Genomic DNA, 72,089 nt, shown 5'->3' on the forward strand with positions numbered 1-72,089 from the left:
ACCATTCATAATAGCATGTTTTGTTGGACTTTTGTCTAACAGTGTGACAAGTATTGTGCAACAGACCCATAGAAATGAACTGTCCTGTCACAAGTTACGAGCACATATGGCTGAATAAAAGCTGTCATTCCCCTATTTCCATACATTAAATGCTAAGGCTAATGAGCTTTTATTAGGAAAAATCCTGTTTCTACTGGACTGACAAACAAAGCTTTAAACAAATTTTGTCCACATGATTTTCAAGGAAAAAGAAGTCAGACAGGATCTACCATTAAGCATCTTTTTATTGTAGTCTTTAATGTACATGCAGAATTTTTAAAAAAGGTGTCAGTTATATCTCTAAGCTTATAACAATAATATAAATGTTTGGATCAGCAATGTATTTGGATTAGGGACTAAGAAACCTAAGTGAACAGACATCTTTCAGGATATACAGTTTACATGGTAAATCAAGAAGGTTTTCTTTGGAGTGATTTTCCTCATAAAAAGATAAAATATTTCTTGTTTACAATCTTGGTTGTTTTTAATACTGAAAAAAAAATCTATAATAGTACACTCTTCATTATGTACATAGAAAAACATAAAACTATATCCATACCAGTGTCTGTTTTAAATGCAAATAGTAGTTAATAGCTTTGTAAATTTTTGTGCATTCTCTCCCACCCCCATTCTCCCTCCCCCACCCCCACTTAAAAATGCAGCATTTCCTAAAGTTTTCAATGCTTTGGCAGAAACAGAATGGAAGGCACTTCCATGTTAGGTAGAGCAATATGTGAAATATCAGCGCTAAATAAAAAAGCTGTAGGTGTACCAGACAGCTCCATGTTCATCCCAATGGATGGATTTTGCACTCCTGCAGGTCAAGAACTATTTTGCTAGAGATTCCAGCTGGAGCAGGCTCAGACCCCAGCTTGGTTTACAAAAAAGCTGATTAGCCTCACAGCTATTTTTACAAATGCTTCACACAAACCAATGAGGATGCAGAGAGCATCTCTGAACACAGTACTGTCATAAGGGCAAAAAGCTCTTGCAGGTCACAGCATCAGAACATGTCGCAAAGGCCCCGCTACTGGGGCCTTCCACTTTGCAACACGGTAGTTTCACACAACACCCTTGTTTAAGACTTCCTGATGTTGCAGCTCAGCTAAAAATGAACAAAGCAACACACAAATGTGAAGATTCTAAAGCATCTCTTGTGATGGATAAATTTAGACTCAGCAAAGCATCCTGAAAACAATCTGTGTGCTAGTGGCAGGCTGACCTCTGCTGATAGGGAAGTTTTGAAAGCTGTAGAAAAGTTTCTCACAGGGGCAGCTCCTCCCTGGCCTCCTGTGGCTTGTTTGGCATGCCTTCATTTTTCTTTTACCTCAGGATTATTCTGTCATACCTGCGATACACATTTATATTAATACTTTGCAAAAATACCCCAGATGCCAATGAGATAAGCACCTAAATGCTTGCTAAGGGATGCGTCATAAGTCACAGTCAGGAAAACATTTCTGTAATGACCAATTTTAGCACTCAACTGCAGTTTGTTTCTGCAATCCTAATAAAGGTTGAGAAATGACTGGATGCAAACTTCCAAGACAGAATGAGACAGAAAGGCACCAACCAGAGCTTTTATATTTCAATGTCTCCAGCCTGACAAAATGTTAAATTTTCAGGACATATGCTAGTTCAGTAATATGTTTACTTAACTAATGTATTCATACTGCACAATATCTGACCACGACTGTAAATAGCTGTAGTCAACTGACAACCCAATTGAAAAAGAACATTCTGCTAAAACCTGCCAGCTGGTCACGTTCATTCTGCTGTGATAGCTCTGCGATCTTTAGCCACAATAAAATGAATGGCTTTTTAGTGTTGGAAAGCATTTTTGTCATCCTTCAATATCACTGTGGATTTATCTCACAAGGAATGAAGGGTAAGAGGCATACAACAACACTTCAATCTTTGAATTGAGCAGCCAGCAAAATAATATGCAGCTGGCATGGAAGAATAGCCTTTAAGGTTAGATTTAAAATGCAGACCAAAGTGGAGGAAAAAAGGCAAAAGAAAGGAAAAAAAAAATAAAAGGCAAGTAGTCCAGTAAGAATGAACAGTAGAAAAAGGAACTGAGCAAGTGATTCTTTGTTTTGGGCCAGTCCACCACCAGTTATTGTATGTTGCTTTGGGAAACACAAAACTGGCACCAAAACACTCCAAAAAACACAAAACCTTCACCCCCTTCCTAGGCTGATGGCTCTCCTTGAACTGTCCCTCAGATCTCTTTCCGTACTGTGGCTCGGATGCTGCTGAACACTTTGCCTATGGCCTCAAAGAGCGGGTCGCAGAACGTGTGGATGCAGATGGAATAGACACGGCTAATACACTGGATCTCAATCAGGTAACTCCTGATGCACGGCACCACCGCCCAGATGTGCAGGAATGACAGAATGGCAAAGTAGATGCCCCAGATGAGAGCCATAGGAATACCAAAGATTGCTGACAGTAAACGATAAAACCAGTATTTCGTTACAGTGAAGGTGGTAAAACTGGCCTTCCAAATCCCATCAAAGCTGTGTGTTCCCTCTGGCTCAGCAATCACATCTTCAAAATCGATCTGCAGCAAAGAACACAAAGTCAGGTCAGTCAGACATTCACATCAAAGGTGTATTCCAGAAACACCTTTCCTGGAGAGCTATGCAAGAAAAGAAAACACAAAGCACATACTTCCTACATCCTCATATGATTCAATCTATTATGACCCATGATTAAAGTCATGAATCTTCAGTAACCTTTACCCAGTGACTACCAGGGAGCCTCAATGATCAGCTCAAAATTAGACATCTAACTTCTAGATGGAGTTTTCCACAAAACTGAATATATTTTCCTCATCTCCTACAGCCCTAGGGTATGCAGTGCCCTTATGGTCTACTTAAGGTATAAAACAGGTGAATAAAATAATATTTCATAGCTTTGACTATTCATAAATCATTCAAAAAGTCACCTAAGGAAGTAGTGCATTCCAACAGGAATATTTTAACATTCTCTGTTGAAATACCGAGCTGTTCAGGAAGCTTAATTGTCATAACATTTCTATAAGAAAATTAACAGAATTGCAATGATGGTTCAGCTCCATGTCACGCAGACGTGTTTGATATAACCCACAATACAGGATATTTAATTTAGTCAGAGCAACGAATTGTATAGGCACTGCAAACAACAGGAAAGAGAACATCACAACACTATTCCTCTGCAAGGAAATAAATGGCTATTAAAGTCAGATTAAAAAAAAAAATATATTGCATTCCTGGGACTGGATCCCAAACCGAGATAATAATGCTGTCAAAAGTGAAGATGTACAGGAGCAAGGTAAGTATGACATGGGCCAGCAGCCTCAGAAACTCTGGCAAGTCTACCTTAGCATGCTGGAAGAAGGTGAATATACATACACTCTGTGTAAATACTGCTAATACTGTAAGAAAAGGCTCACAATCACTTCTTTTAATCTAAAATATATATAACAGTTGAAAAGTACTCGTTCTTCTCTCCTGCTGAAACTTTTATAACCTCCAGATGTAAGTTACTAACAAAGGGAAAAATGTTTAAACCACTAGATTTTCCAGCTTCTTAAAGAAAAAAGATAATTATAAACAAAAGTGTACGGTCTAGGTGCAATTTATGTGAATGGCTGGTAAGTCCTTGAGAGGAAATTTCTGAATTATCTGTGATATCCAACACCCTGAATGCCTAAAACCAGACTTAATTGAACATATTCACATTACTCTCTCTGCCAATGCTTCTCTCTAGACATCCTGTCATGCAAATTATAAACCTTCTCTTTTTCTGCTACTCTGAGCTAGGTTCTAGTGAACTGAAAGTCATTCTTGGGGATGGATATTTATTATCATCTTCACCCATCACACCTAAAGGTAGCATTTGAGTTGAAATTTGATCTCCACAGAAACCTTTGGCAGAAACCTTTTCTTTTTAGAATACATAAGGAAGCAGACTTACACAATCTGTTTCTGCAGCTATTCAAAAGCAGACTTTTCACTTTAGCCACATCTCATGTTAGCTTGTTTTCAAAGTGAATGGGTGCTCTTGGCTTATTACCAAAATCCTTGAAATCAGATAATAAAAATATCTCTATGATGGCAAACCCCAAGATGATAACAATAAAAGAAAGCTGCTTCTCAAAAAATATTACTCCATAAGGACTACATGGTTCAGCATAGCCCTCTTATTCTAAAACTTCTGTCAATTTATTGCATGCTTCCCACCAGCTGATGCTGTAATCCTTGGCAAAGGTAACACAGCCATCACAGAGGTTCAAAGCATCGAGGGTTAGTCAGTGTCAAATCTAAAGTATTTTTATTAATTTCAGTTGTAGTGGAAATACCATCTTGTATTATTTCAACTAGCTGATAAGGGAAATATTAGATCTCATAAGGAAAAAAAGTTTGCATTGAACTCCATCAGCCTTTTCATGGTTGCATCTTTATTTTTAGCCAAGCGAGAACTATTTTTATCAGAAATGCATTTTTTGGCAAGCAAAATGAAGCCATAGTTTAATGTGAATTTTCTAGAATTTTAAAAATATATAGCAAGATTAACCTATAATTTGATTACTTTCAAAGTCATTCATTGTAATGAAATGGAAAATGGAAGCCAATAAACTCACTGGTTTTCAAATCAAACAGTAAACTTTCTGTAATTGTGATTCTCAGTAACTAATATTTTTAGTCTGCTGTGTTCAACAAAATGTCCATGGAGAGCTGGGGAGCTGAAAGAAGAATCATGTCATATAGCATTTCCAGATGGACAGCCCTGTACTCCTTCCAGGAGATGATGCTAATATTAGAACATTTATTATATATCTTTGGTCAGGATTTCCCAGCTCAAGTTATACACTGTTGTCCTAAAAGTAGTCAGGAATAAATCTGTCCGTGAGATAATAGGGATGTATCCACGACACCAGCAATTATCAAGAGGTTAGTTCCTTGGAGCAATACCAGCTCTCAGAATGTTTCTAACAATGCAGAGAAGAGATGGCTCTGTAGGAATGGTAGCTGATGTCACACTACTATGTCTGCCCATTTCATTATTCCTCAAATTCCATTTCACATTACTCCAGTTTGAATAAGGGAATTTGTGACTGAAAAGACAAAAACGGCCTGACAACTTAAACTCTTAGCTGAATACAGTGTTAAAATGAAGCTGTTATCTTCCCAAAAGCTGTAAGAACATGATAAAACATAAGAACATTATGTACATGCCAAGGAAGTCCAACTACGCCTGGCACATGGACCTCGGCAGTGCTGTCCAAAATCAGATTTACCTGCAGCAGTATCTAAATAAAGATAGGCAAGGAGTTGAGGTAATACAGGCTCTTCTACTCATGTGCTAACAGAACACTGCCTGGGAAACACTATTTATTTCACTCTTCAAGCAGTACAGATAAGTCCTTATGCTGCAGGAACTGAGATATCACTCAGCTTCTTCTTGCACTAAACCACTCCCATGAAGGATCCTGATCTTAACTTGTAGGGATCAGCTCTCCACAGGCTGCAGGACAGAACAGGTGATTGGATGCATTTTGTCTTGCTATGGATTACATTTACATCACTCAGATTACTTACTCCCTCCTCCTACTACTCTCCTCTGGTTTTTAGTTTGGTAGCACTCACTGATGGTGAGTGTCATCAGACTGATAAAGGGTGTCCAACTGAAGTAAGTAAAGTAAAAATAGGACTGACAGGAGAAAGAGAAGTGCCCAGAAATATGATCCTACAGAAGAAAGACACTGTCATTTCTGGTAATGAATCTGTCTTGCAAGTATAAGACAACATCTTTAGGGTATTGTTCTCAAGGTCACTTTTGTCAAAGCATCATGTGTATGTATATCTGTGAACTCTTTATCAACATAAGGGTTTTCTTAGGTTGTGCACAGGTTTCATTTAGTAGATTGCATGTTCCTTGTGTAGTTTGTTCCTCCAGGGCTGTCAGGATATGCTGTGAAATCTGCACACTGGGGAAGCTGCCAAGCTAGTGAAAATACATGCACGTTTCACTTGTGACAGGAGAGAAATGCAGGAAATTTGGTTTAACCCTCTAAAGGCTGCTAATAACTTACTCTAGCCTTCTGTTTCAAACTAAACTATTAAACACTATCAACTCCTGCTTCATGCCTACAATGCACTTCCTGACTTCAGCTATTCTTTGTTTCCTACAATTCAGTTCGGTAAAGCCAGTTTTTACATTGCTTGAAGCTTTTGTCTGATTCTGCTATGAGAATTAATGCAGCTTCTTTTGCTCTGCACTTGTTTATTAAACTCCTATCAGGAAACTGAGGAACCTGCTTTGATTCTAAAATAGATTTATTTACAAGAAAGGGAAATGGTATGGGATTTATTTACAAGATTTATTTACAAGAGCAGGAAAATGTCTATCTAAAGATCAGAACTATTAATTAAAAAAGCTTAACAGCATGAAGTTATCATCTGACTCAATAATATATGCTACATGTATGAAATCAGTTGACCTGCTGACCTTGTCACTTCAAGTCCCTATGTTACCAGAAGCTGGCCGGCTGGAAAGGTATTATTAAATGCCAGGCTCAATTCACCTACGTACCAGCTGTGGTTCTCAAAAGTTTGTTCTTTGAGATTTGTAATATTCATTACATAGAAAAAATTACTGTGCTTGGTTTGTCAGAAAAAGAAATATTAAAGCCACCAGTATTAGGATTTGACCTGCATTTCTGTGACTGTAACTATCATAATTCATATCTTTGTGTGAGGTAGCTGCAAGATGCCACTGTCCTCACAGCATACAGTTCACATAGCCAGGTACCACCCCTATTCTACTCCAGAGGAACACAAACAAGTGCTGAGAATGCCTCAGTGTGTACTTTCAATATCTCTTGGAGTCAGTAAAAGGAGGCTTAGATCCTTACTGTATCTCTATCAATTGATCACTAATATGTCCAGGCAGGCAGAACACTTAAATATGCACACAACATGAAAAATGTGACCTGTTGCACCAATGTCAATATGCTTACATGCTCTTCCAGACCAGGGCTAAAGTCTAGGCTGAATGTACACAGGAAAAAGTCATAAGCTAGTTTTCTTTACATTTTTATGCCCAGAGTTTGGAAACTGTCTTTACTGCTTACAGTAGTTTTTAAATAGGTTTTCTCTGATTCCAAGACTGTAAGTGTAATATTGTTTCAGTGTATTAAAATACGTCTTTGCAAGGCATGAGACAGATACAGTATTTTTTTCTGTTGTAGTAAATGCAATTTGTAAAATTACCAAATATATTCAATATTCTTTAAAGAAACATTAACATAAGAAAATATATAAAATATCACAAAATGACAAGCCTTCCTATGGCATGGGTCACATTTGGGAGGCGATGCTAAGGACAGATGCAACACTATTATGTTGGAGAAGGCTGCGATGTGTATTATTAAAAATAAGAAAATGTGCGAGCATATGAGATTATTATGATATTATTATTATCTTCCACATGCTATTTGGAACTTAAAAATTCCCAGTTACAGTGCCTGGAGAAGAAAGATGTTACAGGAGATGAAAAAAAAGTTAAGCAATAAACTCACAACCTTTCTGTTAAATCATGGATGCCAGTTAAGCATTTATGTATTTCCTTGATTCTTGGAATATCATGTTACCACATGACTGCTTGTCCTGACTGCTGCCACAGTTTAACAGAAAATGATGAAAAAGTTTATACTCTTTCTACTGAATCTGCAGGAAAGAGGATGGGAAGTTGTTGGGACTTAGAGTAGGAAAGTTGCTCTTCTCCCTTCCCTCCCAGACACCCAAAGACACATTCACCCTTTTAAGAGCACTGTGTTAACTTTGTTCCTGAACACATACAGCTTTGTGATTCCTAGATGCTCTACTTCCTCTAATCAGGTGTCAACAGCAAACATTAGGCGATCCCAGGTGATCACTAAAGCAAAAACTCATTATGCTCCACAGTATTTATACAAACCTCGAGCTAAAGCATGGGTTCACTACAAAACGTGAACATCCGGCAGTGTTCTGTTCCCTCACAAGACAAGAAATCACCTTGGTATTGGTGGCAAGCATCTAACAAGGGAACTCCAAGAGTCCCTCCAGGCTGGGCTGCAGCATGATTAGGCGTTGCCTGTCAACCGCAAACTCTGTCTTCAGAGCACGCTGCTCTTCTGGGGACTAGCCAGATCACAAGGCACATCAGTTGCTTCTTTGCAAAAAAATAAAACAAAAGATGCCATGACTGCAGATGGCCTGGACCAGGACTGTTGTGTAAGGCTTGTTGAGTGCAGAAAAATTACAAACAAGTATTTCCAAAGTGAATGAAAGCCTAAACAAGCAAGCAGAACTGGTGCACCCCAGTTACTTGCACAAACTGACCAATGAATTTGCTCTACCTTTCCTGTCTCCCTGTGCCTGCCATCCACAGTATGGCAGAAAAGCGTTCTGCTGGCAGACCTCTTAATGGAAACAGTGACTCTTTCCTGAGTGCTACAGAGTATGCCAGAAAAGCAAACAATGCTTTAATAAACAAGGATATTGATGTTGGAAAGTAGAATTGAAGGACTGAACTCTTCCGGCCAGAGAAGAAAACCAGTCTGGTTGGGAGTGACTCCTACTGTATGCATAACAAATACTCAAATGCATTATGAAAATGTGTAAATGATGCCATGACTTAGAAAGCGAGTGACTACAGATCACCATTTTCCAAACTGAAAATCATAGAAAAAAGCAAAAAAAAAATTGCTTCTATTTACTGAGAGAACAATGTCCTGCTCCTTGCCTATACTGATTACATACCAGAAAAGCCCTGCCTCACCAAAACCTGTGCCAAGTACTTGTGAGAAAAACGCCAATGGGTCAGCACTGTAGCAACCAGCTGTTCTCCAGAGGTCTCTTCCTGAAACACTTGCCTTTCCTGTTCCAATACAGGCTGGCAGAAGGAAAGACAAGTAGTTTCAAGGAAAGATCTGCACTCTGCAACACAGCAAAACTTCCTGTGCAGGTGGGGAATACCATGTCTGCTAGTTCCTTGACAAATGTCTTGATGTTGTTGGAGTAAGCAGTCAGAAAATAAAATTACTGTTTTCCTTCCTGGAAACTGGGCTGCTGGGAGGTTATTGCAGTTTTCCCAAAGAGAAACCTTTAAGAAGCTTTCTTTGTTTTATTATCTGGTTCATGTTCCACAGTTCTTGTTTGATACAGCGATTTTAGCAAAGAACCCTAAGACATGTATATCCATGTATGTCTGTATTTCACTGGTGCCTGGAGTTAAGCTGAATCCGAAAGCCTTAATAAAAGACATTGTGTAAACTCATTTTATATTTTAAACTATATTTAACAAATATAAACATGACAGCTTTCTATTTTATTATTGTATGCTTATATACTATCAAGGTAATAAACTAGTATTAAGTATAACTTTTTAGAACTTGGTTTAGCTTTATCACTCCTAAATTTAGGCACTATTGGAATGTGGAAATGTAGTGACCTCAGACTCTTTAGTACTGCATGGAGAGACAGGGACCTTTGGAGATTGTTTTAGACCTGAAAACCACTTTTTTCTGTTTATAAAGAGAGTCTAAGGAAAGGAGACTCTTGATTCTGCATACTATCGATAAACACACTCCTATTAGCTGCTGTGATTCTTTTTTGCAAATTTGTATTACTTGTTTTCACCCTTTCCCCTTATTTCTACCTGAACCATGCTTATTGCTGACAGTGAGCGTGCAGTGATACCCAGCTGCCTCTTTTCCTTTAAAAAAAGACTTGTCCCTGAATTTGTACTTTTAGAAGGTTATTTTTCTTATGGAAGAGCTTAAGTTACTGATCCTTAAATATGAGGTATTTCTTTAGTATTTCATAAAAATCAAGATATTTTATAGTTCTGCTCCTGTCATAAACTGCATGAGAACAGCAATGGAACTGAGTGCAAGTTTGCTGATGACACGATGTGTGGTGAGGCTGACATGCTGGAGGAAAGGGATGCCTTGACAGGCTTGAGAGCTGAAGTTCAACAAGGCCAAGTAAAAGGTACTACACCTGGATCAGGGCAGTCCCAAGCACAAATACAGGCTGGGTGGTAACTAGATTGAGAGCAGCCCTGCAGAGAAGGACTTGGAGATGTTGACTGATGAGCAGCTCAATATGATCTGGCCTGCAGCCCAGAAAGCTGACAGCACCCTGGGCTGCCTCAAAAGAAAAAAGCAGAGGAAGGCGATTCTTCCACTGCTCTCATGAGACTCCACCTGGAGTGCTGTGTCCAGCTCTGGGGCCTCCAAGATGAGAACTGCTGGAGCAACTCCAGAGGAGAGCCAAAAAGACAATTAGAGGGCTGGAGCACGCCCTCTGTGAGGACAGGCTGAGAGACTTCTCATTGTTCTGTCTGGAGAAGAGAATGCTCTTGGAGTATTAAATAAAGTGGGCTATAGAGGGACTTTTTACAAGGGCATGTAGTGACAGGACAAGGGGGAATGGCTTTAAACTGAAAGAGATTTAGATTAGATATTAGGAAGAAATTCCTAGGAGAGGCACTGGAACAGGTTTCCCAGAGAAGCTGTGGATGCCCCATCCCTGGAAGTGTTGAAGGCCAGCTGAGGGGGCTTTAAGCAACCTGGTCTAGTGAGTGCCATCCCAGCCCATGCTGGGACTGGAGCTGGATGATCTTGAAGGTCCCTTCCAATCCAAACCTTTCTATGATACATGAACTTGGACTTCATAAAACAGTTGATGATTTAATGGCTGAGCTCTATGGGAGATAGATCCCTGATCTCGAAGAAAACTGGTTATTTTTTGTAGCATCTGTTTGAACTCCAAGAAGGGATTTCAAAGTTGAAAGAGGAAAAGTTGCAATCCATCTATGAGACTCCCTTAGGCTTTTTTTGGAACTCAGAATATAAGTTCAGCACAGCAGGAGTTTGGACAGAGAATGTGATGCTTTCACCTTCAGCTGTAAGAATGTCTTCTCACTTCTTATCTATGAAATTGAATTTATCAGTTCCTACTTGTTTAGCTACAAACAAACTCCACCCTTGTACAGCCCCACTAACATTGAGAGCACAGCTTCTACGTCTTGAATAAAATCATATATCAACAATTCAAGAGCTCATTAAAATGGGACAGTGGCACTGAAATTATTTTTTCTTTTGACTGCTAATCTGGTAATAATTTCTGACAAGATTGATATTGCATAAAGTTCAAATTTTTTATAAACTTTTTCAAACTTTTTTGAAATTTTTATTTTTTTTTTTTTATTCAAAAGACATTTTCCTAAGAAATCTATAACGAAGATATAAAGAGACTAATGGTGTAAAACCTACCTCCCTAATAAATCAAATGAAATTAAATGGCATAATTTCTCTTTCATGTTCAAAATAAGCAACCGTTTTAAAGTCCAAGATGGGTTTTATAACTATCATTTGTCTAGAAAATAAATATGGTAGTTCTGGATCAAAAAGCTCAGAAAATCAGTTACTGACATAGACTTCATCGTGGTGTCTGTGAGAAGGGTATTTGAGAGCTGTGGGAAATACAAACTTATTTTAGTTTAGAACTATATCTGTCTTCAGTTTTCCAGAGATCACAGGTGTTTCAGAATCACCCAAGTTCACTTGTACTTTCTTCTTTCTGTTGCCTAAAATACAACCAAGATAAAATTTCCTCACTGGGGACCTCATTGGTAGACCATTCTACTGTACACAATTATCCCTTTTTCCCCTGGAGAGTTTTGCATTTCAGTATTTTTTGTTTGTTTGTTTTAGATATCCATACTCTATGCAACAAAAGACAGTGTTTAAAGCCACATAGTGTGCTTAAAGTTCTACAATCAATTCAAATAGTTCTTCATATTTTCTAACATATGATCTAAATTCTATTGAAGTTATCAGAATTGAAAAGTATCTGCCTCTTTTGATTCTGAGATAATGTCCAATAAATTCTAACAAAAGAAACAGCCATGCTGAATCATTTTCTCTGTTCCCATAGCCATCCAATTTTTCTATGGAGTTATGAGTCATGCTCACCATGCCAAGCAAGAAGGCTGTGCATAAGGCTTTAATAATGCCATAAGTTTAAACGCAAACAGTTTTTTGAGAAAGAAGGTTTCATTAGAACAGATGCCATTATTAGCTGTACTCTTATGGACATTCAGAAATTCCATGTCTGAGAACTCCTAATTAATGTGAAGAAAACTATTTTTCAGAACTCTTAAAACCTCACTCAGACCTTGTATAAACTGGCATTCATAAGGACCCGAGTTTTTAATCTCATACTCCCAGAAGAATTATTTGAAACAGAATTGAATCATGTGATCAGCCGAAGTCAAACATTTGAATTTGCTTGCATTTTAAATCTAAACCCCATAGCTTGTTAATAGGGCACAGCGTTACAGAACCATTGAATTTAATTAGTTGCTTGGCACAGGTAAGGTGTCATGTCTAAACTGTAAGTATCAGCAATTGAGACAAGCATGTCCTCTGAGAGCACTGCTTCTCCTGTTCTGTGGTTAAACACTGTGATGTGAATCTGCCTCTGGAGGCATCACACTTTGGTCACTGCCAATAGCAAGAGCCCAGGTGACAAGCTTGGATTAGAACACATACACAAGTGTATATTCATATATCTATGTATTTATATGGATGTTTTTAAAGTTAAACATTTATCTATGTTCTCATGACTTTTAACAATTTCTAAAAACAAAGAAAAAGGGTCTGCATTAAATTTCACTTAATTACTTATTTCAGAAATAGCACCTGATTGAGCTCTGCTTTTCTCTGATTTAATATGTTGAAGAGCAGAACTGTGTTCCTCTTGGGTTGACACTTGTCACATCTGAGTGACAGCCCACCTTAGGTCTCCAATTCAAAAAGAGCATGGGGTGATGCCTGCCTTCTGTCCATGAGGGTCTCAAGTGTGGGGATGGGAAGTGCTCTCACCAGTCATCTCCCTGTGCATCTTACACTGTGCTCAGTACAACAGGGAGGGACCTCAGTCATTAAAAATTACATAAAATGTAAACTGCTTTTGAAAAATCCTCTCATTATTATGAGGCAGAAATTGTAAATAGCTTTAAAAGCACGCTTGAGTAATACTTTCCTTCCTAATGAGTACATAAGGGTATTACAGTGTTTGTCAACATCTAACTAAAAATTCCAGACGTTTCCTTGCAGTAAGCTGAATTGCCCTCAAGTGCATTAGTTTTAAGTGGAAGACATGAATACGTAACTCTTTGAAACTTGGTACAAAAGATCTGCATCCTCACATCTGTAGCCAAGTACTAGATTTTTTTTTTCCCCAGAGCAAAAAGGACTCCTATACAATCAACAGCAGATAGATACCACTTGTTTAAAACAAAATAACAATTATATTCTGGATGGTAGACCAGCCACAGGCAGTTGTTCCTGGTGCATCACTGTAGGAAAAAATGGTAAGCTGGCTGCAAATGTGACTGCACAGTTGGTTCTCACTAGTAAAAGTGAGGATTAGACTCATAAGGTTGGCTACAAGGTCTGTCTCCATTCTCAGCAAGGAGCAAGGAAGTTAGTGAGAAGAGTAATCTGTAGGAGAGCTGGCTCCCTCCTCTGTGTTTTCCAAATTCAGTAAACTCTGTGCAGACTTGACCACAGATATGTTGAGAAAGTTTGAACTCTAAAACTCGAAGGCTGCAATTTAGCCATACTCTGGAAAACACAAATACTGTGTTGGGAAACGAGAAGAGCAAAGCCTGAACTTCAGGCACCTTCATGTGAATCCCAGGTCATTTGGGAATGAATGAGAGAAAAAAGCAATAAGCTTTCCACCCTGTTTGTTGTGTCTCATCACAAACAAAACCTGTGGGACACAAGTCCAAGAGCAAAACTGTCTGCTGAAGGACATATGAAACAGATAAAACTATGGCAAACCACCTGTACAATCACCAGCATGACTCCTGGAGAGCTCCCACATGCACAGAGACTGTTTCTCTCTTACTAGATTCCCTCCTCGCCTCCTGTCTGACTAGCCACCTCCACAAGCCAGTGCCTGAAAGAATGGAACCACTAGTGCACATTCTCCCACTTCTAGGTGATATATGTGGACAGTGGTATGAGGAAGAAAATCCTTCCTTTCTGGTCTACACTGAAAAAAATTGTGAAAAAAAAAAGGAAATTCTGGTGATTTTTAGTAGTTTGTGCTTCCTCCTGTTCAGAGCCATTACTTCCACTGTCTGCATACCTCGGGTTCCATAAGACCTTGTTCACATCCCTCTCTGAACAGAAATCCAGTCATTTGCCCCATTTTTCTGGAAATCTCCCAGCACTAAGCTTCCACTTGGTAGTTAATTCAAAGACAAACCATAAGCAAAGTCACAAACAGCTTTGGTGCAAAGCTGCTCCATGTGTCTTGTTTTCATAAATGGATCTTGACTGGGTTTCTGCCCCTTGCCTGGATCCCAACCCTAATGCTGCCTGCATCACACTTCTGCTTCAGGGGAAGCTGGGCAGATGCTCTGTGCTGCAAATCAAGGGAACATGTCTCTTGCTTCTTACAAGAGAAGGTTATTTTTAAAATGTGCTATGGGAAGTATTTGAATACAGACAACACTGAGGCCTTTTAGAGAGCTGCTTACAGAGCAGATTCCTCATTCTCTGTCTAATCATTTCTATTTCATGGCTGACTGATTTGTCCCCAGTTTCCATGCTGTTGTGCCTCATAGTCAAGTGGCAAGAAATGCATAAAATAGTGGGTAAAAAGCAGAAAGTTCTGAATCTAGAAAAATGCAATGGCTTTAAACAAAACTGAGCTCAGCCTGAGCCATACTTCTGGCATTACAGGACTCCCAACACATTTTTTTTCCTCTGACTTTCAGTACTTAAGATTGGGGTCTCCTTCAGTTAGTTTACCATTCTGCCTCAAAGTTTTACAGCCAAAATAAGAAAGGCAGATGTATGTCAGAAGAGGACTACAGACTGATGGCTAAGGCAGGAACTGAACCTGTGCATTTTCACCCAAATCCAAGCCTGTCCCCTAGGTATTGGGTGTGAATTTTATTGCTACATCTAATAGACTGAATCTGAACACAGGGTCTGTATAAATGCAAACTGAGGCAAAAATTCCTCTCTCTAATCTGCAGGTTGGTCTATCTACAAAACACTTTAAATGAAAGTTATTCTTATTTATCCTTGTAACAACAGAAACTGAAAATTTCCAATGCTTTTTTGTATAAATACTGCTGGCTTTATGATGTAAAATGGATCCTGTCTGGTTAACATAAAATTCATTTTATATTCCTATGTCTTGATGTGACTGTGTTCACTACCAGGAGCTAACTTGCTGACATAGAGGTAATACTGGTATTCTGGCTGTTTGTTTTTCAGTGAATATGTCCATAATTATTTCAAAAGGAAAAACTTGTTTTTTCCATTCCTATACTTATTACTCCTCAAGTTTATTTTAGAAGACAGAATGTAACAAATTTCCTTAATCCTTGCCTCTGTGGGAGGCAGAGAGGGCATGATAGGCTTTGTAGGTTTCAGCTTCTTTCAAAGCCATTGCGTTTTTCTTCTGTCAGTGGTCTCCCTCTTTTCCCGTCAGGGTCTTTCTTTCATTAGGTCATGTTGTGGACACCAGAATTCTGACTTGCTTGGGAGCTATGACTCATCCTCAGAAGGTCTGGTTGCTTTGGGGACTTCTCCTGTTGACATACGCAATAAACTGTGATGCAGTGCTGTTCATGAGCTCTGGCATTCCCTGTCTACTCAGCTGCTCCTCCATGGTAGAAGAAAAAAGAATTGCTCTCTCCTTTTTAAAATAATCCGTTTTAAAGGCAGTTTTGTACAGTTAGGTACACAGATGATTTTTTCTAAACAAATAACAATTTTATGCCTTTTAATTGTTGTGCGACTCCTTAAAGATACAGGCTACTGTGATAATTCTTAGCATGGATCCAGAAATATGACCATGGCTTGTCATATTCAGCACCTTCAAACTCCGTTGAAACATGGAATTTGAATTTACTTATGACCTTGTTAAATTGTATGCACATAGCATGAATAATTTTACAGATACACATTAAGGATCCAGAGTTCATCCTCTTGATTCTCTGGAAACAATATAGTATTTTTCTTTTTCAATAACAGGTCTTCATTACAACAAACATGGTGAATTGCACACACTGGCACTGCTGGCCACTAAGCAAGCCAGTTAGTGGTTTGGTCACCCACTATAACTGGGCAGCTCCCGTTTTTCTTAGGGTCTGACAAACCCAGATGACAGCATCCTCAGTTTTCACACTGCAGTGGTGTATTCCTCTCTCCATCTTTCCAGGCTGCATGCAGTGTGATCTGAGAAATGCTTGTTAGGCCTTGGCTTTGGAAACACCACCTGGGCTCAGCTCTTTTCAAGCTTATCAGAAACACTGTCTGCTCCCAGGAATTGCTAACAAGCTGCTGTTTTCCTTATGACCACCCTTGGAAAATATTCCACCTACCTGAATGGCACAACATTCCTGTTTCCACACTTATGGAGAAAGTGAGGACACAAACCCTGAACAGGATGAAACATTGTTATGACAAAAGCCTATAGGCTCTTGCAAGCCTCTAAACAGCAGTCCAAAATGGGACCCTTTGAGGTCTCCTGGACTGCAGCAAGCTACAAACAGCAACCTCCCTCTGAGCGAGATGCCTCTCAGAGCCTCATGTATGGAGGATCACTGAAACAAGCTGTATCCTGGGCCAATATGCACGCTCCTCAAGGCCCAATCCTTTGCCCATTGGGAGATGCAAGAGCATCCAAAGTGAGTATTTGATTGATCTCTGGGGGGAATTTTTCACAGGCACCTTGCTTGCACTGACTCCTCATGTCCTTGTGCATGCCTCTGTGCATATGCTGTAGCAAATCAAAGAAATACTGCTTTCTTAGCTGTCTAAGTACCTTGGTTATCTAAGTAAGTTAGGCAAGTGAGGAAGGTTATGTTAAAAACTCACTTAAATGCTGTTAAGTATTGTTCTTTTGCTAAATTGTTAAACATAAGTTATAAGCTACGTGTTGCTAAGAGTTGTTCTTCTGATGAGTTGCTAACTTCAAAATTATGAATTAGGTTAAATGCTCTTCAGTGTTATTCTCAGTAAATTGCTACAGTTAGGTTAAGTTGTAAATTAAATTTAAGCTATAAAATAGGTATAAGTTAAGTGTTCTTCCTATGTTAAATTGTTAGGCTTAAGGTATAAGTAAAATTGGAGTGCTGTTAAGCTTTCAGGCCCTGTTCCTTTTTATCCTTGCCCACGCTATCTTTTGTCACACACACACCTAAGGGAGCACACACCCCTATATAGTTCTCAGTTCATTACTGTTTTGATTGCCTGGATTTTGTTTGGTTTTCTTGTTGCTTGTTTTCCCTTGTTGTGCCTTGGCTGTCCTATGAGTAGTAGAGTTAGTCTTGCCAATGAATTTTTCGTGCTTTGCCACTTAATATTAAATCTGATTTTTCGTCATATCCTTGCCGATGACTTTTTAACTGATCTCAAACACTCTCGTTCATAACACAAGGATTGTACAAATTTGTCTGTATAAATTCTTTTTCTACAAGAAAAGCAATCTCTGTGATATTTCTGACCAAAGTGACTTCAAGCAAAAATCTCCATCGACCCTGACTTGTCAAAACAGTCAAACTGATTTATAAACCCAAACAAAAAAAATCTAGGCAAGGGCACAGTTAGATTTTGCTTAGCTTGCTTATCATCTTTTGAAGGAAGGGAAAACACCAAAGAGAACAAAACAGAACAAGGACATGAATCCAACCGCCACTAGAATCTCTTGATTTTGCACCCGCCAGGCTTAGAGAGGGCGATCTGGTTTGTGACATCTCCCCGCCCTGCCTCTCTGCGTGCCTTGGGGAAGGAAAATCCTTCCGACGGTGTTACACAAGGTCACGCAACTCATCCCCCCGCTCCCCGGGCGGGACGTCCCGGCTGCAGAGCTGGCTGCCGGCACACACCGCGGGCACACACCGCGGGCACACACCGCGGGCACACACCGCGGGCACACACCGCGGGCACACACGCACCGCGGGCACACACCGCGGGCACACACCGCGGGCACACACGCACCGCGGGCCCCGCCCGGCTGCGGCGAGCCCAGCCCGGAGCGGCCCCGCGGGACAGCGCGGCCAGCCCGAGACGCGGCCGGCCCCGCTCCGCACCGCAGCGAAGAGCTCCGCAGGGCTGCCCTGGCCGCTGCACGCCTCTCTCATGCCCACTCCGCCTTTTCTTTAAAAAAAACCCCAAACCAAACAAAATCCGATCAGCCCCTAGCCCGTTCCCTCCTGTAGCAGGTGGAGGGATGTGGTCCGCGGGCTTCAGCCGTCCTGACAGTTCCCGCGTATCCTGCCTCGGCAGGACTTGGTATCGACCCCCGCGACACCCCGCCTCGCCCCCTCACCTTAACCACGTCGTCGTTGAGGTGCTTGGGGTCTCGGTTGACCAGGTCGATCTCTTTGGTGTGCACATCGTGCACCGCCTTTTCGCTCAGCTCATCTGCCATCATCTTGTTGTTGGGCTTGTAGATGTTGCCCTGCTCCCGGACGGGCGCAGTGTACAGAAAACCCTGCGGAGAGCAGAGGGAGCGCGGGCAGGAGGGGAGAGCCCAGTGAGGCGGGGAGAGGCGGGGAGGGGCGGGGAGGGCAGGGCAGGGCAGGGCCGCTCCGGTCCGCGCAGGAGGGCGGGCTGGGGAGGCGGCCCCGGGTCCCGCGGGCTCCGGGCTGCGGGGCGGCCTCGGCCGGCTATTTAACCGCGGCCGCGGGCGCACACCACACCCCCGCCGTGCCAGGCGCCGGCTCCCGCTCCCGCCGCCAGGCGGCCCCGGCCCCGCGGCGTTGCCCCGGGACGGAGCGAGTGGCCCCTCGCTGGGGTGGGCGCTGGCGTGGCCCCGCGGGCACGGCAGGGAGCGTCCGGGGCTCGCCGCACAGCGCCCTCCCCGTACTGCCCTCGCCCTACCGCCCATGCTGTGCTGACCTGGGCACGGCGCCTGTACCACCCTGACCTCACTATACTTGCCCCTCTCTCTATACCGCCCTTCATTCAGGGCCATCACCGTACCCTCTCCATCCCAGTGCTCTCGCTGTAGAGCTCTCCATACACCGCTCTTCCCGCACGACACCCAGCAGCTCCCCTCCCCGCGCCCCGCCGGGGACGAGCGCCCCGGCTTCCCCTGACCCGCCGCCCCGGCCCGCAGGTGCCCGGCCGTCCGCCCTCCTGCCGCCGAGCCACCCCTCGCCCCGCTGCTCCGATGGGTCAGGGAGCCTGGGGTCCGAGCCGCTGCAGGCAGTCGGCGGCGGGGCAGCATCCTAGCCCCATGGTCCGGTGGTCCTACCTCCGAGTCTACGTATTTGGTGCCGGACATGCTGCCGCGGGCTGCTGACGGCTCTGCCGCGAGTTACTCTGCCCTGTGACTTGTAGGACCGGAGGCAGGACGATTCCGCTGTGCGGAGCGACCGGCCGGGGGAGGTAGCTGCGAGGAGAGGGCTGGCCGCTGGCCAGGGCGGTCCCGGCCTCCGGCCGGGCTGGATGACAGCGGCGGTACGGCCCCGCACACGGCGGGCGGCCGGGAGCCGCCGGGGTGGGAGGGGAAAACAGCCCTGCCCCGGCAACCTGGGATCGGGCGGACCCAGGTCCGTGCGGAGACAGGGACTCGACGGGGAGAGGGACACGGTCTCCTCCGCGAAGTCCGCCCTGGTCCGGCTGCCCACGACCCCCACCCCCGTCAGTGGGACGCGACAGTGGCTGCGTGCGGCAGAGCCACCTGGGCAAGATGGGGGGGTGGAGGGGGTGGGGCAAGGAAGCAGTGAGGAAATGGAAAACTTTAATTGTGTTCAGCATCCAGAGCGAGCGAGGTGTTTGCCGGGCTCCCCTCTGCCGGCTTTGACAATAGTTTACACAGAAGCATCGCTGCTGTAGGAACAATTGTGAAAACTTGGATATACCTGGGATGAAGAAATAGAGATTTTTCTCAATTGGTTCATTTCAAAACTATTCAAATATTTAACACTTCTGCACGTTAACACTGCTCTATTTTTCCCGGGAAGAGATTGATCCATGCATGTCTGCCATGCACATTAACCACTGGGATTAACTTTTAAAGGGGAACAGTGTGACACCATTTTGCCATGCTCTGTTCTCAAGGCTTTTTGTAAGCTCAGGGGCATATGTAGATGTACATGGTATAAATATAAACATTCATCACCGTATTCAAGATGGCTAAGGTTAGTGTCGCAGCATTACTTTACATTTAAAAAATGAATTATATTTCATTTTTTTTGTGTGAATGTGTTTGCAGCTAATAGTGTTGTGTTAGGAAATCAGACTATGGTGAAAGATTTATAACATTAACAGAAAAATTGTGACCTTAGTGTTATGCCATTTAGCACAGAATTGCAGCAGAAAATTCCTAACTGCAGTATATTTGGCTTTGGCGCTTCAACAGAGAAATGACCTCGAAGAAGCCCCTGGCTAAGATGGATTTAGGTGCCACAGATGTAAATAACTGCACCTGTTGGAAATGCAGTCCACATGGACATGTGTTGCTGATACATTGGTAAGCAGTCAACTTTCCTTTATATTGCTTGTAAACTTTGGAACAAATGCCTTGGATGGAAGATTTCCAACTTTCCAAGTTAGTTGTAATTTTTAAAAGTAACTTTTTATTGATGCAATAATTCACTTAAGCCATTGTTAGAATATTTTTGCCTGTCCAAGCTTTTTAGCGTGAATATGCACCCAAATGAGTGTATTAAAGGACACAGACCCTGCAATTTTTCCATCCATCTGAAAAAAAAATTGCAAGACAGTTCTTTGTTTTCATATCCAGGAAATTTTTCAATTAGTCACTGTCTTCCATATGAATCAGAACATTTTGATCCATCATTTAATATGACTCTATATCTCAAGAATGACTTTAAAGAAAGAGAAATAAGAGAGATACTTGTCAATTTGAAATGCTGAATTGATCCTGGAATAGTTTTTCAGAACCACAGTCCCCTTTAAAAAATATTTCTGAATCACACAACACTACTGCAGCTAGAATAATATCATAAACTAGTGGAATTTGTAAGTTTTATGAGATGAATTCCAGAATAGGCTGCATACAAAGTGAAATGAACATTAGCAGTGCTTTCTGGAGCTGGAATATCAAGAGGATAGGCTATTTAGAAAAAGGTATGGGTACTACTAAGCAGTAAGAGTGAGCAAGTTACATCTGCAGAGATGGAAAGGGATGAAGCCATGGCCTGTTGCCTCTAGCACTGCTGCATGAGAAATACACACTAACTCAACAGCCAGAGACCTGTGGCATGGATGCACACAGGTACAACCAACTCCTATGGCATGAATGCACACAGGAGTTCTGCAAGGATCCCCTGTTACACTCAGAGGAAGAGTAATAGCTCAATGGGAAAGAGCCTTGCAGAAATGTTCTGAAAGTGCAAAGGCTCCATTCCCCTTCTCAGTTACTATGAATAGATTATCCAGGGGTGGCCAGAAATTACCAGAAATTGTAAACACTCAAACTGGCCTTTGAAACACCAGCCAGTCTTCTCATGGAGCTTTGCTGTGTCTTTAGTAGTCCAGGTCAATTGCTAAGCAGGACTACATGACACCTTGGTTGGCCACCTCACTGCCTTTCTTCATCACGCCAGCCTTACGCATTTCATACCTATTTTAAAGAAATTTTTATTGCTTCAAAACCTTTTTACTGAAATTTCAAACCTCAGGATTACCTTAGTTAAAAACTTGCTCTAAACCTGGAGCAATGTGCAATTTATGATTTTTTTTTTTCCACTTTGAGGGGAGAAAAAGTTTTGTTACGGGTAGTATTCCCAGAAACCAGTGGGGGAAAAAAAAAGGATTTAACAAAACCCCTCAAAAACTGGCAGAAAATTAGTTATGAAACTGACTTGAATGTGGATGACTGCTCACTGTCTTTGTCAGGTAACAAACACTCCTTCTTTCTCCATTCCTCACCCCCCTTTTTGTTTTAAGCTTGTGTAGTTATTCCAGTTATGGTATTAGCAACACTCCTGATATATTCCAATGTCAGCAAGATCGAAATCAACCCTGGGAAACTGTTTCCTTTATGTATAGTTTCAACACCAACAAGGCTGTCAGGTAACAGAGGCAGTCCATGAGCAGCCTGCCTTACGCAGAGCACTTAAAAACCTGAGGCTTAGGAGTGAAAGATCATTGCTTGTGTGTCTTCTGTTCAACTCTTAACCACATCATTTTATGTATGGTTTTGTATGTTTTGCTGGATAAAAGCCTTAGCTGCCAAAACTGTTGGTACTGAGTTTTTAGCAGTCTTGCTACTGTTTTCACCCTGTTGTGCATGATAACAAGCATTAGGATAGGATTAGCATGCAGGCCAATGTTTTCCTCATTCCATTATTTAAAGACTTGTAGTCCTAGAGGATTCATGGTGGTCATGCCGCCCCCACTCTCTGGAGGGGTTCTGTATTTTAAAATGTAAATCACTGGATCAGAATTTTCCTATAGAGACAGGTTCCCCTCACCCTAGTATACAGGGCTGCAGGTTCACGTACACATTTGGTATTTGGCCTGTTTGTGCCATTAATCCAAGGATTAGTTATAGCTGGAGAGATGGGTAGCTCTTCTCACATTCCTTCTGTCTCACAACTTCTAGATAGGAGTGATTTCATTTTATGTGCAAGTGATGCTGCCACAAAGCATTTCACAATAGCCTAAGGGCTAGAAGACTCAAGCCAACACCTGAGAAACCTGAAATCAATTTTTGCCTGAGGCATGCCACTGCATTTGGACTCACTCCTGGGAAACTGTATTTTGGGAAGTACCTTATTCTGCTGATACACAGTTAAGTATATTTTGAGGAGTCTAAGGCCCCCCTTTTGGGGTTCTGACTGGGCTTAGATGAGAAAGATGCCAAGTTGCTCAAATAAGGGCAGTTCTGGGCATGACAAAAGTAAAACTGTAGGCATTGTGGGGGGTTATGGGAAAGGGAGGTGCCTTTTGAGTTCAGACATGTTCCTGGTGGGTGGCAGCTGGGCAGGGATTACAGTTTTGGATCAAAATGCATGGCTTTTTCTGCTCTCAGTCTTTTATTAGAGCTAGCCCCTGTAGGTCTTTATCAAGATAGCTTGTAACTGCCTTGACTGGAGAGGCAAATAGATAGAAAGCTTTATTTCTGCAAGACTGTAAAACTTAGTCACTCATTCTCAACCCTTTTCAGTATCAAATACCTTGAAAACTGAGCTGGTCTGTGAACAGTGGTCTATGTCAATGCTGGTCTGTACCTTTCTTCTAGTTCTACAGTATTATTAAATGTTCATGTGTTTTATAGAAAATGTCAGACTATGAGAACTTGTCTCATTAATGGGACTTAACTACCCACTCCTTAAGGCTTATGTAGGATGGGCTTTTTGTCACTGCTTCTCTGCTTCTCTACCTAAGCATTGCCTGGGCAAAACCCTAGCTGATAAAGTTGTGATAGCTCTAATACTGTAAAATAAAAAAGCAAAATCAGGTACATAGGGTGAAAAGGCAGGTCTTACTGAGCTGAGACTGTTGGAAAAATAGACAAGCTTTCCTCAAGGTTTTAAATAAAAGTGAATCTCTATATTTTATCCCATCTGAGTGTCTTAAGTAGGGTCTGAATCAGTGCTATATGAAGGAGTCCTTCTTTCTCCCACTTGCAATTGGAAGGGAAGGCAATACAACAGCCAAAACCGAACACCTAACACACATGACACTCACCCCTGGCATCAAGTTGTGAGAGAAGTGCGCAGAGAAGAATCTGCTTCACTATTTTATGAAACTCTAGTTGCTTCCATTGGCCTTGCCAATTTCTGCAGCAAATACAACTTTTTATGTAGCACACCAAAGAAGCCAAGCCAAGCCAAGCCCAGCCCTGCCCAACATTTTGCATTAATCAGTACAGACTCTTTTCTCTGGAGGATGATTCAAAGCAGGAACCTATCTTAGCTCCTCTGAACTGCCCCTCAGAAGATGTTTTCCTTTTGTTACAATAAGCTTAGGAAGATTAGTGTAACCAAGATATGGTTAGCCTTTATTAATTAGCCTAATTTGTCAATCCCTGCATGAAGAAAGTACCTCCAATTTTAATGCCTAACTGCTGGTTCAGAATCTCTGACCCAGCAGTTCAACTCTAATTTTCACCATCACAGACAACAGACAACACTGGTAAAGTGTCTGGTGTTTGACCTTGTTCCATTTGCATTTTTATTAAAAAAAAAACCCAAACAGATGTAGTTTTCCATGTTTTTTTAAAAGAGTTAATAACAGCAATAGTTTTATCTCTGCAGGTGGGGAAATGATCACACCCTGTAAAAATAAAGGACTTATCATTCTTTGGCTTCTACTTTATAAGAGTGTGTGGTCTGAGGTCCCAGAGCTGCAGGGATGTTCTGAACTTTTTAGTCAGTGAATGCTTAAGTGAACTTTTTGGAAAGGTGGGAACAGACTCCTCATTTACTAATACATGAAAGTTTCTGTTAAGAATTTGTTTCAATTTATACAATGGACTACCAGGGTGGTGAAATATAAGATACAAATATAGAAGTTCCAGAATCAGATTAGGAGCATTTTAGGAAACAGCTCTCATAAGTAAGCAGGTTAAACTTCTCCATTAATTTAAATTAAGAAATCCATAAACACAAATCCAGGGTGAGCTCTGTATGTTAGTTGTGATCTTCATGAAAAACAAGATGCTGAAATATTTTGTAAGTCAGAACTGAGTTTCCAGCTCATGGTTGTAGACCTAAGGTCTGCAGTAACAAGAGACAGGCTGAAATAAAAACACCTCACACTTATTATTTGTAATGCCTCTACCATCATGCTGGAAAATCTACTCTTGTTACATTTTCCCCATTCCACAGACATGAAGATTCATCACAGTAATCTGAACCTAGTGTAAATTTTCTTACATTTGTTGCAGACAATGAGACTCAGTTTCTGGACTCTCTTGCCTAAATTCTCATTTGTAAGTTGCTTTTAAGGGATCAGCTGGGACGGTTTGTCCACATTTCAAACAAATTGGAGACAAACCTGCTCCCACATCTTAGAACACAATTCAGAGCTAGTTCCCATTCAGTCCCTGTTGTCCAACAGCACTGTGAGGTATTCACAGTATATGCTGTGCCAGACCTTCAGGATATATGTCAGAACCATAAAATCCTGAGAATGCTTGCCAGCCAGAGTTGCCTGGGGCAGACTCACACCTGAGTATTGGAGAGTCTGTAAATATTACTACTTTCTTCCACTCCTTTTACAGACAAAGTATTTGCCAAGCATCTAATATTTTACCCAAAGTCTGAGAGTGCACTTTTTATTTTCTTATAGTAAAGGCACACCTGTTCCAGAGAAAGATATTGCTATAAATATTTAAGAAACTAAGAGCTTTAATTACAAGTTTGCTTGAGTCTTGTAGAGGCTAGAGAAATGGTGAAAAGAACTAATCAATGACAAGCCTAAATCAAAATAAGAACAAACCAAACCATTCTACTTAATTGTGGTAGCTAGAGCCAGTTGACTTCAGTAAACTATTTAAGAATGCATATATCCAGGAATGCATTCCATAAAATGATACATCTTTCTCTGGGGAATGGCCTCATTCTCAAAACTTAAAATGCAGACTTGGGTTCCTTCAAAGCTTAGGCTTTTATGGGGCTTCTTTTAGACACAAGAGCTAGTACTGATTGATTTCTTTTTCTCTTTTAAATGAATTCATCAAGGGGATATTTTTCAGTGGAAAATATCTTTGTAAAAGTCCTTGGATGCTGTAAAAGAAAATAACTCTCAAAAGAGTTCAAGCCTAGCCTGGCCAATTTTTATTTTCAAAAGAGCTATTTCCATTTTTAACACAAGAAAGGTATTTTGAAGAACACATCTGAAAAACAAGCTAACTTCTTGCAGAATGAAGAAGAACAAGAGCAGTTTCCATGGGCACTTATTATTAAGATCCAGTTTCTTAAAGCCATGTGAATCCCTCTCTAAATGGCACAAATGCTAAAAATACTTTTAATATACAAAGATGTTCTTAATATACAAAGAATATCCAGCTAACTTTAATAGGCCAACAGACAAGAAAAGGAAAATTCTGCAGCTCATCTATAAAGAAAGCGTGCACCTGTAAAAAGAATTAAGCATTATTTTGAATGTTGCTGAAATTCTGCAGAGATAGCAATCATTCTGTATGGGCTTAGTTGCACACAGAGATATGTCATTTTCTACTATAAATACATTAAATGCAGTTGATAATAGGGGAACTATATTGATACTCATCCATTTCCTTCCCTCTCAGATATTTTGGAAGAACTGCACAATATTCTATGGTGTTTGGCATTTTAAGGGTTTGTTTAAAAACTGAAAAATCTGAAAAGAAATGAAGTTGAAAATAGGAAACAGCGAACATATTATTTTATTAGATACCTCTTGTTTGATAAGAAATTTGAGACATTTTAGAAAATAACATTCTAAATCATACAAACATTTTACAGTTGCAACTTACCATCCGTATTTAAATAAAACAGCAGCATAAGCCCACCAGAAGGCTAATGTAATTTTAATGTACCTCTGCATATTTTCTGTTATTCTGGTTTAAAAAGTCATATTAGATATGCAGAAGAAAAAAGGTCTTTTTCAGGGGTTAGGCTTTGAAATAGTAAATAAGCAACACAGAGAGTCAAGTCAATAGTTAGCAGAATTAGACAAGGATACCAAGTATACTCATTTGCCTTCTGTAAGAGCTTGCTACCTAGTTAAAGTGCTAGCATAGTGTCTATTGCTTTAAATATCACAATGTTCTCACCAATAATATACAGAAAGAGGCAGGGTAGCATTTATTACACCAAATTTTTAATAAAAACCATTTCTCATAAACAGATATTTCCAAGTCTTTTGCACAATTGTGTATAAAAACACTTATAATCTTTGCTTTTACACACAATCATATATATAATTAATATATTAGAATTGCACAGCAACACTCAAAATCTACTTAATTTAGAAAACAAAAATTTTAGTTATCTAAAATAATTTTTGCAGTGTCTCACTCTTGCTGCTTAGTAAGTTGGTTAGAATTCAAACTATGCTTCATAGAAATCTGATCAACTGTCATTTACAAAGGTACAAAATATACAGCAAAGTTAATCTCTCATTAAATAAAATATACAGATTAGCTAATGTTACAGATCATTAGCTAACACCTTATTTTAAGGGACAAACTTCTAGAGAGCTTCCCCCTTTCCCCCCTCATCCTCCCCCCCCAATATAGGAGAATTACACAACAGTTCCTATCCCTGTATGTTTATGCAATGAGTCACATTCACTTTAACTGCTGATAACAGAGGACTGGGTTTATCATTCTGTATAGTGAGGCCAAAAATGATCCCTGGTGGAACTGCAGTAAAGTCAGTGTGAAACCCTAGAGATCAGTTTTGGCTAAGGTCTAACAGCCGATTCATTTATTTATTTATAGTAAGAACACCACTCATTATCACAGCAGGTACTTTTAGTCCTCCATGAGAATTCTCCTGTAATCTACCAATCAATCTACCATTAAAATAAAGTGTTGCCAATATACTCCATGATCACTCTGTTGTTAAAATAGTGAGCTATGAAAACTGCCTGTTAATTTTTAAATGGATCTCCCTGATAATAAATGGTTTTAATAAAAACAGCATGTTCCCACTTAAACCAGCCATTGTAATTTAACAGTTTGGAATGAATGGTAAGTGCTTGTATGTTAGGTTAGCAAAGAAGTACAACACCAGCTAGAACTACAGCAGTGTCACATCTCCGATGTTTACTCTTGGTCCAGGCGTATGTTAACCATGGCAAAGCACCGGCCTAGGCTCTGAAAGAATGGCACAACAAAAACATCTGTCAGGCTCTTCCATACAGTTTGCACTGAAGGCAGGACCATGAGACAGGTTTTCACAAAAGGCACCACAACCCTGTAAAAAAAAAAAAAGAAAAATTTGAAGATTGGTGCTGCTACAGCATGGGGAAATCAGGATAATGAAACACACGTGTGACATCTTATGGAAGAGAAGTGGTTTACCTTTTATAACTTTATAATACAAATATCTAAGCAAGTTGACTCTACTCTCTTGCAGTCATCCTCCATCTATTTGTTTGTTCAAGGCCTCACACCTGCATATGCATGTGGTCCTCTGGCCAGAATAATCTGTATGCAACGTGAGTGTGTAGACATTGGCTTTCTTTTTGTTGTGTCTCTGTTTACTAACTGGCAATTTCTTTACATGCCATTTGGAATGATGAACTTTTGCTGTCTCTCCCTGCTCCTGGCAGGGCTGGTGTACATGATCTGACATATCCCTGCTGTGACCCACCGTGGCTGAAGAGCAGTCACCTCCTAAGGACTCACTTGTGCTGTGGTCATATGTGAATGTGGGTCTTTAGGGGTTGAAAGAAACACCACATTCCCCAGTTTGATTTACTGGAAACAACACCCTTTACAATCTGCTCTTGCTCTGCTGACTCTTCTGGTGTCTCTTGTATCTGTCTGTCTCACAGGCACACACAAGTGCACGGGCACACATGCACATCACACCATTGGTGTCTCATTCCTACCCATTCCTGTTTCAGTGCTACAGTAAAACAGAAACAGGGAGGCAATATCCAGTTACATTAGATTATTACAATACAGCTACATGCCACATCTCAAAAAAAAAATAGGCTGATCCTGTAAAGTTCTTAATTTGTGAGTGAAAAATTAACATTAGAATATGGCCAGAACTCCTTGTCAGGGGATAAAATCATTTTATTCACCCAGGGTGCATACTAGAAAATACTGTGCTTTTGTCTCCTGAGCTTTGGTAAGCATCTGGGGATTGCTCTCCATGTGTGCCAATTCCAAAGCAATGTCATTACTGGTGGCTTGAGCCAAGCATCCCAACAGTGGAAGAGAGCCAGAAATACACATATGGGCAGCTCAGGAGGGCCAGTGAATACATGACAACTGACCACAATGTTTTAAGTTATTATTCTTCCTTGATCATTTACTGGCCTAAAACTCTGGTCATTTCCCTAAGATGATCTTATTTGGGTGCAGACAAATGAAATGTATACATAAATAACACTGAAGTTCTACTAGAGCAAGATTTAAAAAAAAAATCTCTCTGCCATACTTAACATGTTTACTTCCTAAATTAGGTAAAAGAAGCTATAGATTCTTTTTACAATGATAATAAACTCTGTTCTACTTTACTGTGGCATTCAAAATTTAAGTACCCAGTCTTGTATTTGCCTAATTCCACTGCAGAACCTTCACTGACTTTTATTGGAATGACAGAAAATTTAATATTTCATCATAAGTCTGAAAAAAAGGTGTTGTGTATTTACAAGGCATATTCCTCAGATTAACAAAGTATGAAAAAACCAACCATGTTTAAAAAAATTTGAAGGTTAGAAATGTACAGAATCAAAATTAATTACTTTCAGTGTTTATCTAACAGCTTTTGTCCTACAATGCAAGCCATATACTAGTACATCAATGCTCTACTCAAAGCTAGCACAGATGGATTTAAACAAGAATAGTTTTTCTAAAACCTTCTCTTTTGTCTCTGCTGAAACACCCCATATAGGACTGTGATTACCACTGGAAAATTGTGCCTCTAGTTTTAAACTGAACCCTGTAAACCATGTGTTTATAACCACCTATAATGTCACTGCATATAAAATAGATTATTTATAGAGTAAAAAATTAGGCCTTAACCTATTATAATACAGCTGATAAACATCAATAATGCAAAGGAAAAAAAATTGCTATTTTTCCAAGCAACACAGGGAAAGCACCAGAAATTGCTATTCTGTTTGTGCTGACTCCACCTCTTTTCCATTTCAGATAGTTTATAAGGACAATGTATTTGCTCCATTGATACCATCTATAATTCATTTGGCCTGATTTTTAAAAAAATCTAACTGAACTGGAAAGAAGCAGAAAAGACAACATTACTTTTGACCCTCTATTGACAGGATCACAAAAAATGCAAATAAAACAAATACTACAGTATGCAGAAGATTCACAGAAAGATGTAGAAGACTGGAGAAGCAATGATCATAGTACTTGAAATTGCTGTAGAGGTCATTCACACAGTACTGGAATTCAAACTACTTTGATAATCTAAAGGAAAATAAACATTAAAGTGTTTTGGTAATGTTTTATAATATTTTGGCACTTGTTATCAATTTTTTTTATTTATGGTAAATGCATACAAAACCCAATGTAGGCTAAATCCATAGGAGAATACATGAGACATAATAGCAACCAAAGCTAATTAATATAAATAACTTTCAATTTTACAATAAAGGTCCATCTACTTATAGAACAATTACTTAAACCTCTTTCATCAGAGAAGAAAATCCTTTACACCAAGGAGAGTCATAAAAGGTATTTTCAAAGTTTTACATTATGTGAGTGTGTATTTACATTTTTACAAGTCTGCATCCCATCCTGTAGAGGATACCTTATCTGACAGTGAGATATTTCCAGGTTATCAGGGGGCGTAATGTGCTTTCCTTGGAGTGACCAGTCACACTTAAAAATAAATTCTCAAATGCTGTGAGAAGCCATATATTTGTTTCTGTGACCTGACAAATATAATGTACCCATCCTTTGCTGTGGATTTATTCTGGTCTGCACTTTTGTTCACAGACATGGTAACTATCTGCTTGAGTAATGTCTAACAGTAACATTAAAGTTGCATATCCCAAGGATATGCCATATTGGTACTACTAGTGTTACCATATAGTACAGCATTAGGAAGAAAATTAAAGGTCTGTTGAATTTGTCATCTAGGCTGAAGACAGCTACCTATATGACCTCTCATTGAATCTTTATATATATATATATATAATAAAATACTCCTCCTTTGACCAAGTGGGATGAATCATGTCTTTTGGACACTGTTGAACTGAAAAGTGCCAATTACCCCATTTCTTTCTGTCCTATCCTATTTTCTTTTTATGCTGTTCAAGGCATGACATCTACAAAATTATACCCCTCAACATATCTCACTTTCACTCATGTTACTTCTTCTTCTTGCTAAGCCATGAATGAACACTGTCAAGAACCAAACACTTATTGGAAATGGCAGAGCAGTTTAATTCCCACTGATAACGAGAATCAACTTTTTACAGACTTAGGCAACAATAGAGTAGTCATGCGCCATTAATTCAGATTCCAGCTTCAAAGTAAAGAATCACACCTTGTCCTGTAATGTTTTTCAAAATTGAATCTCATACTTAATACTTAAGATACTGAGACACTTCATACTATTTTTCAAATGCTCTATGTTTCTGTGCTTAAATTACCTAACTCCATGTACTACATCATGATTGTGAATTAAAAGTCTTGCATTGCTCTAAAATACAAGCAAGCATTGTGAAAAGATGGCTAAAAGTTACCTAGGAGATGTACAGCTTCTTGTTGCATGCCATTAACCACTGGGACAAGCAATGGATAATGACCAAAACCTTTCACAACTCATACACAGTATTTGAAGTATATTAAAATCAAATATTATGTATTCCAGGACATGGGTAGACTGGAAAAGATAAAACTACTACAAAAGAAGTAAGCCAACATCCAGATACTTCCTTTCCCTAAACCAAGGGATATGTACTGGACATCAAAGAAGAGGCATCAAGGCAGCACCACCAGATTTTAAGGTAGGCCTTACACTACTAGCTGTAGTGTAATTTATTTAGATTTCAAGCAGTCAGTAGGGACATGGTTTTATGGTTGAGTATGATAGCAGCAGTTATGAAAATGAAGTTGTGGAATACAAAAAGGTAAGATGTAATGCATGTCCATAGCTGCTTTTCATGAACGTCCCTGGCTGTATCTTAGCACTATGAGTGGAAGCTCAAGTGGAGCTGTGAATACCTACTGCTTTAGTCAATGATGTACAGAGCAGAGTGAGCCCATCTCAGATCCATTACTCAAGTTATCGATCACTGATTCTTAGCATAATTATGCAATGTACCAGAATGCTATTCTGATAAGACTAGAAAAAAGCATACACGAAACTCAAGTGTTGATTTCCAAGAGGTGGCAAACATGTGGCTTAGAACAAGAATCAGTCATTAATCTACAAGAAATATAAAAATCTTGCATGAGCCACCTGAAAAACCAGAAGTGTTCTGTTCATATTCAAAAGTCAATAACCTTAAGAGCTACAATCTGAGAACATACTTAAAAGTTTGCTAATTTCACAGGAAGATGTTACAACTCAGTGTGGCCTGTATACTCTGGTGAGAATGACAGTCATCAGTAAAGGAAAAATGTGAAGTTGACTTCCTTGAACTGGCTTGTATGTGGATCACCAGCCTGCTAGCTGGCCCAGTTTCAGCCCATCAGTATCTTTTACCAGGTAGTATGAAACAAGCTTCTGCTCAAGCAGCCAGTCTGGGGAACATAATATGCTCCATCTTCATGGTTAAAAATGAAAATTAAGTGTATTAATATATATTTCTTACTTAGCTTTCTTTTTGCAGGTGAAAAACAACATTTACTATGAGATGTGATGGGGAAAATTCATAAGGCACCCTTGAGCATGAGAAATGCTGAGTTACACTTATGTGGATTTTTAACATGCTGATGAAACTGCAACAACATGTGATATCAATACAGCTTTCTGCGTGAGCACCTCCAGAAGTCGTTGAAACACATTTTAATTTAGCCCCAGAAAAGGATGACAAAAGTGAAGCACAGAGACTGAGTGGCAGGCTTCTGGGAGGGCTTGCCCCAGGGTCCTCCCATGACATTTAAACAGCTGAAGACAGTTATAATTGGATTCCCTTTGTTTCACCTACAAAACAAGGAGTTACTTTTTCTTTGAGACCCAATGGACCTACAAGGGAAACTAGTACCCTGTATTTAGGGCCTCTAAATGTTCACTGCTTTTGCACTATCCTCTCAAATGCAGCAACACTGAACTCCACTCGCATAATATCTGGAACACAAAGAGGCGCCAACTTAGAATGACAACTTAGTCTCAGTGTGTTCCACCTTTGTGTTGGAACAAATCCAGCTTTTTTGTGGGAGTTTGTGGGAATATGAGGCAGTATTGCCTTTGGATGGAGTCCAAGGGGATGCAGATAGGACTACTGAGTTTTATGATTCTTTCACATCCATCCCAGGTGCAAGGAAGATCAAAATGAAAGATCAATTCTATGTTGACATCGAACCTAGGCAAAGGAAATGATTTCTTGGGGAAGCAAGTGTGTTCACAGAAAATCAAGAGAAACTTTTCAAGGGAAGTGCTACATTCAGACAGCCCTATTTCACATGTGCTGAGAACCCACGGTTCCCGAGATAGTCACTAGGGACTATGTGCATAAATAGTAACTGACCTCTGTGTCCTGGATCAGTGAAACCCTGTATCCAGTCTGTAAAATCCAGATACAAGATCCTTCTGAAGCACAAAAAAGTACTGAAAATTTAATAAGTTTGGCATTGATTAATTTTTCCACATATATTTCACTACTGGAAACCTACATATACTCACCATACCCTTTAGCAGTCACACTGCACACTATGGCAGAGTGACAGCTGACAAATCTAAAAATCTGGGCAACACTAGGCCTACGAACTATTTGTTTGTAACAATTTGGGAACAAGAGATATAGCAAGTGGGCATCCCTCAGCTGCACTGCAACTCCTTTGGATATTATGCAAACACTATGTTCCAAAATTCAAGTTAATCATTTTTCAAAGTGGCTTGACAATGTCACCAACACAAGCTTCCATTGTACTTTCCAAAACTGAAATCTGCACCCCTGAAATTGCCATCACAAGTTCAGATAATCAATGTATTCCTAGGGTTTTGAGTTCACTTCCAGTTTCTGTATGTTGTTTTTCTTGATAAAAGGGATTCCAGTCTTACCCAAATCAAATTAGACTTTGCCCAAAACTAATGTATATGGAAAATCCTGCTCTGCAGAAATAATGTCAATAATCTGCATTCATCTCTTCCTCTGCAGCCCTTTGGATTGTCAGTTCTTTCCTCAACCTCCTTATTCTCCCTGCCCTTCTTCCTTCTCCACCATCATCTCCCTTTCTGGACTCAAAATATTCTTCCTGATAGTTTGTGAGCATATTATGCTTAAAGTACACAGGTTTAGTGTGACTTGCATGGCCAGTGTATTTGCCGGTGAACGTGTGCCATGGCCAGAAGCAGGTTTCCTGAGCTCAGCAGGGTTTTTTGCTTAGGTGGAAGGGCTTTGGAGCACTGCATCTAGAGATAGCTATGCACCAGATGCAAGGCACTGGCATTACATTTTATGGCAGTAACACAGAGCCAGCTGGGCCCTCAAAAGCTTTCTTCAGTCTGTGAGGAAAAAATGAAAGAGGTAATAGTACTAAGAAGTTAGTAATAACTTTAGGCGTTAGTAATACTTCTCTCTAGATAATTCATTTAAAATACAGATTTGGACAAATTCTGCACTTCAGTCTAGAAAATAAATTCAGTCACTATTATAACTCCAGAAGCCAGCCAAGGCTGGAATGCATTGCTGTAGCTGCTGTCCAAGCGGGTATACAGACTCTCTGCCCCAAGGAGCTTTCACAGTCATGACAGACCGCTGGTAAACCAAGGCAGGGAACTGAATCACAGAGAAAAGAGTGTTTCCTTTTCTGCCCCTTTAGAAATAAAGCAGTTAATATTAGCAGATCTGGCTACCGATGTAAAGTCGGAGACCGGTGGTTGAGCAGTAATGAATGCTAGAGGAGAGGAATTCTGCGGAGCTGTCGGCAGAGCCCGGACACAGCACGCCCTTACCAGATGTGCAGGCAGCTGAGCGTCGCGAAGACGATCCCCACAACCAGGGCCATCGGTATGGCGAGGACCAGAGTCAGGACCTTGTAGATCACGTACTTGCTGAGCTCAAACAGAGCGTGGCTGCAGATCCAGACCTTGTCGAAGGAGTGGGTGAGCTCGGGCTCCGCGATCACATCCTCGAAGCCCAGCTGGAACGAGAGAAGGCTCTACCGTGACGGGAGCTGGGGCGTGGGGAGCCCGCAGGGGACCCCACCTCGCGAGTTCCCGAGCCCCGGCCCCGCCCGCCCCCGGCCCGGCCCGGCCCGGCCCGCACCTGCAGGTGGGAGTTCAGCCCGTGAGGGTCGCGGTCCAGCTCGTCCTCCGCGCACTTCTCCGCGTCCGACAGCGCGGGGCCGCCGCTCCGCGGGAAGTTGTCGTCGTCATCCATGAAGATGCGGGTGTCCACTTTCTCCGTCTCCAGCCCCATGGCGCTGCCGCCGCTGCGCGGCTCCGGCCCGGCCCTGCCCCGTCCGCCGCTGCCCCGCCGGGCCGGGGCGGAGCGGGGCCCGGGACACGCCCCGGCCGCGCCGGGAGCCCCGCCGAGCCCCGGCGGCCGCGGGGCGGGCTCGGGCTCGGGCTCGGGCTCGGGGTGGGTGCCTGCCCGCGGCCCTGGCAGCCGCTCGGGGGGCGCCCGGCCCGCCCGGCCCTCCCGGCCCTCCCGGCCGCGCTGGTTTCCCCGTGCGTCTGCGGTGCCCGGCTGGCCCCGCGCCCCACTGGCTTCGTCAGCGCTTGTGGCATCGCAACAACCGGCAGCAGAAACAGAGCGCGGGGAACTGTGCTCTGGGCCTGCCTGTGGCCCCTTTGCAGCTGTAGGGGAAACAGGGAAAGAAGCGGGGAGGAGAGGGGGTCACCACTGCCCACCCAGGTTCCCGTGTCTGGCCCCACTGGCCCGTCACACTCCAGGGGGATTTACTTGACTCGTGCTGCTTAAACTGCCTAATTTTTTTTTTCTGAAATAAAATACTGCATCGGCCATATTTTCACGCCTTCTTTGGGTTTTAGCTTCAGTCCATACAAATGATTTCCTCTATTTTATTTGAGAACGTGTTTTAAACCTAAAAGTGATCTGTATAAAGCCACGAAACTATTATAATGACCACTAACAGTACCTGATAATACTGATACACAGTGATCTCATGAGCTGCCAGGAGTTCATTCTTGCTGCATTCAATAACCGCACCTGTCAGTCGCAGAGAGAAGTGATGTTACTAATCAATCCTCCGGACCTGTTAAATTAGAGAGGAACTTGCTAATTTTAACTTCCTTTAATTTTCACCACTACATTAAGTTAAGGAGAGCTTTAACATTTAAAAATCTCACAAGAAAGTGATATAAAAACAATTATGCAAAATCTGGGTAGGATATCACCTGTTACAATGCTCTTGTTCATACTGCATTGTTCTTGTCAGAAACTTCTGCAGAAAAGCTTTGCATCTCTGTGTAACTCAATGGATATTTTCTCCCATATTAAGTGAGCTTAGTGATACTGATCTCATGTAAATATTTTGCACTAGGTCTAAAAAGCCTGCAAGTAGTTTTACAGTAGGTTCAAAGGCAAACAAAGAAACTGTGATGACTCAAGGCACTGAGTTGCAATACATTGAGTCAAGGCAATGAGCTGCATTTCTACCCTGCTTCCCCTCACCCCTCCTGCAATAAAAACCAAATAGAGTTGAAGTTCAGCTCTACCCTTCAGGGTGCTTCTGTCCAGCAACTGTTATTTTTCTGGCATATTGATATGGGGGCGTGGGTGCAGCCCAAAGACATTCATCGTTTCTGATAGCTGCTTGGGTTAGGCACAGAAATTTGGATTTGGTGCTGCTGAAAAGCAAGGAAGGAGCCAGCAACACAGGCTCCCAAACTCGCCCCTTAGTTACAGAAGTCAGACCATACTAGTTTGTACCAACTGTTTCCTACTTCTCCCCTCACTAGAAGCATGGATCAGGTGCATGTGCACAACCTGGGACCTGCTTTTGGGCAGCTCTGCCCATTTCTCAACCCCTCCTGCTGCATCTCACTCAACCCAACCAGCTGGAGCTGTGAGTCTGTAGCTTTATTGCTCAGTTCCAGCTTTGCTAAAAGCTAGGGAGTGGTTCTTCTTGAAAGATCTCCCAAATCACAGTCTGCCACTGCAGAGTGGGCTTGCAGTATCAGCCGCGTCTCTTAAAAAGAAAATAGCATTTTCTGTTTCATGTCCATATACTTTTTGAAATCTCTTATTGTATTAATTGAGAAAGCACCTTGGAAAAACCAAGAGTTTACCTTTGTTAGTCTCTGAGGATTTGGAATAAAGTGGTGATGCAATTACTCCTGAAAGACTAATATTTTTCATGGAAAGCCTATTTTAAAGTAATAAAAGCTCAAGTCTGCATATGACTGAGGACTGAGGTTATTAAAAACCCCTTAAATTATGCTGTTTTCAATAACTTTGGTAGTTATTTTGGAGAATATTTGTATATGATTTATCAAGTGAGGCTGAGAGTAAAGTTGGGGCAGCATCAGGTTATAATCCCTGGCAAATGCACAGAATGAAAGGAGGTAAATACAATGTTCAATAAGGGGAATTTTTCCAGTATCCATGTTCAGGGACACCATGTACACTTTGAAGTACAAAAGTAAGAATAGAGAAAAATGACCATTAACAGGGTGCAAATCTTCTCCAATCTTACATGATATTCTCTAATAACCTTTGGACAGATTTTTTTTTTTTTTTAAATTCTGTGTTGGTAAACAGCCAAGGAATTCTATCATGTGACACAAAATTCATATGTTTGTGAGTATTGCCACATTTTGGCCCAGGTGTTGTTCTTTATGTGCTGAACTTCTGCTTGAAGGTAACATCAGCTGTTGAAGAAATATATTTCCATTTTCCAACCATTACACCTTTTGCTGCTATGTTTTTAACAAGTGAAATGGTGGCATTTTTCATTATTACGAATTCTTTGTATTAGAAGAGTCTCTCAGAATGTAGTGTGGTACAGAGTACACAGCTATTGAACAAATAGTCTCTCCAAAAGCTTCTAATCAAAAGTATAGGCCCAGGGATGAACAATGGATGCAGACATAGATGAAAAAAACAAAAAAAAAAACCACAAAAAAAAAAACCTAACAAGCAAGGCTGTGATAGGCTCAGTAGTTTTGTAACTGTTTTCATGCACAATGTTGGAAAAGGACTTTTATGAACAGTTTTATAGAAGGATTATATTGCATGTTCACTGCAATTCCTCTGAGGTGTGAAGTGCAGCATAAGGGGAAACAGTTCACAGATTTTTGGAGAGTGAAGATCTTGGCAAAAAAGTTTTCATATCTGTCCTTGAAAAAAAAGTTACATTTAGACTCTAACTAATGTGTAATTTTATTGAAAAATGTGGTGTCCATTTATTGAAAAATATGGTGTCCATCTATATTTGTTGTATAAGGATGTTCCTGTTTAAACTTTGAGTATTACTTTGATTACTTTGATTATTGTAGCATTTTATAAACAGACACAAACTGTCTTTCTTGACCAGGGCAGGCATGTCATCTTTTGGCAACAGCTTTCACAGTTACACTTAGCATTTGAGAAAGGCCTGTCTTTGCAAGAAGACCATAGACAATGGCCAGTTGGGTCTCATCCATTCTATTTTGCTTGTCAGGATGAGTTCAGCTCTCAGGGTATCCTTTTCCTGTTTTCTCTCAGTTTTCTCTTTTAAGAATATTTGTAGTTTAATCTGAAAGTACCATATAATTATTATAATACAAAAAACACATTTTCAGAGAGATAAATTACAAGGAGACCTATTAATTTCTCTTGTAGTTTTATTGAGGTTTTAACAGATGTGTACTTCAAATATGTTATTTTCTTTTCAATATCAGTATTGAAAATCTTAATGATTTCAGAGGAGCTGTGAAAATCTTTTATTTTACCTTCATATCTCTATGACATACCTGGGGAATTCCTGTTGCTGTCATTTCACAGATAGGCAGTATACTGCGATATGAAAGGTCAATGGGCTCTCAATATTTGTTTACATTAGAAATTAGGTGTAAAGCCAGTGGCTGCAGCTGTCCCCGGTTGTGCTGCATGGGTGGAAGGGAGAGGCAGCTGCACAGCTGAGATTTCAAGAAGTGAACCAGGCAGTGTTAGTGGAAAAGTTGCATCTTCTTTTCCTAGTTTTCCTTCTGATAAGTTTATGCCTGGATGTAAATCCATTTGAAGGAAGCAGCTGTAGAGAACTGAGAAATTTGTGTGGCACCCAGGGATATGTGAGATGTGTTAAAATAAAACCAACCCTGAAGGACCTTGCAAATTAAAGATATTGATTAGAAGCTACATGGGAGACTTTTGGAAAAAGTGTGTAAATCATGTGTATCCTACTTTGTCACCGCTGAAGCAGTGACCTTTGACTTGGTCCATTAAAACGATAATGAGATCCTGTGTCTGTGTATGGAAACTCTCTTATGCTCCATTGCTTTTCTTCTCATTTTTTTATCCTGTGGAGTGTAAAATTCACTGTTTTCAGTGGTCAATCAATGCAAACAAGTGTAAGCCATGGATAAACATTTATATTTAATTTGCTGCTAAATTTAGCCAATTGCTTTTATGAAGATTCATTTTATATGTATTGAGGTGAAAGCTGCTTTGAGTGTCAGAATAGAGTTGACATGATAAATATGTCAAGAAAATGGTTGTGGAAATGATTTTAGGACTTTCTGCATCTTTTTTAGCCAAGCTAAATTAGTGGCAATAGACATGTTTATAGTAGCTTTCAGAATAGCTTCTGATTTCTACTATGAGAAGAAAACAAGTACTCCCATGAGGTCTCCTGAGTTGCTATTTTGATGACTTGATAGCGCTTAAATAGTCTCCACTGAAGGATGAGAGAGTTTGCTGTTTAATACCAACACTGGGAATATGGTTCCTAGTGAGCAGATAGAGACCATGGGGAACAACAGAGGGGCTGATAATTCCACCATCTCCCTGGGTAGCCTGTTCCAATGCTGGACCACATTTTTGGAGAAGAAATTCTTCCTAATGCCCAATGTGAGATCCCCTGGGTGCAGCTTGAGGCCATTTCCTCTTGTTCTGTGTCTGGGTGCCTGGGAGAAGAGGCTGACTCCTACCTGGCCACAACCTCTTTTCTGATGGTGGCAGAGCATGGTAAGGCTAAACTACCCAAATCCCTCAGCTGCTCCTCATAAGACTTACTCTCAAGACCTCTCACCAGCTTTGTTTTCCATCTTTGGACATCTTCCAGCACCTCAATGTCCTTGTAATGAGGGGCCCAGAACTGGACACACAACTTGAGGTGTGGCCACTCCAGTGCCGAGTACAATCACTTTCCCAGACCTGCTGGCCGCTTCAATGTTTACAGCATTACAGGGGCTGATATAATCAATGTTTCCTCTGTGTTTAAGATGTAAGCAAAGTATAAGACACTCTAATGTGGTTCCTGCTCAGTGGGCCAGCTGCATGTTATAAAAGATTGAGAAAGGGATGTAGGGTATGAAAAGCTACTCAGCACTGAATGACAACTCCTGAGCCTGTTCATGCTCCAGCCCTGCCAGAGCTGAGGAGCAGAATTATCTGCTTTAGCCTTGCAGCATGGTGGTCCAACAGCTGCTACTGCTCAGCTGGCTGGTGGTAGCTTGTTAAAATGTGTAACCCCAGTGTTTACAGCTGTTTGCTTATATAAACAGAGTAAAAAAAAGGCATTAAAGCAGTGTAGCATGAAACCAGAACCTGGAAGCTCATCAGAGTTTGGTCTCTTTGCCCACTGAAATGAAAAAGGAAAAGGGATATTGTGGAAAAAATATGGAAACAGCTCATGGGATTTGCAGGAAGGATCAGGTGGTTTCTCTATGAGCATCCAAGTTAAGCCAGATTCTGATGAAAATCATTATAAAAGCAGTAACTCTTCTTGGATGGTTTTTGTTGCAAACATTATGTCATTAGTTGTCAGTGATGGAGGATCCTTTACCTTGGACCACACCAGATTTTTTGGAGATTGCTGAATGTTCTAATTAGGACTCTGCTAATGGTTGTTTTATTCTTTCTTCCTTTGATGAAGTGGCTTCCCAGGAAGCTACTGGGGGTGGGAAGCAGGTGATGACTGGGGATGTGAAGCAGTGTGCTGTCATTGACTGATGGCTTTCATAAAGATAAAAATCAGACTCTTGAACTCTTCAATAGTTACCACAAGCTCAAGTGCTTTGGATATTAAAAAAAAAAAACAAAAAACCAAAACCTGATAATTTTTTTTTTCCTGAAGATGCAGATATCTATTTATTCAGCAGCTGGATCAAATACTTCTCAGGTCTGTCTTTAAAAGTCATCCATCTAGAAAAATGTGGAGGTCACTAGATTGAGACTATAATTGGTTCGTTTGCATTTCCAAACTACATTTCAGGGGTTTGCTGCCACTAATTTTTCCAGATGTTTTCTGCAACTTGCTATTTAACAACTCTCTGTGTGAAAATCTCTTTGATCTTTCACCAGTTTCTGCTCTTTTCATGCTTTGTGTATGGAAGAGGAATAGTGAACATATTATGCTTTAATTATGTCATTCTTTTCTGTAGTTCCTTTAGAAAAATACTTAGGGTCTGATAAACTACTTTTGCTAAGATTGCATTTTTGGTCTATTTGCATTATGTTAATGACCCTGAAAATCTCTGAGGTATTTAGTACATTCTCATCCATGAAGTAATAACAAAACATTTTTTTTCTTATTCTGAGAATTTAGAAAAAATACTTTCCCATGTTATTCATCATATAGTTTTCAAATGGCTTATTGGAAATCCAGAAATATGTATAAGTCAGCTGTACAGAGAATAAATAATTTTTCTTTTCCAAGACTTTGGCCATTCCTACACTTGGAGCTTGTAAGGGTCTGATTTTTTCTTGCCCAAGGAGTGCTTCACATACACTAGTCTTCGTATTTTTTTCTCTTAAATTTTATTATCTTTTTATAGTCTGATAGCTTGGTTAGGTAAGTAAAAGAATTTGTGAGGTAAAACCGTTCCTTTATGAAAAAGGATAATCCAAAAATAGGATTTGCAGGATACTTTTTCAAAGGGTGTGTAATTAAAAAAAATCCTACTTTGAAAACTCCACTCATAAGAGATGACAACAGAACACAAATGCCCTTGTGAGCAACTGATTTTTTCTCTAATGATTTTGAGTCAAAAAGTGTAGTTGAAGAATGTACCATTCTTGGAGGTGCACTTGGATTACATTCCTTTTCTCTGTAAGACATCTCTAGTATGACTTGGCCTGCTCCTGTGATGTCAGTGCAACTGGTCCATGTATTACAACACAGGCATGTATAATATATATGCACATTATATGTATGGATGTATGTCTATCACAGCATTTGCTCTGTCCACGTTATCCCAAGAAAGGAGATTGGAGCAGATAGAATGCAAAGTTACTTTCTAGAGAGGAGATACATTATCAGTAGTCAAAGTCCAGCAAATTGTGATTAACCTTCAATTGGCTACTTCTGGGGTTTTTCCCTCCAGGCCAGTCCCTCCCTGCTCTTCCTCTTTCTGTCTGTCTTTTTATTAAATCCAGGGGGAACAGGGAAACTCCTGTTTAAAGAGTTAGCAGCAGCCAGCGAGTTCGACGTGCACTCAAAGCAAGTGTGCTGTGCTTGCATCTCAAAATTTCCTTCAGCGTTTGTGCATGTGGTAGCAGTGGTAGGAGACATAGCAGAGAACAGGGACTAGCTTAAGGATTGGTTTGGGCTCAAAAACTTTTGACCAGAGCTAGATGGTCCTTGAATAAAATATTAGGTATTACTCTGTTTTAGTAGTAAAGAACACTTAACTATGCAGATGAATAAATAAGGACAGGAATAAGAAATTTTTAAGAGGCCTACTGTAGACGGGTCTGCGAAAAGAGAACATTGTTAATCCTAGGCTAGCAGATGTTTTACACATTCCATGCTTGGAAGTCTAGTTCAGTCTACTTTGGAAATCCAGAATGCTTTTTTTTGTCCCTTATTCAGTTTTCCTTTATATTTTCCCATAAAAGTCCCTCTCTTTTTGTATTCATGCTTTCAGACTGCAGATTGCTGTATCTCTTTAATTGCCATACAGCCAATGTCTTAAAAATTCATTTCTATTTTAGTCACTCACTACGTATCAGTCTCTCCAGCTCTCTGATCATTTTTGCTGTTTTCTGGACTCTCTGGACACCGTCCATTTTCTCACTCGGTCTTTTTGATAGTTAGACAGCTATAACTGCATGTAAAATTCCTGGCAGGCACAGAGGGAATAAAGTAATCTATGGATAGATTTTAACCATCCTTTTTTTGTCTTGTTGTGTTTGTGAAAACAGCTCAAAACTGTTGTATTTGTACTGCTAGTAATGCATTTATTTTTTTAGTGCATGCTCATTCATTATAGCTTTAAGATTAATCAGCACTTCTGTTTATACCAGCTGAAGATCTGTCCCATTTATTTTCTGTAGTCTGTTTCAATTTATAGCTGTTTTTGTTGTTTTGTGTATGTGTCTATGATTCTCTTATTTTTCTCTTTGAGAAAGAAGTCCATATAAAAATGCAGCTGAAATATGTAAGAGCTCCACCTTTTCCAATGTGGGAAGCTTTGGAAATAAGGGCAAAATCAGAGACTTGAATGTCAAAGTATTTCAAGGCTGTATCCTGACTATATATGGTAAAACAGCCCAGGCAATACTCTGAATTCTAGGCCACTCCTGAGGCTTAGTCCACTCTTGCCCTTTGAGGTAGTGTTCCCTCGACATGAGCTCTTGTTCCTAGAAAATCTTGCTCATTTTTTGGGCCAAAAAATGCTCTGAGAATGTTCCTGGGGCCCTTCTAAGGAAGCATCCAGGAAGGAGGGACAACAAATGTCCCAGAAAAGCCAAGGACAGCAAAGGTGTATATGTATCTATGCTTTGTTTTAGTGTTGGTAACTGTCTAAAACATATGCTGGGCACTCTGAATGTTTGAATATCAGGTTTATTAGAGAATATTGGCATATACTGAGAGAATGGCAAGCCTGAGGCATTTCTTGGATTGTGACTCATTCTGTTTTCCATTTCAGCAGATCAAGGTTTATATTGGTACCTTAACAAAATATTTTAGATTTGTTGAACTCTTTTAATTATAAACTTTCTCATTTACTTCAAATGTTCTAGTAAAAGAGACATAAAATACTAGAGAATGCATCTCTTGATGACCTTCTGACATAAATATTAAAGTATCACTGTGGTAGACCAGGGTTGTTTTTCTCTATATATAATTTCTGGCAAGACAACTGAGCTTTTTGTGCTATATTGTCTTTATCTGTCTAACTCATTACCATTTTTTTTTTTTGTGTGGGAATGAAATGCAGTTTTGTCAAGCTCATGTTTATTAATCCTGTGAAGAATATCAGGGAACTCATTTGCTTTTATAAGTGCCCAGTGTACCACTGAAAATCTGGTTAGCATGTGCTGCACAATATTGTATACTTCACTTCCAGCTGTATAATGAAAATTTAAAACATTTGATAGATTCTCCTTTTCCCTCAAATTAATTTTATAGTCCACATCCTGGTGACATTGTATGAGTATCCAAATTCTCAGGAACAGTAAATCTTTTTAGTCACTTAGTTTGCTTCATTGCTGTATGCTTTGCTTCTTGAACTAATGTATAATAAGGAAAAGCACTGTTCAGCACATTTGGTAGGAAAAGCTATTAGAAATGTGGGAACTGTTTTAAATAGACTCTGCTTGTTGCATGTGATTAAATGGATGCAACCTGCATTTTCACAGTGAGTTTGAAAATAAAGTACAGACTCAGCTTTGGGATCACCACGAAGTCTCATGAAAAAGCAGTATACCAGGATGTTTGTTTTCTTGCTCCAGTAGAGATATATTTTGCCCAATGCTTGATTTGCAATTGATTGCAGGTCAATGGTATGGGTAGGGTCAAAAAAACATCACTCTTTTCCTAGCTTGCTGCCTGCCCATCCCATTGATAGGAAGCAGATGAGTGGTTTCAGTGCTGAGTTGTTTCCTCTGACGATTGTTAATGCTGAAAGGGGAGCTGAAGTGTAAAGGGACATGGAAGAGTTCATTTCTACCCACAATGAGTGCACAGGATAACGCACAAGCCTGCTGAGAACTGTTACAAGTAGAAATAGCAGGGAAACCTGTAGGGCCAGGAATTCTGCAGATTGACCAAGATGTATTTCATTGAGAATGCTCAGCATTTTCATTGAAAATGCTCAGAAGACCTCTTGTGATAGGCTGACAAGGAGGGATCTAAAAAAAAAAAATAAGAATGTAGCTGCAGAACAGAGGCTGTGCAGTCTAACTGTTCCTCTAAGAGGTGTCAGAAGGAAAAGAAGTTAACTTTTGCCATTTGTACAGAGGATTATTCTGATATTTTTAAAAATACCATTTTGAGACAGGCCTGTGAGAAAATGTCTTTTCTTTCCATTTTGTTCCATTCAGAGACATTATTTCCAGATCACTGTGACATGAAAGAGAATGTGTTTACACAGGAGTACAGAGTGCCTCTGACAGAACATAGCTGAGGGCAATGCAATATGGAGAAAGATGCCTCATAAATTCCATCCCATTTCATGACCATCCAGAAAAGGTGGTTTTGTTCAGACACTGATCAAAAACCAGCTGTCATCATGTAGGCAAGAATGATTAACAGTAGACAATGAGAGCATTTACCCAGAGCTCACCAAGGAGTGGGCGGTGGGCAGAAAACTAAAGAAAATTCAGGAACAGAGCTGAAGCCTGACATAATTAACAAAAGCATGTTTTTGTAATAAGTATGCCCTTAATAGCCAGAATAATTTGCTGCTTAGTAAGTGCTCTATACAAGTCAGTTTATATGGCCGTGAGTAACAATGCCCAAACATTCCTGGTTTGCAGAGAAGTGCCACATGCCTTCTTTTTGTGCAAAGTTTGAAGGTATTGCAAAGTTATTGTCCCTGTAACATCTGCAAACTATGACTAACAAATAAAGAATTGGAAAAGTACAGTGCTGGCTATGCCATTCTTTCCACTGACAAACTCATTCTCTCTTATCAGCCCTGGAAGCATTTGTGCTCTGGGCATCCAAATCCTGATGGCTGCGAGAAAGCTGACAGTATAGCAAAAAAGGTAAGCAGTTCAACTCAAGCTGGAGTGGTAGAGAATGGATGAGAATGAAAGAAAGGAAAGTTAAAAAAAACTCATATCGAAAGTGTTGCTTTTGCCCTTTGAATATTATACAAATATCCACTAAAAACCTCTACAACACGAATTTATAGAACACAATCTCGATGAAGACGAATTTTACCACTTGTATACTCTGCCTCCAGCAGCTTTTGTACACAATATCCCAAAGAAGTTGAGCGCTGCCCAAGTTTTATGTTTCCCAGGTACAGAAGTTACAGGAACTATGAATCTTATCTGTGTTTTTTATCTCAGCATGCTTGGAAGAGAGAAGGGGGCTTGGCCTTTGGAGTCTGCACATAGCTAAGCCAAATATTTCATGTCAACTCAAGTTCAGAGAAAGAAAAGAGAGACATTCAGAACAAAGAAATTGTTTGCATTCTGGGGCTGACCTTTTGCAGGTGGAAATCAGGGTGGCTCATTATTTTGAAAACCTGCAGAATGGAGGAATTGAAAGGCTGATAGCATGTATCCCTATTCTTTGCTATATGAGACAGACTTATTTGGTCTGATTTCTCTGTGAGGATGATTTTAAAGATACTGAAGTAGAGATCCATATGGTAAAGGTTTTTTGTGAAAGCAGTTGTTTGTGGTTTATTAGTTGTGTACTGGAGTAATTGAGGTTAACTACTGAAGCAATATTTGTTCCTCTGTTAATGGTCAAAGGGTTTGGTAGAGAAAAATCTCTGTTAAAATAGTTGTTTAAAGTTCCTTATATTCACACTGACTTTCAAAGCAGGGTGTCAGTTCTGCCAGCACATCAATTATAGCCACTGAATACCTGTTCCTGTGAGGCAACTCTTTACAATTTGAATGGAGGAGAACCAAGGAGACATGTATGGTAACTAAAGCAGACACTCGAGCCCAGGTGGTTGCTGGGCACAGGGCAGCATTGAAGCCTGGCATAACAAGAGAAACACTATCACTGAATTCTGGTTTTGGACAGTAGGAGAAAGGGAAGAAGCATTAAGCAGTTTTCCCATCAAAATGTGCCTAAGTGTGCCCACCTAGGTTAATAGTCTAGTAGATGCACTTTGGAATTAGGTTAATAGTCTAGTAAAGACTATTAATATAGGTCACCTAGGTTAATAGTCTAGTAGATGGACTTTGGAATTTGGATCTATCAAAGTCCAGTTCCCTTGCTAGTAACTATTCTCACTGCTAAGGGATACTGGTGGTTTTTAAAGAGCTCTGGATGTAGAGCTCAGGTTAGATAACAATGATGCTAACATCTGTCTGGATGGTTGATTGAGAATTTCAATTCCATTCACAGATCAGAGTTCAAGATTGAAAAGTCAGTCCATTCATTGAGAAAAGGCAGACTCTCTGACTATGGACCCCACCTACCAGCTCAACTTTGCAACCATAATAGAAGCCCTTTTATTACTCTAGCAGTGCACTGCACACTTTTGTGACAAGCAGGTAATTGCTTTGGGTATGCCAATAGATAAAAATTTAACAATTTATGACAAGATAAGAGATAAATAAATATTTTTTGATGGGAGCTGGCCAAGTGCTGACCTGCAGCACAATTATTAATTAGTATTAACTCCAAGGACTTAACAGAAATGTTCTGCCACTGCCAGGAAATCAGAGTGGCAGATTCAGGGGTGGCTGTTGTGGTTTCTGGTTCCTCTGCACTGGTTTAAGGGATCCCTTATTTTTAGTGGTGGGGTTAAACTGTCATTTTGTTGAATGTAAAAATGTTTGTTATTTTTTTCAAGTGACTGTATGACACCATGCACACCTAAAGTTTGTTTTATGTGGGTTTGATAGATTGCTGTACTCGCAAGCTTCTTGGATATGGGTTTCTTGCTAATCCAGTTGCTTTTATTTGTCTGAGCCATTTTGTGTGAAAAATCAGCATCTTACATACTTTTGATAAACCTAGGTCTTTTTAAAATTTTCAGTGAGGTGGTAACAACAAGATTATTTGTCTTGTGTGCCAGTAAAAACCACAATATCCTGCTTCTTCCCCTCTGTTGCTGGTTAGTGTATTTCTCTGTGATTTTCAGGCTTTAATTTCCAGCCTGAGGCTGAAAAAGCTGAGAACACAGAACCCACAGCTTATTTATAGAGTGGTTCTACTAACCACAGTGGCATTGTACAAAGGTAGGCAGCATTGCAGAATGTTCTAGTCTCAGGACTTTTAATATATACTGTCTGCAAGGATATCTACTTTGCAAATTGTGGATATTTTAGCAGCATATATACCAGCTTAGCTAAGCCAGATAATAATATTTTTGGGTGAGGATAAATGAGTAGGAAAAGCTAGATACCAAAAGTATTCTAATCATGTAGTGCATTATTTTAACTTACAGAGGCAGCTTACTGTACTTTTTTTGTTTAAAAATTTAGCAGAAGGATTTGCTTAGACTGGGAATTTGTCTTCCTGCTAAAAAAAAAGGGAGACAAACTATGCTTAGCTCCTGATGTGAAAGATCTTCAGAAACAATGATAATTTTAAAAACGAACTAAACCAGATATGTGTTCAAAATTCTGCCTTTCACAGTATCAGCAGAGTTGTCAGTACTATTGCTTTTACACCTGGGTGCCAAGATTTCCCTCGGCCAGTTTCTTAGTATCTTGTTTTACAGCCTTTTGTCACCATGCAAGGAAAAAGAGAAAGCTTATTGTTTCTAATTCCTTGTTAGAAGGAAGAAAATTTAATTGTCTTTACAAGGACTTTCCCTCCTTTTCATTGCAAAACATCAATCTAGAAATTTCTTGTCTTACAGCAAAAAAGTATATTATATATGTTTCATTTTGTTTTCCAATTTTATAAGGTGGAGATACATGAAGTGTGTTTTAGGACAGATAGCTTTAAAAAGTGATCTTTTTCTTTTTCTTTTTCTTTTTCTTTTTCTTTTTCTTTTTCTTTTTCTTTTTCTTTTTCTTTTTCTTTTTCTTTTTCTTTTTCTTTTTCTTTTTCTTTTTCTTTTTCTTTTTCTTTTTCTTTTTCTTTTTCTTTTTCTTTTTCTTTTTCTTTTTCTTTTCTTTTTCTTTTTCTTTTCTTTTTCTTTTTATTTTCTTGTGTCTAAGCCAGCAAATCATAAATGGAAATGGATTTCTATAGGTATGAAGCATGCCAAATACTAATGCCCAGTCTTATTTTGTATTTCTGTTTACTTTATCACTGACATGCCACTGTTTTTTTAAATTACCTTGGTGTCCTGCAGGATAAGATAGTAACATACTTCCCTTTGGCTTTCAAGCTGTTATTAAGTTTGGCTTAGTTTACCATTTTAATGAGGAGAACTCCCTACACAATTCTCTGTATCATGAATAAACACTGATTCCTGTTTATTCTTACTGAGAGATCTGTTAGTATTTTATTATGCTAACATCTGTACCTTGAAACAAAGTGCACACATTTAAAAAAATCTATGAATGAATAGATGTGTAGTTGGGTTTATGGAATATTAAGCCAATGAAAACCTCAAAGGTAAACAATCAATGAAAGCCTCCTGGGCTTATCTAATTAACACTCCTAAAAATGTGAACCTGTATGTTTTGACACATTTCTTTGTTCTTCTACCCATCAAGATACAATCCTTACACAATAGGAACCCAGGCGTTGTTTAATGTCTGGGTAACTGAGAATAGAATAAGGGCTATACTGCCCTTATATTCTGTTTACATGTTTTATATCTTGGATCTCTCAGGAATGTGCTCCAACCCTATCTAGCCAGCTTAAGCAGGCTGTCTTCCCATGGGAGCAGCATTGTGATGGGAGGGACAGGACAGCCACAGCATCCTCCTGAGTGGGGACTGGGTGTGTGAATCCTGCAGCTTAGAAGTTTTTGCTCCCATGGATGAAACATAACCCTTGTGAGCTGGACACAACAGGACTGTATGTGGGAGGCAGTGCTGATGCAGACAGTGAAGATGTTTCCATCCTGTATAGGGGCCAACAAGAGGAATGGTTTCTATTACAGTTCTTGCACTGAAATGAAGCCAGGACTATTCCCTGCTAATTTAATGTAATATACTTGTGTTAAAATTCAGAAGTAAAATTGCATGGCTTCATGAAATGTCCTGTGGTGGAACTATCTGGATTTACCATAAGAGCAATGGCTGTGCTTAGGTGGTGCTATCTATTCTAAAGAACCTACTTTTACCAGGCAAATTTTTTATTTAGCGACACCTGAATAATAGGAAAGCATTTTCTAGTGGTAGTATACATGATACTCCCTAAGAATGCATGTAGTCACATCTGAGAATATTATTATTGAGATGACAACATTAAAGTAAAATGTTGATCTGGTGAATCCTAGAGCGTGAACAATGGCTTCTTCTAGTGAGGAAATGAAAGATAAATTCCCTTTACAGGAGAAAAGAGAAGGCTTTATCCAATGCTTTTATTGTAGAGTGTGTGCCTTTTCCATGAAATTACTTTTGGAGCATCCAGAGAACTATGACATGGATACCTCTCAGAACCAACATTCCCTATAAACACGTTTAATTTAATGTTTTGCCTAGAACATGTTCACTGATTGAACACTGGTAACCTTATAGCATCTGTAATGCTAATTTGTATCTATGGAATGTTTTTAACTGTTCAATAAGAAACATTCTTGTGGTTGTGCAATGTGAGATGCCACATGTGTAACTTTCCTAGGGTCCTGTAAAATAGCAAATTCACATTTTTAATGAAATTTGGGTGTCTCTTGAGCAGACATTGTCTTGCTTCACAGTAAATCAGCTCCAGTACCTTTTACACACAAGAATTTACCAAGAGCATCTCTCAGAAAGGTCAGCAGATTGCTCAGTCAAAACCTCTTTCCAAGTTTGAGATTGCACAAGCTTCAGTCTTGAGAAACATTCCCTTGAGTGAGTCCTCTGTTTCTAATATTATTGTGCCAATTTAACAGTGAAGTTTCAGTATGTTTCTTCTTGAAACAGGTTGCTAAGACTCACCGTCCTATTTTGTGTTCACCATTTGGACAATGCATCGCTGTACACAAGGAGGATTACTTTGAGGATCATGGGCTGCTGATTGATCCAGCATTAAGGAGCTGCTTTCCATGAGCACCTATAGCACAAATGTCTCCACCAAGAAGGTGGGTGGCAACACGACTTTATTTAGATTTTGTTCAATGGTTGAGACAAATATTACATTTTTATCAATGTCTTGCATTGCAACAAAGAAATCCTGGGTCCCACTTCAGTCAGTAGAAAACACATCTGGCAGTTCAGTGCTGACACTGTAATCATTATTTCTCAATGGCCTGTTGCAGTACTTTCCAACCTCTCATTGTTTATGACTTAATCACTTCCCATCTTAACTATTTCTGCTGCCACTTTTGTGCTCTTAAGTCTCAGAGCTTCTGAGTGTCCAAAGTTCAGGGGCTAAATCATGAATTCACTCTAGGAAATGGTTCCACCCTTCTCATTCATTGTAGGCTGGTGCTCTGCACAGCTTTAAGGACAATTCAGACTTTGCCCTTTGTCTTTCAAACCTTTCCTCTATAAGCTGAAACACTCTGATGTCTGTGTATACTCTGATGGTGACTTCTAATGCATGATGATGGGACTCTATGCTACCACATTTCATATGTTAATTGTAAAAAAAATTCCCATGAACTACAAGTATTGCATTAGGCATCATTGTGAGAAGGAGTTCCCAAGGGGTCTGTGAACATTGTCTTATACACATGGCTTTCAGGATGGCAATGAACTCCAGATATCATCTGGAAATCCCTAAAGAATTTAGTTTTCAGTGGTATTGTGAAACTCTGAGATTCTCTTAGTGGCAGCAGCTACATATTTAAATATACACAGCCATTGCAAACAAAAAGATTAGGTAAAATTGTGGTCATCTCCAATTCAATAATAAAACATAATAATTCAATATTTATCTCTTCCATATTTGCCCATTGTAAAAGTGGAAATGCTATAATCTAAACATTTAACCTAAGTTAGTACTTCTGCAGTTAGCAGGAGAGGCTCTTCAGAAGGAGATTTGGCTAGTGATTTGAGATGTGTGTTTTATAGGCGATAAGATCCTTAGGAGCTAATTTATCTCTCCTTGCTGTAGACACTATAAGGGACAGACTCAGAATAAAACCCAGCTGTTTTCACTTTTGCATTGCCTTTCATGGTTTTGTCTGCACAGCCTTAGGCTCAGTGCTGCAGTGTGCATGGTGTGATCCTGCCCAGAGACACCTTGATTTCAGAGGAAGGGCAGGTAGGGGGGTTGGGTCACAATCCAGGTTGCATCAATAAAATTATCTTTTTTTCCCTATATTTTGCGTAAAGCAAGTATAAAATAATTTTAATACTATTTTATTAGGATATGCAGGAACATCTGATTAATGGGAAATAACAGGAAATTTTAAGGTTCTGTGTTTACACTTCTAAACACATTTTGAATAATTTTCCACCAAATGGTAAACCTCATTAATGTAAAGCCCTGCTCAAGATACTAACCTTCTTAAATGTTGTCCTACTGTGAAAACCATTAACTAGTAAAGACTACACAGAAATTGGTACAGGTTACTTTAGTTAAGCTGTAGTTACTTTGCAGAACTCTTCAAATTTTACAAATATTTTTAAACTTAGAGTATATTAGAAAAAGATGCAACCCATTTGAATTAGAACACCTATCAGCGTGTGTTGTGTTTCCATTACTTTCAGCTTGTGTTTCTTTGTGGTTGTTTCTCCCTTACCTCAACATTTGTTTCTTATTTGGGCCATGATTTTGTGAACAAATTATTGCAAACTAGGTGCCAATTTACCCTCAGGAGTTATTTTTTGGTGGGTACCTGTGTGCAAATACCAGCCACCAGGAGTTTTATCACATTTCTAGCAATACCTACTAAATTAATCAGTTAAAGAAAATTTTAGAAATTAATGAAAAGGGAAAATAAAAACTTATATGTGAGACATTCAGGAGCTATTAGATTATTAGGCTTTACAGAAGTGTTAAGAAGTGGCAGATTGTAGCAGAATGTAGAGGTTCCACTTGTTTCTATCATCTTGTGTTCATAAAATTAGTCATCATTTGCTTCCCCTAGTTTTGCCTTACACAATAGATATAGAGGAATCCACTGGGATAACCATGGAGTTCCAAACCATTGAACTATATTTATTTAGATTACAAAAACAAAAGCAGCAAACTTGACTGATGAACATCACAGACTGAAGGAACAATGCCTTTAGAAACATGCAAATAGATTTCCTTTAATTCTGGAAGGAGGTCTTTGAAATAAACAGGGTGGTAAATTATTTAGACTCTATTTTTTTGGATATTGAGCTTACTAATGTTCCAGATGTAAAAGAACAGGAAGTTTTATCATTTCCTCAGAGTATGTGATGTGTAGACAATTATTATAAAACTAGAGTTTGATAAAATAAGAAGAAAAAAACCTATTAATTTTTCAGAAACCATTAGGATGGTATTTTCAGAACATAATTACACTGATTACAACAACAGTAATAATAATAAACAATATTATTTAAAAAATTAAAATCTGTGTTGAGTATTAATGATGATTATTAGTACATATATGGAAATATATTTTCCACAATACTTACCATAAAATCTTGTGTGGCATCATGATTAGACAGATGCGTGATTAGAAAATACGTGCTTGAAAGCAGACAAGAATATCATTCCAATTTATATAGGCAACTGTAGAATTTTTTTCAGTCTGATAGCAGCTAAAGCAGAACAGCTATTCAATCAGTAAACTCCACATTAATAATTTTAATGATGAATTTGTGAAGCTTTTCTTGTCCAATACAATGACGTTTTCAGTGTTGATACAATGACGTCTTCAGTGTTGTGCACTTTTCTTAAATACAGACATTGCTACAGTAAACTCTTTTCCTACCTATATATATATATATATATATTTGTTTATGCATGTAAATGTTATGTATTTTTCTCAAGAAAAGTAGTTAACATGAGAAATTCTGAACATCATGTTTTGATCATCCTTTTTAGGATCCCATTCTGCACTCTGATTCTGGATCTGTCAATAGGAAGACAGGAATTGTTCCTCGGGTAGAAAAAGCCTGTTAACCTTGACCAAGTTAGTAAAGAAAGCAGGACAGGGGAATCTCTGCTGGGACAGCACTATCTCCAGATGTCCATGAGATACTGAGTATTTACAGAATGAAAAAACACAGTATGAAAAATAGAAAACACTGACATTTGCTCTGCAGTTTTTCGCAATCTGGTAATTTTTAAAATGTTAAAAAATCCTTCAGAAAAGGTAAAACTTGAATTTTTAATGAATTCACATATCCTAAAGAGTAGAAGAGGTAAGCCAAGACCTTTCAAGGACACCTTTCATTGGATTGTATTTTCAAAAATACTACATCCTAGTATCAGTCCCTGTTTGGTCTTAAAATACATTTTGAACAAATGTTGACCTAGTGAATAAACACATTTCTGAGAATGGTTTCTGGATAAAGACATGAGAGAGTGTCTCAAACACAGGCATCAAGATAATTCACCAGCAAATTTTAAAGAGCAGAGATTTCCCTGAGTCTAGAGAAATTTAAACCTGACCATTATTCAAGATAATTTGTGCAATTTAATCTACTGGACAATACTTAGGTTTTGTTTATTGCAAGTGTCATTATTAATGATTATACATGCTAAAATTGAAGTTATGTGAATTTTGGGCAGTACTGAAGGCATAAGAACTCAAAATTTAGTTCAGGTACAAGTTACACAAAGAAAGATGGGCTATACTCCAACTGTAGTGCTGAGCCTGCAGGAATGTCATCCTGTAAGCGTGACAGCAGCTATGTGTTACCACAAATAAACCAACAAAAAACCATCAAGAATAGGCTTTCTAACTCCTGTTTGGAGCTATACTCAGCCCTAAATTGCATAGTACCTGAAAAAGAATCTGAAGTCTGTAGTCCTGTAAATGTGTGGGCTGTTTTAGTACAGAAACAAAATTTTTTCTGCATGAGCAGAAACATCAGCCCAGGGCACTTCTATAATACAGAGTAACAAAATGATCATGTAAACAACGTGGAAAGGGATGTAATAACTCCATGTTACATTTGAATAGATCAGAATATTGACTGTGAGGATAAATATCACTTAATGATTTAGGATTCTTTCAAGTTGTATACTTGCCTGCAGAAGAAAAATTGCTTAAAACAGTGCAATAAGGCAACATATTCATATTTGTCTTGAGTTCATTTCAAAATTACCTGTGCATTGTAAGTTTTCAGAAATCCTTCAATTTACTGAGATGTATTTTGAGAAAGCTGTTTCATACAAGCCCCTAAAAGACTAACAAAAAATTAAAGGGCTACCAATGAAGATCATATCATAAATTTCTTGGCTTCCAAGAGCTTTCTAATATTCTACTGAAAGTTGTGCTGTGGTAAGGTACCTGTCAAGTGTTAAAAAGTGCTTTCTTGGCATGACAGAGAACAACACAAAAGATGAAGACACATGTTTGGGCACCTACTTCTGTCTCAAGTGTCACGTGCAGTCACACTGATCACTCCAAAGACTTCACAAACCTGAAGTTGTTCCCAGTATTGCATATCAGCAGTCTGGCTGCATCCATACTTCAACATGCAGCCAGTTACTTTGTGTTGTTTCATAAAATATGAAAGAAACTGGGCCACGGTGACATAAACCATGCCTAACATAGGGAAATCAACAAGATCACTCTGAAGTTAGTATACAACTTTTGGAATAGGCTGCTTCCCCAGCTGTCCACTTTAAGAGCAGTCTAAAAACAGGAAACTGTATTCTGCAATCTGAAAACACCTTGGACTGTAGCAAGGAAATAAATAGCTCCTTTCCACTCCAAGTTTCTGGCTGTGCTTGTGCATTGTTTTTTTGGCTGGGTAACAGCTGTGAAGAGAGGAACACCTTCCAAATGCAAATATTAAAATGCCCTTAAGATGTAGACATTTTTATTGCTCTTAGGGAACAGTGAATTCCAGTTTAGACATTAAAAATTCAACATAAAGTACATAGTTTACACCTATTTCTAGTGGTAGTTGGCCTAAACAAGACTGTACATGGCAAGATATAAGAAAGAAAAGACTTGATGAAAATCAAATGGAATCTAAATATATGGTCTTCACAGAATTACATTTAAATATTCTCATTCTTTTTCAGTCCTTCTTTAAGTGAATTCAAAAACTCCTGACTTCAAGGACACACAGGCAAAATCCTCTGCTTTTAGCACATTATCTTGGTAAAGTCTCCATGTCTAAGACATTAAGGCATGTTTTATTACCATGTAGGAGAGGATAAAACACCATGAGTCAGTCTTCTCTACGCTGAATTTTCTTCTTGTTATGAAATACAATGTTCTGAAAGCATTGAATCATTAAAAAATGAGAAAGATCCCTAGTATAGTATTTGTTAAACAGCCAAAAAAGAAGAAACTGTTTAATTTTTAATGGAATTCTAAATCTATTATCTGTTAGCTTTCCAGATCTTTTTAAAGAACAATTGAGAAATTACTCATTAAAGCCATTTCTGGGTCTGGATTCCAGTGTGTGCTCAGGTTCACACTTTTGCACAGCATGTGGATGAAGTCAAAGAAATTAATGGCAGACTCAGAGTTGAGGCACCAATGTTTCTTTAAGGAAACAGTCTAGTTTTAGGAACTAGACTTCCCTAGACAATTAATGTACAGCATGCCTGGGCTGTGTAGGTGCTCCAACATTTATCTTAGACCCCATTGTTATTTGGATACTTTTAGTGGCATTGCAACAGATGATAGGGCCTCAGCTTGTGGTTAAATGAATCAGTTCAGGGCTTTTCTCTGAAAGGGCTTGATTTGCTAGAAGTGGTTTGAGCAAGGGTCTGCAAGGGAAGAGGTAAAGGCAGTGGCCATGTTGTTCTGAAGACCTAGGGGAAAACACTTCCCTGGGAAGTGGAAGATTTGATTCAGTTTCCTCTACATCCTGAGGAAGGGACAGCCCTCTCCCATTTCCCAGTCTTTTCCCTAGACAGGTATGGGGTCACACTCCATCCTTCCTATTGCAGAAAGACTACTGATAGTCCAGATGAAGCAAGCATGAACCCAAAGAACAGGCAGGCAAGAGGACCCCCATGTGACTTGTAACGTGTGAGCTGTAGGGAAACTTGGCTTCCCTCTTAGGAGTGAACATGTAAACAGCTTGGGAAACCTCTGATTAGCTGTGGATATTAAAACAGCTTGGGAAGTGGGCATTAGAGTATAAGTTACCTCTAAATGAGTAATGTGTTTTCTGGGCAATGCCACCATCTGTGTTTTGGGTTGATATGAATGATTCAGTGTGACATCTGCAGTGTGCGCTCTTTTGAATACATTGTTGTTATCAGTGGGATGAATATGTATGTCCATTTTGGCCCATTTAGCAAATTAGCAATAGCTTTGAATAATGGCCATGATACAAAAACATGAGATGACTAATCAGTTGAAATTTTTTTTGGCAAGGATGTCAAAAGGCATTAAACACTTTTCAGATATAAGAAATGTAATAAGCCTCTGGGCTGCCAGTAAAGGGCAATGCTAAGGCAAGTGCAAAAGAAAACATTTTAATGCTTATTGCAGAACAGAGGGTGCTGAAAGATTCATACTTGTCCTACGTTAATGAGATGAAGGAAACCCATGCTGAAGAAGAGAGAAATAAAGTATCAAAAGGACGTCATTTTTGGAGACAATTTATTTGTTGGGATCCCTATTATTTTCTTCATCCTTGTCCTTCTTCCCTCCTGTTCCCTCTTCCTCATTGGAGTGCAGCAGGAGGTGGTCTGATATTGTGATTAGTCCAGAATATGGAGCAACTTGAATCTTCAATGCCTCTATGTGTTTATGCATGTGTATATTAATGTACTTGTATGATATTCCATCTGATGCTGAGAAAATATCTCCAAAGGAAGGAGTGATGGTATTTCCTCCTTTTGTTCTTGAGGAGGGTAAGACGCATTTTTCTGCACACAAATGCTCTCCTGTTCCTGATGCAATCACTTTCAAAATGTGCTGTCCCACCCAAATGAGAATTGCATCCTACTTTTCTCCTCTGGGGACTGTGAGTTTAGCTTTTAGGGCTTGTCCCTACAAGTGCAATCTTTACTTCCCTCTGCCTCCTTGCAGGCAAAGAGACCAGACCATCTGGTCCTGAACCCATAGTCAACTGTTTATCTTGAAAATCCAGGGTACCTCTTACAATTGGATGGGACCTCAAGATGTGTTGGGGGAAAAGTCTGTAACTTTAAAGTGATGCATAATAAATAATAAAAAATTAACTCTGAAATTTAGTGCTGTTTTGTAATGTCAGTCTGAAATATCTGTTATCTTTGAGCTTATGTCTCCAGGGACTGCAGTGGTAGGTGCTGAGCCTGGGGCTCTTTCTGAGTCAGGCAGGCACAGGGCCAGGAAAAATGGCAGTTCCCAGCCCTTATTAATGAGTGCATGGGGAGATCTTTCTGTTTGCAGGATCAAAGACCAGCTGACACTTGCGCTGGCACTGAGAAGATTATAAATAAGGATCCTGCTTTTGTGAGTTCCTCAGCACCTTTAAATCTCTTTGACCTTGATGAAGAGGAAGAAGACATTGTAAATATAATTCTCTGAAGATTCTCAGTGAAGAACTTGGAACGACAAATACAGGAATCTGAGTGTCCCTAAGATACCACGACCTCAGGACTTTTACAATAAGACTTTTTTTTTTTCTGAAACCAGCATATTTTTTTTCAAATACAAAGTTGTCTCTTTTGAAATGACCATTGGAAGAAATGACCTTGTGATATGGGTGAAGTTGTATTGAATACCTTAAATGATGAATGACGATATATTGTATCCTATTGCATAATTCCTGAAGAGGCATAGTTTGTCTACAGGAAAGGTATTAGCTTGGGTATTTGTTATCGTTTCCTTTTCATATTATAAAAGCAAAAAATGTGCAAATTGGATGTCCATGATTCACATAAAAAGATGTGATTCATTTTCCATTATTCATTAATTAAATGTTATGGAAATTATTTACAAAAAATTTCCTTGTCTATGGCTGAACTCTATGCAGTTTTCTACTTTCTTTACTTGTGTCAGAAAACTAAACAAAAGCCTTATCTGGGTTTTTACAAGTAGGGTAGTCTATCATACTTTGGTAACTTGGTGTATTTTTGTCTTTAGTTTATTTAGTCTTCTTTTTTTCTTTTTCCAACTGATTGCAATTGATTATTAACTTTTTAATTATTAATAACCTCTTAAATGATTTTCTTATTTGAAATGCCCTGAAAACAGCAGGCAGAACAGAAAAGTAAATAATGCCTAAGCCTTCAGTTGCCTCTTCTTTTGACATCTGCCTTCTGCAAATGAATGATTTGCATATAACTACCTTTAAACTGCAGCTATAACATTTTTTGTGATCTATTGAAGATTGAATTATTATGCATTTCATAAAAATGCTGTTCAACTTAATCTTTTAAAGAAAGAATATTTTTTAAAAAATGAAGTGGGATTTTTGGAATTGTCAACCCTCTTTTTACCAGCAGCAGGTCAGCAGCTTTTTTACTCACCTGTCCTGTGGTTCTTTTATCTTTTTTCCCCCTCTATGCTTACTTCCTGCCCCTTTCCCCTGCCTTTGAAGTGTCTCTATTGTTTCTGCTCTGCTCCTGAAGCCCCTACATGTGAAGTACTATTGCTGCATAGGAAAAAATTCTCTTCACTAGGGCAGCTTACCTGGTAAGTGGGGAGTAGTAGCACCCTAATTCCAAAGAAGGGAAATGCAAGCACAGAGGTGGCATTTGGGAGCTGTATAACAAATCTAAAGCAGTGTGGGACCAGACTGACATCTATAAACACCAGCTAGATATTGTGTCCCTTCATCTCTCCTCCCACCTTCTAAGCAAATGATCCAAGAAAAAGCAACTGTTATATTGGCAAAGTCTCTGGCAAATTTTGGTTACATCGGGGTATTTGGAAAACTCTGTGGTAAGTGTCTCTGTGGCTAAGACCCTGTAAGTGAGTGTGCAGATTTAAAATAGCATTCTTTCAGGTTCAGCTCCTAAACAGATAAAATTATCTTAATATCTGCCTTGTAAATGTTTATACTGACAAAAATCTGTAAAGTTTGAATTGCGAATTCACCTGTATTAGATGTTGACCTCCTGGAAAGACACTTAAATACACTTTCATAAGCGAGTCTTGTTTATAGTGGTGGAGTGTATAACTTGGAGGATATTCAAATGAAATTGTTTTGGAAGAGCTTTTTGCTTCCCTAGTCTTCTGAGCAAAACTTGCAGCAAAACTATGCAGTCAAATAGAAATGTATGTTTCAGTGGGAACAGTCTATAATAGCTCAGTTCTGATGCAAATTTAAACCAGCTTTGCACTGGTATAACTGGTATAACAACGGAAGAGAATACACAGTCCCTGGGGAGTTGAAATGGGGAGAAAAAAAATGATCATGGTGTATATAATAGCATATATGTTTAACAAGGCATCTACAAAATACTCAGTGTGTGTTTATGCAGTATATATGATTTATGTAGAGCGATCCTATATCCATACCGTTGAAGCACTGTGCATTTATCTTGTGTGGGAGCTGGCTTCTGGCTCCAGGCTGAGACTGGCGGGAGCTGGAAGCAGCGGGATTTTCCCTTCTCCCGCAGCGCCGCTGCTCCGGGCGGGCCCCTTCATCCCCATCCCCATCCCCATCCCCATCCCCATCCCCATCCCCATCCCCATCCCCGTCCCCATCCCCGTCCCCATCTCCATCCCCATCCCCATCCTCACCCCCATTCCCACCCCCATCCCCATCCCCATCCCCATCCCCGTCCCCGTCCCCATCCCCATCCCCATACCCTCCCCATCCCCATCCCCTTCCTCACCCCCATACCCTCCCCATCCCCATCCCCGTCCCCATCCCCATCCCCATCCCCGTCCCCATCCCCATCCCCATCCCCATCCCCATCCCCATCCCCATCCCCATCCCCGTCCCCGTCCCCGTCCCCATCCCCATCCCCATCCCCATCCCCATTCCCACCCCCATCCCCATCCCCATCCCCGTCCCCGTCCCCATCCCCTGCGCCCCGCGGCTCCTGCCTGCCCTCCCCGGGGGCAGCTGCCCCTGCCAGCCCGGACGTGTAAAGAATTAAACAATTTTTCTGCCCTTGAGCCGAATCCATGCCAGCCAGGCTGAAGGAGCTCGCCACGGCTGCTTTTCAAACATCTCGAATATTTTTAATCCGTGCATAATAGCTCATGTTACTCCAAAATCAATCTTATTCCCCATCTCTTTCTTTCTCTTGATCCCTGTAGGTAATTTTCCCATTCTCGCAGCACTTCCATCTACTCCATGCTGAATTAATGTTCTGTTTCCCTTCTAGTCCGGACTGTTAACAGCATGACCCTGCTCCATGAAGTTCAGTGGCTTTTATTAGGTTTAAATCGCTCCTTTAATAGGGCTGCTCATTCCTATTAATTCCTGGCAGATTGACTTCATTTTTTTCCTTATATCCAAAGAAGAAAAATCAGTAACACCCATTACCTCTAATGCAGTTGCATTGCAAGTCAATACAGTTTGCTTTTATTTCTGGGATTTCCACTAGGTTTTTCTGTCATAACCCCTGCCTCAAGCAACAGTTCTTTTTTTAATTTTTTTTTTTTTTTCTGGAAAGGCTAAACAGACTGTTTTTCCCCTCTTCAGGTCTTTTATACAAATCATAATTCCTTACAAACCTGCTAAGTGTGAATGTCAGAGGATCTGGATTGTTCCCATTTACTGGAATGAAGCTGCTAATCTCTTCCTGCATCTGATTTATATGTAAATGAAAGGAGGTGGCTTGTAGGGAGGCCAAATAGGAATCCCTTCTGTTATAGGAAGCCACAGAGTGAGTCATTCTAAATTAAAAGCTCAGTAAAAATATCAACATCCCTAAAATATTTTTTGGAAAAAAAAAATTCATAAATCCATATAAGAGAAAACTATCCTGATGATTCTAAACCTATATTATGGAGAGGTTTCCTTTTTTTTTCTTTTTTTCTTTTTATTTTTTTTTTTTCTGTATGTTCATTCCCTTTGCTTGAGGTAATAACAGTGCTTTACTACAGAAAGTTATTTTAAATTGTACCCAGAGCCAACTCTTTGAAGTTAACAGCAGAGAAGAGTGAAGCTTTCATGTACTGCACACTCAGAGGATCACTGGCATGAGCAAACACTGCAGGATGAAGGTGATAAGCAGAACAGGAGCATTACAGAGCTACTGTGAAGTTTATAGCTTTATTAAGATGCCAACGCTTACACAAAAAAGCCCAACTGCAATTCTCAGTGCCTTTTTATACTTCTGAGCTCTCTCCATAGGTAATTCTATTTACAATCTCAAACAACTCTTGTCCTGGGTTTCTCACCCCTATTTAAAATTTTATTTTCCTTTTTTTCGTTTTCTTCTTTTGGATGTGGCTACTGAGAGGGCCTGGCCATTCTGGAGTTCCCCTGCAAGGACAGCAGCAACTTTTGTTTTACCATTCTACATCCCTCTGTTTTGTAGCTGACTTATCCATATGTCTCCTCCCACAGCTTTCTGTTTACTGGGTTTATGTTACTTGAGTTTTTGTTTGTTTGTCTCATTGGCCTGGAAGCTTTTCCATACACAAGGGGTTTAGGGCACAGCACTTCATCTGTAGTAAAGTATAGCCATTACACATTTTTTGTTATTTTAGGAGAGTGTGGCCTGAACTTGAACAATGCATAGACTGCTGAGAAGACTGGAACTTCAGCTTAAAACCAAAAGTGAAAAATAGCAGGGGAATTCTCATCTACTAGGAAATAAACAGCAGGCTCCATGAAGCTGTGTGGCTTGTGGCAGCAATCTGCACCAGCAGCAACTCCTTTCCCACCTAAGAGACAGAACATAAAATAAAGCCACCAAAACTCTGCCTGGGATTTTAGTGCTTATATAGGTATTATGTACCTGTTTCCTAAATTTGTATTAATTTCCTTCTGCCATTTTTTAATAGTTGTTTCTTATTATTCATATTTGACATTATATAAAATTGTCAGCTTTTGTTTAATACAATATGCAACTAGGAAAAATTTATTTATAATGAATAAGAAGTAGCTTGTATAAATGTATAAATGTGTAAATTGCAGTTTTCCAGTTCCCTGCAGGGGACTTTGCATGTTATCAGGAGGAGTGCAACACCTTCCAGTCATTCAGCCAGTGTCACCTGAGTTCTATACATTTGTGTAAGCAATCATCACCTGGAAGCAGTATCAAAACCAAGCAAAATCCCCAAATAAATAACCCTTGTTTTTTTTCCAGGTTAATTATATGTCATTCATCTGATCATTTATTTGGTTTATATTATCTTAACCAGCAGATAACCTGATGCAGTATCCCTCTGGCTGCGGAAAATAAGGGGTCAAATAAAAACCTGTAAATCTAACAAAAGTTTCCTGTGTTACTGCCACTGTAATTTAAATTTGTTCTAGGTAAATTTACTATTTAAACATCCTTCCTAATTTGATTATCAGCAAGATAAAATGTGTAGTTATTTACCTGCCTTTGTGTGTTGTATGGGTTTGTTTTGGCAACATTTCACAGAAGGCATGTCTTTAAAAACATTAGTAACTGTTGTCCAGTAATGAACAAAGACTAGATAAATCTAGCAGTTTTTATCTACTTTCCACCTGAACCACAGCTGTAAGAGGAGGCAAACTCGGGATTTTGGCCAAAATATACTTTAATCTGAAGTGGCCAGCAAGCAAACCCTGAAGGTGAGGAATCCCGTGTCATGGTGACAATTAACATGTCTTTGCAAAACCCAGAGGTGTGGTTTGAAATTCTTGTACCCTTGTTGGAAACCTTCCTCTTTGCACTTCTCCTTCTTGAACAGCAGTATTGTTAGTCTGATCTCACTTTATTTTTCAGAAGTCCAGTTTCGATGCAATCCTGTAAAATATTTGGGACTTCTACTACTTTAAATTGTTCAAAGAAGCCATGGAATGAAGTTTAGGTCATTGGTGTAGCTGTTGACTTATGGTGATGGCAGTAGACTTGCTTCAGGAACCAAATAAGTTTGTGGCAGTTTTGATGTAGTATTATCTTCTTGGTTGGTATGCTGCTCATGCCTGCTTAATAATTGAATTTTTTTCTCTTGCTTTTTTTTCCCCCCTGTGAGATTAAAGATTGCTTTAGAGTTTCAAGTAACAACATTTTGCTAGATGTTCTGTTTGTTAAGTGTTCTTACCTGTATATTTGGACTACGTTCAGACTGTTCCTAAATCCTTTATTTGGTCATCATTTCTGCTTTGGTTTGGTACTCTTAGTAAGTGATCTTTGTCACTCATTCTGTGGCTGAGCAGTAGCTCTGCCCCAAACAGAAGGAAGGTGTAGCTGGTCACCTGTGGGTTTCCTGCTCCAGATTTGCAGAGTGAGCACTCAGTGTCATCAGCCAGATCACCTACACAGAAATGTTGTGTGAGAATGAAGAAATCTTGCCTGTCTTCAGATTGTCCTATCTGTACTCCTGCAGTGGCAACTGTTCTCACAGGACAGACATTTTTAATTAGATGTCCTGTCTTGTAGAATGTATCAAATCATGGATAAGACAGGACATCTACTAAATGCAGCTTTTTCTCACGCTGTGTGATAGGTTATCTGGATCCAAATCCAACTGAACTGGCTGATCATTTGTTCTGCTTGAAGGCCTGTCACTTGACAGGTGGAAAGACAATATGCATTAATTACTTTAGAAAACTGAGGTGTGACACAAAGATTGTCCAAGGGCTGGAGCATCTCCCCTATGAAGACAGACCAAAAGAGTTGGGGTTGTTCAGCCAGGAAAAGAGAAGGCTTTGGGGAGACCTCATGTGGCCTTCCAGTACCTGAAGGGGGCTTATAAGGAGGAGGGAAAGAGACATTTTATATGGACAGACAGTGACAGGACAAGGGACAGTGGTTTTAAACTGAAAAAGAGCAGGTTTAGGTTACATGTAAGGAAGAAATTCTTTACTCAGAGGGTGGTGAGACAGAAACAGGTTGACCAGAGAAGTTGTGGATGCCCTACTCCTGGAAGTGTTCAAGGCCAGTTTGGATGGGACTGTGAGCTATCTGATCTAGTATATGGCATCCCTGCCCATGGCAGGTGGTTTGGAACCCAATTATCTTTAATGTCTTTCCCAACCCAAGCCATTCTATAATTCCATGATTCTTAATTCTGCTTATTCTTTTTAATTTCTGGAAATCCATCTTTCAGCTAGTGTCTCCAAAAAAAGTGGAAAGGGATCTAAAAATTAATTTATTTTGTTGCCAAAAATTGTCAATATTTTCACTAATTTTCAATTTCCACTAACATTTCAAGTCTCAAAGGGCTGAATTTCTTCTTCCCTTCTGTTGTTTAGGTCAAGAGAGTTTGCCGATTCCCAGACTTCCAACACAGATCCAAACATTTCCACTTTTTCCTCTCTATCTGCAGTAAATGTGATAGTTTAAGCATCTCTTCATGAGATGTAAAATTCTGATGAGCCTGGTAAGATTGATAGAAAATTAGTGTGTAGGTAAAATCTGTGTTAGGACAAAAAGAGCTAGGAGCCTCCTCCTGGAGAGAAGTCTTCCTACACTTGCCCTGCCAGCCCAGACACATGCATGAGGTCTTTCCAAATTCTCTGGCTGGATTCCTCCTGGTGCCCCAGGCTGGGTGACACAGTTTGCAAAGGCTCCTTTCCACTGCTCTCACGTTTTAAGTTGCATGCACGCCAGCCTGACCACAAATGCAGCACAACTATTCTATCAGGAGCAAAGCAATGGTCCAGAAAATGCCACACGGAAGCAGCTGCAACAACATCAGTGGTGGTGTCCCAGGAGGGAAGGACCAGCTTTTCAGCAGGAGGTGAGTCATATGCTTTTTGCTTCAAAGTACTTGTTTGAGAATATTGACCACAGATTCTGCTGCTGAATTTACTTTTTTCCTACTTCACTGTAAAGTGTAATAGTAAAATATTCCCTAAACTATTTGGGATTTTAATTAATGAGTTTGTCTTGTGAAAGTAGAATAAATAATCTATTACAACTCTTTGTTCCAGTAAGATATTACTTTCCAGATGGGAGGCTCTCAGTTTAGTCCATAACTATAAAATCTCTCTTCTTGTAGAGAGATGTTATGTGTAAGTGATGGCTTTTAACTTACTTTCCTTAGCATCAGTGACTAGCAAAATCATTTAAAAAGGAGACTTCACAAAATTCCACCATAAAAATGGCAATAGCAGCTCACTTTTCCAGTGCCCTTGCAGAGACCATGCAGAACACAGCTGCTGCACATCTCCAGCTGCTGCCCTCTGTGTATCACATCAGAGTTTTGGGTTTTCTCTTGACCAGCTTCTTGGAAAGGTCCTTTCAGGTATTTTTTATCACCAAGGAACATAAATTTTAAAGGAATCAGCAGAAAATAGTATCAGAAAAATTATTTGGAGCAGAGAAGGGAGAAATTTCTTGGCTGAAGAATGGCTTTATCAGAAAGGGGTATATAATCATGCATAGTAACTGCTGAAAAAATAGATAATATGATTTCTTATAGAGCATTGTAAATCAGAAGTTTTCCTGGCAGAGTCAGTGTCCCAGATTCAATAGCAGAATGCTAGTGGTTAACATTACTGTAAAGCACACTAAAGCAAAACACATTAACTCTATGGAAACTCTTAATATACTCAGTGCTGGTCACACATTACGTCTTAATATTTTGACTTATTGCCATTTTTAGCATTGATTGCTGTAAAACTACAATTTTCTCACAAAAGAAATTAAATAACCCTATTGTATATGGCTGTTTGCTCTCTACCAGCTCACCCAAAATGTCTGCCAAATGAGGAGGAGGAAATTTCATTTTAAGTTGAATAAATGAATTTTTAAAAAGTTAAGATAATGAATGAGAGTTTTCTGAATGTGGGTCAAGTATATCAGTGTTCTTTCATCCAGTAATGAGTAAGGGCAGAATTAACTGCATTTCATATCTTGTCTGTGTATCTGTGTCTATGTGTATCCATGAACACAGATCCTCTGTTGCAATTTTGAGAAATACATGGAATTCCTTCCTGCTTTAAAATTAGTGGTGTCTGTGACACATTTATTTTCAAAGTACAGTATTACTGAAGGGTAATGTTTTGCATTAGCTAAATGTGTGTGCACTTGCTTGCAACATGATCCCTGCCATTAGAAGTGGCTGGAGGCTCCAGCTGTAGAAGCAGTGTGCTTGGACACCAGTCTTGACTTTAATCACTTCCTTGTAAACACTCCAATGGCAGCAGAGGGGGTTTGATGATTTCTTTTCCCTTATAGAGCTCAGAATTTCTGATTTCTCACTTTGTTTTAGTTATAAAAAAAACAGACTCCAAGCAGTATTATCAGAAATAGTAACATCTAGCTATCTCAAAGCACAGGGGGGTTACATGCCTTGCTCAGAGAATCATAGAATCATACATACATGGAATCATGGAATCATGTAATCATAGAATGGCTTGGGTTGAAAGGGACATGGGCAGGGACACCTTCCACTAGAGGATGTTGCTCAGATCCTTGTCTAGCCTGGCCTTAAGCATTGTGGGGATGGGTCATCCAAAACTTCTCTGGGCAAATTGTTCCAGTGTCTTACCATCCTCTAAATAAGAATTTATTCTCCATATCTAACCTAAACCTCCCCTCTTTCTGCTTTAAGCCATTCTTCCCTGTCCTATCCCTACATGCCCTTGCAGGAAGTCCCTCTCCAGCTCTCTTGCAGGATCTATTTAGGGACTGACAGTCCACTCTGAGGTCTCACGGAAGTCTTCTCAGCTCAAAGATGAACAGCTCCAACTGTCTCAACCTGTCTTCATAGGAGAGAAGTTCCTGTCTTAGATCATCTTTGTGTCCCTCCTGTGAGCTTTTTCTTTTCCCACAGGTCCATGTCCTTGTTGTGTTGAGGGCCCCAGAGCTGTGTGCAGTATTGCAGGTGAAATATCTGTCACACCAGGCCATGTCTAACATATATTTTTTTCATTTAAAGCTCACAGAAAGTTTCCGCATTATTTTTGTTTCCTTGCACTCTTAATAATTCTGAAATGATTCTCCTGAGATTGTCCCTAGCTGGCTGGTTGGCTGAGAGTGGTCCTGGCATAGGAAAGATGCAGTTGAGATAAGCAGACTGGGAGGGTTTGGAGAAAGCCTTTGCAAGATGACTGAGCTCTGGCAGCAGGCTGCCTCTCCAGGCTGTTTGCCCAGGCATTTTTCAGGGCGCTACAGGGGCAACTAGGGACTAAAGGCAAATTCAGGCTTTGCTTTAACTCCCTTTATCAGCATGGGTAAAAATATGGTGCTGGTTTAGTGATAGCAGTAAGTAAAGGAAGATGCTGCTCCAGTGAAGCTCTCATTTCTGTGGGATGCACTACAAATCATGAGTCATCCTTAGGACTGTGAATTCCATGTGAATTAATAAAAAGCCTTCCTTTGCTATCCAAGCTACATGTCAGTCTGGAGCTTCAAGACCATTAGCTGCAAAATGAATTGCAAGTAAATGGAATGTTTCATTGCGCTTCATTTTCTTGCCAAAGCCACAAGAAGCCCACCCAGTTTTATTAATGAACTGGAAGAAAAATAAAAGAAAAATGAGAAAGCTTTATCTTAGTTTTAATAATGAAAATCACTCAATCATTTGAGCCAGTTCTACTGATATACTCTACAAGGATCAGCATGTATGGAGCAAAAAGATGGAGCAGATCAAAGATTTTCCAGTTTCCTTCTCAATACTGTGGAACCATAAAAAAAATCAGAGCCAGACAGATGGTGGAGAGCCTTATGTGGTGGTTTCCTGTGCATTTCCATATAGCACACTGCATGTATCAAGCACAACTAAGCAGCCAAGGGAATACTATTGTATAGCTTAAGTTGCCTGTCTTTAAACCTGCATTTCTGAAAAAATATACCATAAAGAGAGGCAGAACATATGGCAGATGCTCTTGAATACTGCATTATATTTTCATCAAGTCACCCAAATTGTGGATTACAGATAAATGTGTTTACTAAATTAAGGAATTTCTTCTAATCTGGCAATTATAATCTATAATTTGCTGGTTTACCCTCCCTTTACTTCAATATGTCTTTCCTCTTAAACAGGAAATGGGGACTCAAGTGGGCTACGCCCCAGTGTTTTCAGCATACTCTGGTGATTGAGCAGTTGCACCTGAGCTGGGGGCACTGATGTGGCCATGCTGACATGGCCAGACACATGCCACTCCTCTATTGTCCCACACTGTTCAGCACCAGTTTCCACAATCCTCTTTACAGGTCTTAAAGGTCTTTTCCAACCCAAATAATTCTTTGATTCTGCAACTATGAATTGCTGTTGGAATTCTGTCACTGCTACTTAAGGGAAAAGGAAGGAGAAAAAAGCAAGACTATGTCAGGGAACATTTTACCAGCTTATAAAGGATGAGCTATATGACAACTAGTCTATAGGCTGCCTAAACTGTCCTAGATTACTGTTCCTCAGTTTCAATCAGTTTGAAGTGTTTAACAGTGCAGGTCACCAAATTGATTCAGATTGAGCCATTAGGCTTGGATCCCAGTCTGGAACATCTTGAGAAGAAGATACTAGTGGACTTTTAAAATCATATCTCTCGGAAAGCCTTCAACAAGATAAAGATTCTGTTCTACATTTTTTACATTTAGATCATATCTGGTGTTAGAAAGAGCCAATTTTAAAGCACCACTTGGTTTTCACACATGACTCTTCATCAGTCATATCCCTTGCTCTCACATCTTGCCTTGTAAAGGCTCTTGTCTTTGCATATGTATCTCCCTTGGGTCTCTCACATACCCAGATAGACCACTCACAAAGGGAAGAGGAAGGCACATCCAAGAACAAGCAATGCTAAAGGTCAGTGCTTTTCCAGGCCTCAACTCAGAAAATTGTAATTTAGACATATTTCAGATTCTGCAGCCTCCCATGTGAACTTTCTGAAGGAAACTTCAAGGAAATAAGATTTGGCACTAATAGTAACATCAGACTAGTGGGCTGACATATGGACTTCCCACCCACTTTCTCATCAGCCTTCTCAGATGTCATGGGACCTGGTGGCAAGGGGATCAGTAAAACAGCTGAAGCAGGGCTGGGCAGGGCTGCTAACAATCCTCTGCTTAGTGACAGAGAAGATGAGAATTTATGATTCCTTATTCTCAAGAGACATAATTTATATCTTGGGAATATCTGGAAGAGTGGACCAGAAATTATCTTTGTGAAATGTAATTTTTTTATATTGTGATGCCCTCAGAGGGCTGGCAACTGAGAATTTCCCCGTGACTGTTACCCCAAGGCCAATAACAAGCCAGCTTAGGATTTTGGCAAGGGAATGAGGAGAACCCTGTCTTTTACCAGATCATCTTGGCTTTGTTTTCAGGCCACACTGCTACAGCAGCTCATAGATATTCTTCCTGCTGTGCTCTGAGAGCGACAGTAACTGTATGGAAAAAATATGGTTAGTCCATTGTCCAGTTTCCCTAGCAACCACAAGACAATAAGACTTGTCTCTCATTAACAACACGTTACACTTCTCTTTACTGATGCAGCCTTTCTGAAAAGGCATGATGTTATTACAGATCTTTCACTGTGAATGAATGTCATCAGGGACTTGGAGAGGGTAACTACTTTCACCCACATATTTGCAGTTGCATTCACATGAAACAGCCTTGTCTATAAAGTTATAAGCTCCTAGACTGAAAATGAAGAATATGGTACCATGATATTTGCCAAGCACCCTTTCAGTGGCTTTCTTCTTTGTTTTGGTTGAACATGTACAAACATACATTGGAGAAAGTTCTCTGAATTCTGTACTTCTCTTGAGGCCTTTGTGAGCAGGTATGATGGTTTGAGATCTGAACTGAGCTAAAAGAACACATTTGTTTTTCTTCTCATCATTACTAATCACTCATACATCAGTTGTCACTAATGGAGAGAAACTAATTTACAATGCAATTTTGGTTGGCCTTGGTACTTCTGTTCAGACTTGTGGGACTGTTGTGTTTATAAGTCTACAAACACTCCAACATCAGCCTCTTCCTCCTACTGTACAGTGTGTGCTCCAGTATCTTCCCAGTTACTGGGTACTGAGGGTTTACCGTCACAGACATTTCTAACAAACATAAGGAAGGACAAGGATGTAGCAACTTTGCCTCTGAAACACTGGCTGAGGTGGGGCAAACAGATGCTGGGCTCCCCTTTACCCTGCTAGCGGGAGCCAGGCAGCTCCAGGTGGGGAAGGAGCCATTCCCAGGGGACACAGGAGGGACAGAGACATCTGAGGCCCTCCTGCAGATTATTGGGAATGAATATTAGGGCAAGTGACATGATCAAGGCCTGAAGTCTTGCTTCTCGTGGCAGAAGCAGGATATTGGCATCAGCTGAGGTGCAGAGCAGGACACTGCAGCCCAGGAGCGGGCAGGTGTCCATCCTTAAGCGAGGAGGAAGCTTCTCCTGGTGCTGCTGCATCTACCGCGGATTGATGGAAGACCTGTTCTTCAGTGAGGGACTTCAGGGAAACTGTACAGAGTCTTGTTAAAAAAGCTCACTGAAAGGGGTGGGGATTTCGCATGGTATAAAGCTGAGCAGTTGAATTTTTTATGGCTAAAATGTGACTGATTTGCAGCTCTAAGTTTTCCATGCAAAGCCAAATAATGTCCACCTTAGAAATCCTGGAGCTGCAGTGTGTGGCAGGTTTTATAGCCTGTGAAATATGGAAATTAATGACAATTAGGATTTGCAATTGTTTTGGGGTGGAGAGACATTGTGTCAAAATTTTGACTTGCAAATATTCTAAAATGTCTCACACCAGAGAAGGACTAAATCTGATTTTTTCAGGCATATAATGACTTGTACTAATTAAAGAACACTGCTCATATCTGGGCCCAATAAATGTAAGTGAACAAAGCAAATAGACATGCAAATAAAAAAGAGATCTCATATGGCATGGTATAAAGTTTAGTCCAAAAAAGGTTATGAGTGGGTTCTTCATAGCGCTTCATTGAAAATAAAAAATGTATTTAAGGCAGTAAATGTACAACAGCTGGCAAATATCACAT

At 39.9% G+C, this 72,089-nt stretch overlaps 2 protein-coding genes across 2 annotated transcripts; both read right to left on the reverse strand.

Moving 5' to 3' along the window:
* Positions 1 to 266: 266 nt before the first annotated feature.
* CAV1 (caveolin 1) lies at positions 267 to 19,527 on the reverse strand. Its single transcript, XM_021542602.2, has 3 exons — positions 19,374 to 19,527; positions 18,444 to 18,608; positions 267 to 2,605 (listed from the first exon to the last, which is right to left on the reverse strand). Exons 1-3 carry the CDS (start codon positions 19,401 to 19,403, stop codon positions 2,264 to 2,266), a joined length of 537 nt encoding a protein of 178 aa, XP_021398277.1. The 5' UTR covers positions 19,404 to 19,527; the 3' UTR covers positions 267 to 2,263.
* A 6,915-nt stretch (positions 19,528 to 26,442) lies between these two features.
* Positions 26,443 to 35,367, reverse strand: CAV2 (caveolin 2). Its single transcript, XM_021542599.3, has 3 exons — positions 35,168 to 35,367; positions 34,855 to 35,042; positions 26,443 to 28,002 (listed from the first exon to the last, which is right to left on the reverse strand). The coding sequence occupies exons 1-3, from the start codon at positions 35,318 to 35,320 to the stop codon at positions 27,852 to 27,854; spliced, it is 492 nt and encodes a 163-aa protein (XP_021398274.1). The 5' UTR covers positions 35,321 to 35,367; the 3' UTR covers positions 26,443 to 27,851.
* Positions 35,368 to 72,089: the final 36,722 nt, after the last annotated feature.

The sequence above is a fragment of the Lonchura striata genome, chromosome 5 (genome assembly GCF_046129695.1).
Source record: "Lonchura striata isolate bLonStr1 chromosome 5, bLonStr1.mat, whole genome shotgun sequence".
Taxonomy (NCBI): Eukaryota; Metazoa; Chordata; class Aves; order Passeriformes; family Estrildidae; genus Lonchura; species Lonchura striata.

What these genes read in the sequence shown, in the direction of transcription:
- CAV2 (XM_021542599.3), bottom strand. Translation starts at nt 35,320, where the DNA reads ATGGGGCTGGAGACGGAGAAAGTGGACACCCGCATCTTCATGGATGAC. An exon ending in GGCTGAACTCCCACCTGCAG is followed by an intron (nt 35,043 to 35,167) that starts GTGCGGGCCGGG and finishes CTCTCGTTCCAG; the next exon opens with CTGGGCTTCGAGGATGTGAT. An exon ending in CTCAGCTGCCTGCACATCTG is followed by an intron (nt 28,003 to 34,854) that starts GTAAGGGCGTGC and finishes TTTTTTTTACAG; the next exon opens with GGTTGTGGTGCCTTTTGTGA.
- CAV1 (XM_021542602.2), bottom strand. Translation starts at nt 19,403, where the DNA reads ATGTCCGGCACCAAATACGTAGACTCGGAG. An exon ending in CCAAATACGTAGACTCGGAG is followed by an intron (nt 18,609 to 19,373) that starts GTAGGACCACCG and finishes TGCTCTCCGCAG; the next exon opens with GGTTTTCTGTACACTGCGCC. An exon ending in TCAACGACGACGTGGTTAAG is followed by an intron (nt 2,606 to 18,443) that starts GTGAGGGGGCGA and finishes TCTTTGCTGCAG; the next exon opens with ATCGATTTTGAAGATGTGAT.